Source organism: Heloderma suspectum, chromosome 6, assembly GCF_057233095.1.
Source record: "Heloderma suspectum isolate Gila_16-S chromosome 6, 16-S_ref, whole genome shotgun sequence".
In the NCBI taxonomy this organism is placed as follows: domain Eukaryota; kingdom Metazoa; phylum Chordata; class Lepidosauria; order Squamata; family Helodermatidae; genus Heloderma; species Heloderma suspectum.
The window spans coordinates 106,263,896-106,335,112 of NC_139463.1; the positions used below are offsets into that span (position 1 = coordinate 106,263,896).

Here is a 71,217-nt window from a genome sequence, read left to right on the forward strand (position 1 = left end):
CGCCACCATTTGCATTCCTTATTTTGGGCTTAGTCTACGTAAATATTTACATAGACTAAGACGGCCCAAAATAAGGAACGCAAATGGTGGCGGCCATAGCCGCCACCATTTGCGTACACGCATTTTGTTTTGTTTTTTAAGTCAGACGTGATAGGCTATGTAAAGATTTACGTAGCCTATCACAGCTGACTATAGGGATGCAAACGTCCCTGCTAGCATCCCTGCTAGCCAGCGGCCGGATGTCCGGCTGCTGGTGGATCCGGCCGGCGGCTCCATGGAATCCCCATTGAGCGGAGCCGGCCGTTCAGGATTCCGGGGGGGGGGGACGGAGCACCTCCCCCCCCCAGCGGAACCCAGCAGAGCCAGGTAAGGCCAATTTCATACATCCCTAATCCAGACACGCTGGACCGTGCTTGGATCCTTGCCAGCGAGGCAGAGGGTGTCGACTGTGTCACCAGAGGTAGAGGCATTGTGGAAGAGTGGATGGCCTCCTGTGTGGGTGTGCCATTGAGGTGAAGCTGAGGGGATGAAGTGGAGGCCCTGATGGTGTCCAGACATGCTGAAATGGAAAGCAACAATGAACGTTGTGTCTGCTGTTGCATCTATTTGGGCTGGACTACTGTGGTGTTGCTGGGCACAGCCGGGGATCCCAGAGGTATGTTCTGCCGCTTCAAGGCAAGAAAGGATTGAAGCCAGGACTGGCCTGCTTCATCCTCAGACTCAGAATCGAGACTAAGCTTTGGCCTCTTCATGGGAGGTCATGGGGTTTTACCCTTTCCTTTTCCGCCCCCTTTCTTAGGAGGTATGGCGTATGGCGAAGGACCTTCTTTGAGAAAAGAGACTGGTCTAAAGTCACCCAGTGAGGCCTATGGCCAAGTGGAGACCAGGAACTGGGGTCCGGGTGCAACACTCTAACCACTATACTGCACAGCCCCTTATGGAGGAGCTGAAGGCCAGGAGGACCGGCTGAAGGTGGGGCCTGAGAGGCCTGCAAGCCTGGAGAGGGTGCTGGTGGCAAGAGGCCTCCCCCAAATCCTCCAAACCTGTGGGCCTGTTGGCCCAGAAAGAAGAGCCCAGGTGTGTGGGGGGTGCTGGGAGAGGACGGTGAAGCGCCGCCACTCCTGCGGACAGACTGGCCTGGGGACCGCGTGCTCGGCAGCATGGGGCTCGCCAGGGGGACTTGATGAGGAGGGGGAGCGCCGCCGGCAACCAGGCTAGGCTGCGAGGCCGCCAGCAGAGACCAGCTGGCCTGCTCCCAGCATCCGCCGCGGTGCGGGGAGGAGAAGGCAGAGGGGGGCGCGCACCGCAGAAGAGAGCACCGACGCCCCTAGGCAATGAAGCGTGGCCACCGCCACCGCCAATCAGGAGGCCAAGGAGGTGTGCGCTGCAATCGTCCGCCGCCACCCGACGGCAATGCAGTGCCACAGCTGCTGCTGCTGGCCGAACCAGCAGGGCCTAGTTGCTGAGCCAGCTGCGCGTGAGGTAGGGATGGCGGAGAATTTCTCCACGAATCTTCGGGAGGCCGAGTGCTGACGCATTCGGCCCCCCAAAAGTGTTGGGGAAATTCTCTGCCGGCCCCCCGCCCCCCACAGGATGGGACTTACCTTCGGCGAATGTCCCTCTCGGCGACGGGTCCCGGCGGCATTTCGGTGGCGTTTCGGCAGGGGCGGGGGCGGCAGCCGGTCTCCCGACTGGCTGCCGCCGCCTTTACAAAATAAAAAAGTACAGTAAAAAAAACCCCACACACCCGTGATAGGCTACGTGACGATTTACGTAGCCTATCACGGCTAGATTTCCAAAGTCAGCCGTGATAGGCTACGTAAATCATCATGTAGCCTATCACAGATGACTTTGGAAAAAAAAAAGCGCGTACGCAAATGGCGGCGTCCCATGGGCGCCGCCATTTGCGTTCCTTATTTGGACAGGGGTAGTCTACGTAAAGATTTACATAGACTATGGCGAAAATAAGGGCACGCTATTTGCGTTGCCCTTATTTTCGCCGTAGTCTACGTAAATCTTTACGTAGACTAGACGTGCCAAAATAAGGATCGCAAATGGCGGCACCCATGGGCGCCGCCATTTGCGTACGCGCTTTTTTTTTCTTTCCCAAAGTCACCCGTGATAGGCTACGTGACGATTTACGTAGCCTATCTCGGCTGACTTTGGAAATCTAGCCGTGATAGGCTACGCAAATCGTTACTTAGCCTATCACGGGTGTGTGTGTGTTTTTTACTTTTTTTTCGCGGCTGGGGAGACGGGGCGCTCCTCCCTGGCCTGAATTTCACCGGCGAGGGATGGGGCGCCTCCCCCCTGGCCTGAATTTCGGCCGGGCGAGGCGGGGTGCCTCCCCCCCTCGCCTGAACTTCGGGGGGAGAACCGAAGCGCCTCCCCCCCACCGCAAAGCAAGCTGTGGGACAAGGTAAGTCCCTTTCGTCCATCCCTAGCGTGAGGCAAGCCGTGGTGGGAGGCAGGCAAGGGGGGGTGCGCCGCCGAAGCGAGCACCACTGCCCCGAGGCAATGAAGCACGGCCGCTGCTTCCATCGCCTGGGAGACCAGGGAGGCGTACGCTGCAATTGCCTGCTGCTGCCCAACGGCAACGCAGCGCTGCCATCGCCGCTGGCTGGAGACCAGCAGGGCCCTGTTGCTGAGTCGGCCGTGGTGCAGAGGCAAGCAGCGGCAGGAGGCAGACAAGGGGGGGTGTGCCGCCAAAGTGAGAGCTGCCACCCCAGGAGTGGACAGCGGCCGCTGAGCGAGGGGCACCTGCACTGTCAAGGCGAGCACTGCTGCCATCGGAGGCGCTGTTGGCTGCAGGCATGAGGCGACGGTGAAGCAGTAGGTGAACGCCAGGGGATCTCTCTCACTCAGGGAGCCGCGAGAGCGATAGAGCTGGTTTGGGAGGGTCGCAGAGCTTAAGAGGGCTCTGCGGACCCCTCCCCTGCCTGGTGGTGCAATGCGGGGGCACCCAATAGGCAGGAGCCACCTCTTCTCACTCCACCCGCCAGCAACGTCCCCCCCCCTTTTGCCAGACAAGCTGGTGCCAGAGTTAGGGCATTTTGGTGCATAAACCCCTAAAATCAACATTGATACACCATTCAGTGTACTTTTAGCTCCCACAAAATGACCTTGTTCATCTGTCAATACCAATTCTGGTCCCAAATGTGGCTTAATATATAAAACAACTCCATTTTTCTTTTTTTTTCTGCTTGCAGTTATAAACTCTTCATCTAATTTTTTATTAAGTAAATATTTGATATCTTCTTTCTTAATATGAGTTTCTTGTAAGTATATTATATCATGTTTCAATTTTTGTAAATAGCAAAATATTGTCTTTCTCTTTTGAGGGGCATTTGCCCCATTAATATTCCAAGTTAAATGTTTGTAATCCATTTTTAAGGAGATATAAGATTAAAGTACATTTTTAATTTCCCCCTGTTGCACTCTGAGCTAAATTGACTTTGTAAAAGTCTGCAACTCCTTGATTTTAACTCAGAATACTATCTAAGATTGGAGCTCACCCATCCTTATATTCTCTTAATTAATTAAGAGTTTCAAAACAGCATTTCAGTAGGTGTTTATCTCTGGCAACTGACGTTAGTTTTGAGCCCCTTTGCATCCTCCGCAAAGGCAGCTGTTCTTCTCAGATTTCATCCGGATGGTACTGCAGGCTTCCCCTTTATTTTCCAGGGGGAAAAAAAGGTTTCTCAACCTTTTCACAGCAGTTTGAAACAAGCGACCTGCGGAGCCCCGCAAGTCACTGCCACGATGACATGGCTCCTTACTGGAAGTCTCACTGTCAATAATGTATTAAACGAATAAATACACCAACACATCATGAAATATAATATGAACACAGAAAGTAAAATGACTGTCAGGTATAAAAGATGAAGCACATCGTGGGGACTAAATGAGTGAAAGTCATAGAGTAATCTGATGCTCCTTTCAAGGGTGTACCATGGACTAGTAGATAGGTCAGATCCCCCCTCCTGAGGCCAAAGAAACTGACGTCCTCAGGTGGAGGAATCTGACTTTGGGTCCTTCCCCCTTCCTCACCCCTGCCCTGCTGTATTTGCCACTGTAGGCACCGCAGCATCTGCTCCTCCATGGTCACAACTGCAGAACTGCCACCTCATTCCTCCTCTGTGCCAGGCTCTTGCTGGCAGGGATTTGGATAGAGAGAGGCATCTTAAGCACACACAAAACACGAAAATATTGTAAAAGTCTGGGAGAACAGAATTGTCTATGCCTGCTGCTGAAAAGATAGCAATGTGGATGCAGGTGGGCTTCCCTTGGGAGAGCATTTTGGAGCTGGGGGATCACCCCCCCAAAAAACACTTTCTCTTGCTGCCCCTCTCCAAGCATCAGAATAAGGGAGCCCTTGGAGAATGGTTGCCGTCGATGGTCTTAAAGTACAGGTAGGTACATATGGGAGCAGGGATGTATGAAAGTCACTTATCTTTCATGGACTTTGTTGATGGTGGGGGGAGAGACATTCCGTCCCTCCCCCTGGTATCCTGGACGGGGGGGAGGAGCTCTGTTCCTCCCCCCCGGAATCCTCCACGGCCAGCTGTGCTCCACGGAGCAGCCGGCCAGGCCCATTCCTTATTCTTGACATCTTAATCTACGTAAATATTTACGTAGACTAAGATGGTGAAATTAAGGGGAATGCAAATAGCATAGCAGACGCTATTTACGTTCCCCTTATTTTCGCCGTCTTAGTCTATATAATTATTTACGTAGACTAAGACAGCCCAAAACAAGGAACGCAAATGGCGGCGGCTGTAGCCGCCGCCATTTGCGTACGCCTTTTTTTTTTTTACCCAGACATTTTAGGCTACGTAAAAACTTATGTAGCCTATCATGTCTGAGTAAAAACAAAAACTGCAAATGGCGGTTGCGGCAGCAGTTCGGAAGACCAGCCACTGCCACCGCAGCTGCCACCGGAGCCGCCACCACCCGGAAGATCCGCCCCAGGTAAGTCTCATCCCATGGAGGATCTGTGTGCGGGGGCGGGGGGGCAGGCTGTTCCACCACAGATTTCAGGGGGCCGAATGCACTGGCATTTGGCCTCACCGAGATCCGTGGAGGAATTCTCTGCCATCCCTACATGGGAGGAGGTGTCCCATCAGGTACCAAGGGTTCAAGACATGGAGAGCTCTACAGGGCAAACCCTACACTTTGAATTGGGACAGAGACATGGCTCCTTACCAGAAGTGCAGAAGTTTCCTGATACTTTCAATGAAGCCAAGTTGATCACTTTCTGCATGTTGGTCTTCTGCAGTGTCTGGGTGTCTTTTGTTCCAACCTACTTGAGTACCAAGTAGGGATGTATGCAAGTCACTTACTGTTCTGTGGATCTGCTTCACAGTGGGGGGGGGAGGCACTCTGTCCCTCCCTCCAGAGTCCTGCCTGGCCGGCTCTGCTCCGCGGGGATTCTGTGGAGCCGCCAGCCGGCTCTGCCTGCAGCTGGACATCCGGCCGCTGGGCAGCAGGGATGCAAATGGCGGCCGCTGTAGCTGCCACCATTTGCGTACGCGGGTGTGTTTTTTTCTCTTGCCATGATAGGCTATGTAAATACTTACGTAGCCTATCGTGGCAAAAGGGCAGATGGAAATGGCGGCTGCGGCAGCAGGTCGAAAGACCAGCCACTGCCGCTGCCGGAGTCGCGTCCACTGGCGGAACATCCGCCCCAGGTAAGCTTCGTCCCGCGGAGGAATCCGCGGGGGGGCGGGGGGTGGGAGGCCGTTCAGCCATGGATTTCAGGGGGCCAAATGCCAGTGCATTCAGCCTCACTGTAATCCGTGGCGGAATTCTCCGCCATCCCGAACACAATTGGGTGCATTCCACTAATCGAAGTGGTATTTTTCTAAGGTGTATGTCACCATGGAGAGATTTGGCATCTCCAGTAATTTGGCGCTCTAGCTTTAGTTGTGCAAATGCACTACTGTAAAATCCTGAAACCCTGTCATCATGATTTAGGACTGAATTGTTATTGTTATTGTTATTATTTGTAGTCGTCGTCATTGTAGTAGTATAAATATTTCTTAGCCGCAATATAGGGCAGAAGCCTTCCCAAGGAGGCTTACAGCAATGGTCAAACACGTAAAACCATTAAGATATTAAAAACGGTAAAAACATAAATATCATTAAAAACCAATACCAACCAATAATAAAACCACCAGCAGCAACAGTGATAAACAGCAACAACAGCAATCATATCAGGCAAAGGCCACGGGAAAATAGTAGGTTACACCCAAACTGCCTCCGACTTTTTATGGCGGCAATGGAGATCTTCTGCATGTTGGTGTTTGTTGCTTGGTTATTAAGCTGTGTTTCTTTCCCAAATGCTACTGTCATACTAAGAGAAATCTGGAGACCACTGTTAGAAATAAATGGAATTGTATCACTTGGCTCTTGTGAAGTTATTTTCTCTTCTGCCTTACACCTCCCTGGTGCAACTGTAGTGGAAGAACTCCCTTAATTGAGTCCAGATTTGATTTTTATTGGCAGAGCGTGCATCCATAGATAGGTAGGTGATGTTGAAATTAATTTCAGCATATATTTGGCCCTAGGTCTGCATTTTCTTCAAGAAACCCTTCCAGGGGGCACATGCCAGAGATAGTGGGGCCCTCTGCTTTAGATGGGTGGGGAGAAAGCTCATGTGGGTGGGGACACTGACAGTCTCTCATACAGAAATGTACATCCAATAACATCCACGCATAAGACAAACCCCGTCATACATGCAAACACCCTTTTTTATGCTTAAAACCTCCATTCACACCCATAGCACACTCAATCACACACATCCACCTGGTTGTGGAGAGAGCTCCCTAGGGAGGTTCGCCTGGCACCTATTGTTGTACCCATTCTGGAACCAGGTGAAGAGCTGTTTCTTTTCCCAAGAATGTTCGCACTGTAGTATTCTAGTCACTTAGCTCTGCTGTTTTAATCTTGTTTCTGTATTTTAAAGCTCTGCATTGCTGCAAGGTTTTGTTCTGGTTGTACTTTGCACTGTATTTGTAAGTTTTTGTATTTTATATTGTTTTTATGCTGCACTTGTGGTTTTAATTTTTGTGAACTTCCCAGAGAGCTTCTGCTATTGGATGGCCTAGAAATGTAATCCGTCAGTCAATAAAGAAACAAGCACACTCACCTTCTCAAAACTAATACACACAAAATGATACACTGATGCACACTGTAAAGAAACTGTATTTCTCTGAAGTAAAATTTAAATGTATTATGTAGGGATGTACAAAACACTTACCTAGTTTTGTCCACGGACATCTGCGGTGGGGGGGAGGCACTCTGTCCCTCCCCCTGAAATTCTCCCTGACCAGCTCCGCTCTGTAGCAACTCCATGGAGCTGCTGGCCGGGGCCGCCCGCAGCCAGACATCTGGCTGCTGGGCTGCGCAGGGACGCAAATGGCGGTCGCCGTAGCTGCCGCCATTTGTGTCCCTGTCTTTTGCCATGATAGGCTACATATATATTTACGTAGCCTATCACAGAAAAAAAAAGGGAACGCAAATGGCAGCCACTACACTATTCGTGCCCCTGTCTTTTGCCGTGATAGGCTACGTAAATATTTACGTAGCATATCACGGCAAAAACACAGGAATGCAAATGGCGGCAGCTACGGCGGCCGTCATTTGCATTCCCTTTTTTGCTATGATAAGCTACCTAAATATTTACGTAGCCTATCATGGCCTCCACAGGGACGCAAATGGCATGAGATGGCAAGTTAGAACATCAACATCTTGAGAATCAGCAAACTAAAATGGACAAGCATGGGCGAATTTAATTCAGGTGACCATTATATCTACTACTGTGGGCAAGAATCCCTTAGAAGAAATGGAGTAGCACTCATAGTCAATACAAGGGTGGGAAAAGCAGTACTGGGGTACAATCTCAAAAATGATAGAATGATCTCAGTACGAATCCAAGGCAAACCATTCAACATGACAGTAATTCAAGTCTATGCCCCAACCACTGATGCCGAAGAAGCTGAGGTTGATTGGTTCTATGAAGACCTACAGCACTAATAGAACTAACACCAAAAAAAGATCTCCTTTCTATCATAGGAATGCTATAGTAGGAAGTCAAGAAATCACTGGGATAACAGGCAAGCATGGCCTTGGTGTACAAAACGAAGCAGGACAAAGGCTAATAGAGTTTTGCCAAGAGAACATGCTGATCATAGCAAACACTCTTTTCCAACAGCACAAGAGGTGACTCTACACATGGACATCACCAGATGGTCAATATCAAAACCAGATTGATTATGTCCTTTGCAGCCAAAGATGGAGAAGCTCTATACAGTCAGTAAAAACAAGACCTGGAGCTGACTGTGGCTCAGATCATGAGCTTCTTGTTGCAAAATTTTGGCTGAAATTGAAGAACAGGGAAAACCACTAAACCATTCAGGTGTGACCTAAATCATATCCCTTATGAATATACAGTAGAGGTGAGGAATAGATTTCAGGGATTAGACCTGATAGGCAGAGTGCCTGAGGAACTATAGACGGAGGTCCGTAACATTGTTCAGGAGGCAGCAATGACATCCATCCCAAAGAAAAAGAAATGCAAGAAAGCAAAGTGGCTGTCTGATGAGGCTTTACAAGTAGCTGAGGAAACAAGGGAAGCAAAAAGCAAAGAAGAAAGGGGAAGATATGTCCAACTGAATGCAGAGTTCCAGAGAATAGCAAGGAGAGACAAGAAGGCCTTCTTAAGTGAACAATGCAAAGAAATGGAGGAAAACAATAGAATGGGAAAGACTAGAGATCCTTTCAAGAAAATCAGAGATCTCAAGGGAATGTTTTGTGCAAAGACGGGCATGATAAAGGACAAAGAAGGCAGGGACCTAACAGAAGCAGATGAGATTAAGAAGAGGTGGCAAGAATACACAGAAGAACTATACAGGAAAGATCTGAATGTCCCTGATAGCCATGATAGTGCGGTCACTAAACTTGAGCCAGATATCCTCGAGAGTGAAGTCAAGTGGGCCTTAGGAAGCATTACTAACAACAAAGCTAGCAGAGATGACAGTATTCCAGCTGAGCTATTTAAAATCCTAAAAGATGATGCTGTTAAAGTGCTGCACTCAATATGCCAACAAATTCGGAACACTCAACACTTGGCCACAAAACTGGAAAAGGTCAGTTTACATTCCAATTCCAAAGAAGGGCAACACCAAAGAGTGTTCAAACTACCGTAGAGGAATTAGAGATCAAATCACCAACATTCGCTGGATCATGGGAAAGCAAGAGAATTCAAGAAAAACACCTATTTCTGCTTCATTGACTACACTAAAGCCTTTGATTGTGTGGATCACAACAAACTGTGGCAAATTCTGAAAGAGATGGGAGTACCAGACCACCTTACCTCTCTCCTGGTATGAGGGTCAAGAAGCAACAGTAAGAACTGGACATGGAACAACCGATTGGTTCCAAATTGGAAAAGGAGTACGACAAGGCTGTATATTGTTGTCCTGCTTATTTAACTTATATGCAGAGTACATCATGAGAAATGCCGGGTTGGATGAATCACAGGTCGGAATTAAGATTGCTGGGAGAATGATCAACAACCTCAGATACGCAGATGATACCACCCTAATGGCAGAAAGCAAATTGGATCTCAAGAGCCTCTTGCTGAGGGTGAAAGTGGAGAGTGTAAAACCTGGTTTGAAACTCAACATTACAAAAACGAAGATCATGGCATCTGGCCCCATCACTTCCTGGCATATAGAAGGGGAAGAAATGGAAGCAGTGACAGATTTTATTTTCTTGGGCTCCAAGATCACTGCAGATGGTGACTGTAAAATTAAAAGACGCTTGCTCCTTGGGAGGAAAGCTATGGCAAACCTAGACAGCATAGTAAGAAGCAGAGACATCACCTTACCGACAAAGGTTTGTATAATCAAAGCTATGGTTTTCCCAGTAGTAATGTATGGCTGTGAGAGCTGGACTATAAGGAAGGCTAAGTGCCGAAGAATTGATGCTTTTGAACTGTGGTGCTGGAGAAGACACTTATGAGTCCCCTGGAGGAGGTCCAATCAGTCCGTCCTAAAGGAAATCAAGCCTGACTGCTCATTGGAAGGACAGATCCTGAAGCTGAAGCTCAAATATTTTGGCCACCTAATGCGAAGAGAAAACTCTCTGGAAAAGACCCTGATGCTGGGAAAGACTGAAAGCAAAAGGAAAAGGGGACGGCAGAGGATGAGATGGATAGATAGCATCACTGATGCAATGAATATGAACTTGAGCACACTCCGGGAGAGAGCGGAGGAGAGGAAGGCCTGGTGTGCTATGGTCCATGGGGTCACGAAGAGTCGGACATGACTTAATGACTGAACAACAACAACAACAATCACAGCAATAACAAAGAAGTGAATGGCGGCCGCAGATGCGGCTGCCATTTGCAAAGCAGCACGAACGGCACCAGGTAGGTGCTCCATTTTGCGCGCCTTTCGTGGTGTGGTGTGGTGGGGGGCTTCGTTCCACCACAGATTTCAGGGGGCCAAATGCACTGGGCATTCAGCCTCACTGAGATCCGTGGCGGAATTCTCCAACATCCCTAATATTATTGTACATGGCAGGCTGGGGCATGGTGGTAGTTGTAGGACTTTTTTCTGTCAAAATCTGCATAAAACTTTGTTCTTAACGAGTTATGGCATGAACAGAGACTGTTATATTAATTCCACAGTTAACTCTGGGATGAAGTGTGTGTAGGGGGTGGGTTGGAACCCATGTCTTTTACTCCTATTAAGGCCAGAGAGGAGATTTAAAGTTTAAAGGTTAGACTGGCAGTTGGCCAAGTGACAGCTAAACTATCCCGCTTGCTAATAGCTACCGCTGAGATGCAAGGGTTTCAAGACAAGGCTTGGAATTAGGGATGTACGAAAGTGACTTACCTTTCGCAGATTATGTTGATGGTGGGGGGGAGGTGTTCCATCCCTCGCCCTGGAATCCTCGACGGGGGGGAGGCACTCCGTTCCTCCCCCCTGGAATTCTCGATGGCTGGCTGTGCTCCATGGCAGCTCCACAGAGCAGCTGGCCAGGCCCAGCCCAGCCCAGAGCTGTCTGCAGCCGGATTTCCGGCCGTGGAGGGCTCTAGGTAAAAAAGCAAAACAATAACAACCGCGTACTCAAATGGCAGCGGCTACGGCTGCCGCCATTTGCATTCCTTATTTTTGGCCATCTGAATCTATGTAAATATTTACGTAGCCTATGACGGCGAAAAATAAAGGGGAACACAAATAGCGTAACGGGTGCTATTTGCGTCCCTTTTTGATTCACCGTTTTAGCCTACGTAAATCTTTACGTAGGCTAAAATGGCGAGTCAAAAAGGGATGCAAATAGCGCCTGCTACGCTATTTGCATTCCCCTTTATTTTCGCCATCATAGTCTATGTAAATATTTACGTAGACTAAGACAGCCAAAAATGAGGAACGCAAATGGCGGCGGCCGTAGCCGCCACCATTTGCATACGCCGTTTTGTGTTTTTTTTAAAACCCTCCTAGCCATGACAGGCTACGTAAACATTTATGTAGCCTATCACGTCTTTTTTTTTTTTAACAAGACTGGAAATGGCGGCGGCGGCCATTCGGAAGACCAGCTGCTGCTGCCATCGCCGCCGCCACTGCCGCCCCTCAGAAGATCCACCCCAGGTAAGTCTTGTCCCAGGGGGGATCTGTGGGGGGGCGGGGGGGCAGGCCATTCTGCCACGGAGATTGGGGGGCTGAATGCACTGGCATTCGGCCTCACCAAGATCCATGGCGGAATTCTCTGACATTCCTACTTGGAATGGTTAAGAGATGCCTGAAGAAAATCCAGAGAATTGGCAGTGGCAGTAGGGAAGATGAAAGAGCCAACCCAGGAGCGAAAGTCACTTGAGGCAAGAGCTGGAGTAGAAGATTCCAGAGAGACAGCCTTCGGAAAGAAGCTGGGGCAAGGGTGACCGTAGGTTGCAGAGAAGCAAGTCAAGTGTGGCTGCTGGTCATCAAAACTGGCCCTTGCAAAAGGCACTTAAACAGCTTGATAAACTGTGGAAGGGCTCTGACCATTCTTCTCTCAACCATACAATGAGAGCTATGAAAAACAGGTCCTGTGAATATTTTCTTACACATTTATGTCAAGACTGAATTTAACATTTCATTAGAAAACCAGTGTATGTTTTTCTCTCCTTGCAAAACTTGTTGCAAACATTTGATCCCATCAAGCAGTCTGTCCTTTTGCAGAAGGGTGGTAGGGAGAGGGGATTGTGTGTGGGGTGAGGTGTGGGGGGGGGGATGCAGCCTTGGCTGTCATGTCAACAGGAGGAGAACAAATGAAAATATGGAAAAAGGTTGTTACAAGCTTTCATGTGCACTCTTGCACAAAACAATTATAGCGAAGCTACTATTATAGCAAAAAACAAAACAATCAATAGATAAAATGTGTGTGTAGGTATGTGGGCAGGGGCGTTGGAGATCCCAATGAGCAAGTTAGGATTAATGTGAAAATAGAGAAGATGGTGCTACATCCAGTAAACAAAGGTGTCTCCAGTAGTTCATCCTTAACACTATCAGCTGTATTCATGGGTGCCCGGGGTGGAAATGGTGGTAGTGTTGAACTTTGGAGAAAACTAGGGGTGTATGAACCCCACTCACTGATCTGCCAGGGGTCATCCGCTCAAGGGGGAGGCGATCCGTTCCTCCCCCCCAGAATCCTCCCCGGCCAGCTCCGCTCCGCGGCAACGAGATGCGATGAGCAGGTGGAGAACGCTTTATGTCTGTTCCAGGCCACAGGCATCTTTAGGATGGTGGAGATGATGAGGACATTGAGCATGGAGATGATGAGGACTTTTCCTGCATTGCATTTCCTGCATTGAGCAGGGGGTTGGACTCGATGGCCTTGTAGGCCCCTTCCTACCCTACTATTTTATGATTCTATGATGTAGGACAAGAGGATGAGCAAAAAGGGTACCAGGATAAAGAATACTGTTACAGTGGCAACTGCCCCTTCATTCTTGAAGGTGTCTATAGTGGCCAGTCTCAAAATAGGTAGAACTTTCAGAAGAAATGGCTAATTGTATCAGGCCCACAGAAGTGAAGGGTAAATTTTGAAACAGATTGCCCCAAAGCCACCAAAATACTGATGGCCCTTGAGATGGCAGCCAACTGGGCACATTCCCTGGGGCTCATGATGCATGACTATTGCAGGGGTTTACATATGGCAATTTAGTGGTCATCTGCCATGACACAAAGAAGGTGACACTCTGTGTTGCCAAAGAGGATGAAGAAATACATCTGCACCCCACAGCCCCCAAAGGATATATTGAGATTCTCTGACAGTAAATGCTGTAGCATCTGATCTAGGGATGTACGAAAGTGACTTACCTTTCACGGATTATGTTGATGGTGGGGGGGAGGCGTTCCATCCCTCCCCCCGGAATCCTGGCCGGGGGGGGAGGCACTCCGTTCCTCCCCTCGGAATCCTCGAACGGCCGGCTGTGCTCCGCGGAGCAGCTGGCCAGGCCCGGCCCGGCCAGGCCAGAGCCGTCCGCAGCCGGATTTCTGCCCGCGGAGGGCTCTGGGTAAAAAAGCAAAACAACAACAACCATGTACCCAAATGGCGGCGGCTATGGCCACCGCCATTTGCGTTCCTTCTTTTTGGCTGTCTTAATCTATGTAAATATTTACGTAGACTATGACAGCGAAAATAAAGGGGAACGCAAATAGCGTAGCAGGCGCTATTTGCGTCCCTTTTACATTCCTCGTTTTAGCCTACATAAATCTTTATGTAAGCTAAAATGGCAAGTCAAAAGAAAATAAATATTTACGTAGAATAAGACGGGAAAAAGAAGGAACGCAAATGGCGGCGGCCGTAGCCACCGCCATTTGCGTACGCATTTTTTTTAACCCACCCAACCACGATAGGCTACGTAAAGATTTACATAGCCTATCACATCTTTTTTTAAAAAAACCTAGCCATAATAGGCTACGTAAATCTTTACGTAGCCTATCACGTCTGTTTTTTTTTTTACACAATTCTGGACTGGAAATGGCGGCGGTGCCGGCAGCCGGTCGGAAGACCAGCCGCCGCCGTTGCCGAAGCCACCGCCAGAGCCACCGCCGGAGCCACCACTGCCCAGAAGATCCGCCCCAGGTGAGTCTCATCCCGGGGGGATCCGCGGGGGGGCGGGGGGGGGTGGCAGGCCATTCCGCCATGGAGTTCGGGGGGCCGAATTCACTGGCATTCAGCCTCACCGAGATCCATGGTGGAATTCTCTGACATCCCTAATTCTCTGACATCCCTGATCTGAGGGATGATGGATGAGGTGTAGCCATTTCCAAGAAGGACATGTTCCAGAAGAAGAAGTACATTGGCATGTGAAGGGTAGGCTTGGCAATGGTGAGGATCACTATCATGCTGTTCCCAGCCAATGTCACCAAGTAGAACAGTAGTACCAGTAAACAGAGAAGGGCCTGAATATTCTGGAAATCAGAGAAGCCTAAAAAGAGTATCTCAGTCAAGCAGGACTGCTTGCCCCTTTTCACTGTATCATCCAGATGGGTTCCTGGAGACATAACAGGGGCTTCAAACAAGGTAAGTCATCGTAAATTCAAGTTAATGCAAGAGTGCTGAGTAGGGATGGACAGATTTCTCTGTTTCTATAACGTTCTCATTGTATTTCAAGCACAAGCTCATTCTGCCCTGTTTCTCCAGTTCCCCTTGGTATTATTTTGCAACCGCTTTCCTCTAATCGATGTTATGTTGCACTCTATTGTGCCGAATGGATACATTTTTCCATGTAAATTCCCCGAATTCACACAGGTGCATTGTACAAATGTATTGCAGAATGTAAAACTGAAAGGAGAATTGCATTCCCAGTCAGGTATTAATCCCAGAGGTGTGAATTAAAGCTAGTAGTCAGCTAGTATTAAATTCCAAACCACACTACTTTCTGCCTCGTCCAACATACTATGATCTGGGTACGTGCTTTCTTTGGTTTTGTTGCCCATTTATAATGTGTATAGGGTATTTCAGGAATTCTGTTGTTTTTGTCATTGTCCCCACAATATAGGAGCACCGCTTGTGGCTGCACACTTTTGATCCTCTCTCTTTCAAACTGAAAACTCCCCTTGCACACATTCCCCTGCAGTTGGTTGATTCTCACAGTACATTCCAAGATGATTTTAGACTAAATCAGGGGAGGGTAAGGTCAGTCCCAAGGGAGAAAACTGCCCTGCTGGGGTTCTCCAGGTGGCCATGCCCCTCCACTGCCCCCATTTCCCCTAATCATCAATCAGTTTCTGGTTTCCTGGATTTCTGCCATCTCAGCCCACTCTGAAATGCCTCTCCTAAGGCTTAGTTACTGGCAGTGAGAACTTGAAGCTACAATATGCTGATATTTTGGTCATTTTGGCCCCACCCCTTTTGGCTTTGGGCCAACCTCCTTTGCTTTTAGCCCCACCCACCCTGGGAATGTGGCCCCTGAGAGCATCTCCAAAATGGAATTGAAGATTTTCCCCACCCTTGGAGCAATAGATTTGTAAAGGAAGGGAGGGAACAGATGGTTTAGCAAGAGGTCACATGGAGAAGGAGTTTGAAAAACAGGTTGTTTCCCTTTCGTTGTGCCAAAGGATCTACAGCTTGCAAGATGCAAAGGTTTTGCAAGACTGTATTGCGAAAGCTCTGAGGAAAGACACAGGGACTCAATTGAGGGTAAAGGCAAGCCTTCCTGATTGGATAAAGTTACTAGAGCATAGGCTGACTTTGGCATATAAAACAGGCCAAACAGAAACTTTTGAAAGGGAACAAGGTTGAGAGGATGGAAGGAGAGAAGATAAAGGACAAAGAAAGAAATCTCCTCGGGACAGCTGAGAACTCTGACAGTAAGATATCACTGGGAAGAAATGAGAGAAAATGGGGACCCATTTTGTCAGGCTAGCTGGATGAATTTAACCTTGTTATTTTCTTACCCTTGCTCTTACGTTTGTGAGTGTTGTAACTATTCCAGCACCCATCTTCTTAATAGAAATACCTTGGAGTAAACTGTTAAAATTTTGTAGTTCTAACTTTGTGATGTCTTTTCTTATTACAATTACAAACACAGAATGCATCATATAATGCAGTATGGAATGTAAAAGCTTAAAACTGCAATCTCAAAATAGAAAGAAGAAAAAAAAACTGTGCCACAATGCAGAGATTTAAAGACTAAAATGTTAACATGCTAAAATGCCTGGGGGAATAAAAAAGGTCTTCACCTGGTGTTGGAAAGAACCAGGTGAGCCTCGCTGGGGAACTCCTTCCACAATGGAGCTGCCACAGCAGAAAAGGCCCTCTTCCTAGTAGCCCCCCACCTCACTTCCCTTGGCAAGGGCTGCCAGAGAAGGAAGCTGATTTGGGGTCAGTGGCAGGCAGCCCCATATATAATGCTGTTTGGTCAATACAGCCATGGAAAATAAAGAATCCTACTGGGTGGCAGTGAAAGGTCATAGGAAGGGAAAAGCAAACCGGAGTGGGGCCTTATGTTTGGCCTGGCCTGGCCTCCCTGCTACACATGGATCTGGGCATAGCTGCTCCCATAAGGCTATGGACTTTGGAATGAATGTGGAACTCCGATGAAGAAGAAATCTGTTCGTGCACATTGGGAGCTTTGTGATTGGAACAGATGGCTTGACTGGCTATTATACCAAGTATTGTCATGTTCTCTTACAGCTGCCATTCATTTCACTTCCTTGAAAGGATGTATGCAAGAACTTCCCAGTGGATTCTGCTCACTGGATCAGATCTGATAGTCTCCCACTCTACCCTCCTTAAGGACACCTAAAATGTGGCGGACTCGACCTTGGGGGAGCTGGGGGTGGTGACGGCCGACAGGAATCTCTGGCGTGGGGCATGGGCTGGTCCATGAAGTCACGAAGAGTCAGAAGTGACTGACCGAATAAAAAAACAACAAAGGTGTGATAGCAGCTGTGGAAGGTGACACAATGGTAGTGATTTCTGTTTTCATTAGTAATATTTTTCATCTTTCTCAAATAACAAAGATTGTCCAGGCGGATTGCAAACAGTTAAAAGGATGAAATGCATTCTTTTGTGCCATTCCATCAGGCTCCGCTGGAGGGAGAAATAGAATACAGGGACTCCATTGATACTGCTTAGGGACCTATTACCACTGTTGGACAGAGTCATACTTTGAGTAGACCCACCGCAATTAGGGGTGGACGAAAGTCACTTACCTGTCGTCGAAGCTTGTTCGCGGTGGGGGGGAGGCGCTTTGCTGCTCCCCCCGTGAAGTTCAGGCCGGGGGGGAGGCTTCCCGCCTCGCCCGGCAAAGTTTTTTTTAAAAAAAAAACACGCCCCAGTGATAGGATACGTGACGATTAACGTAGCCTATCATGGCTAGATCTGCAAAGTCAGCCGTGATAGGCTACGTGAATCGTCATGTAGCCTATCACAGGTGACTTAAAAAAAAAAAAAGCGCGTACGCTAATGGCGGCCCCCATAGGGAGCCGCCATTCGTGTTCCTTATTTGGTTGCTGTAGTCTACGTAAATCTTTACGTAGACTACGGCGAAAATAAGGGCAACGCAAATAGCGTTGCCCTTATTTTCTCCGTAGTCTACGTAAATCTTTACGTAGACTACAGCGACCAAATAAGGAACGGGAATGGCGGCTCCCTATGGGGGCCTGTACGCGCTTTTTTTTTTTTTTAAGTCACCCGTGATAGGCTACGTGTCGATTTACGTAGCCTATCACGGCTGACTTTGCAAATCTAGCCGTGATAGGCTACGTTAATCGTCATGTAGCCTATCACAGGGGTGTTTTTTCTTTTTTCTTTTATTGGAATGGCGGCAGCGGCAGCCGGTCAAAAGACCGGCTGCTGCTCCCGCCCCGCACGAACACCCGATGAACCGCCGGCCGGACTCGCCGCCGGGAGGGACATTCGCCAAAGGTAAGTCCCGTCCCGGGGGCGGTGCGGGGGGCGGGGGGGTGCGGAGAATTTCTCCCCGAAACCTGTTCGGGGGGCCGAACACGTTGGTGCTCGGCCCCCCGAAGTTTCGGGGAGAAATTCTCCGTCATCCCTACAATCAATGTGACTTAATGCTGTCATGACTAACTCCAGTCCCATTCCTCGAAATGGGTGCACTCTAAGAATGCTTATGTCTGCATCCCACCCGATGGCTAATCTCCAACTCTTACCCAGTAAAAGGCAGCCCCTCAGGCTGAGGCAGAGCAGAGGAAAGGGGAGCAGATGGATTCCCTTGGCCATGCCGACAGACCCACTCCCTTGGGCTCCCCTTGTCTCTGAACTTTTTCTGTCACAGCTGATCATGATAGAAAAGCTGTAGCTGTCATGAATCATGCGTGGGGTTGCTGTTTTTCCTCCTTCCTCCACATCCTTTTCACCTTTTGTGTCCTTTATTGGTTGCTGAGCCTGAGAGAAGGAAGTGTCTTGTTTATTTGAAGGATTTGTGACCTGTCCTGCGAGCCTTATTGGCTGGAGAGAAGAATGAAAATGCTCTCAATCAATAGGTAAATGCATAAATATAATGCCTGGGATCTCAGATGGCATGACAGGGGAGATCTGGGAGTACCCTTGCTAGTCAAAGTCGAGAGTACTGGGATAGAGGGCTCAATGGCCTGAATTCATAGAATGTACCTAACCAGGATAGAGATGCTGATTTGGCATCCACCATCCAGTTGCTTCCCACTGGTCCTATGCCAATCCTCATGTATTCAGAAAGTGAGACCTATTCTCCAAGAGGCTGCTTTACCCCAATGTACTTCTCTATGAAGCTGTACTTTTTCCAGAAGGTCTAGAGTGGGATCTCAGAGACCTGAGGACTTTGCGAAAACAGATGATCTGCCCTAGAATTATTGATATTGCTGTAATCAGGAGTGCTATTTTCAGAAGCCCCAAGGGGTATCGCAGGCCCTGTGCAAAGAATATACAAAAAAGCAAAACAAAACTTCTGAAGCATGAAATTCTATGCTGAGTCTATATAGACTCCTGTCAAACACATTGTCCACTCCAGTCTGGAAGCCTATTCTGAGGCAGGCACAGCTGTGTCAATCCATGTTTTTTCTGTATCTTCTGCCAGAACTGATACTCTGGATGGTGGCCTCTACTGATCATGAGGGGACTTGTTTGTTCTTGATTCTAGATTTGTCATCATTCCATCTGATTTTGCTTCTGCTCTTGTTGAACTGTGCTTCCAGCAAGAGTTTGAACTCCTCCAGATTCAGATGGGGGACAACAGTTCAGCCTCATGCATATACTCCTTCTGATGAGGTTATAATTGGTGAATTTGTATCCTTTCGCATCCCCTATTTCACTGGGCTGGAGTTTATGGAACACCCAGACTCCTCTGCAGTAAGAGCTGGGTAAGTAGTTCCTCTGATGAAGTAGGTCCCCCACCTCCTGCCCACTCCTCCTTTCACAAGATCACCAATCATTTGGTGGTTTCCAATCATTCGTGCAATATTTTCCCAATTCTAAAAGGTTAAGTTGCTTCTCCTAATACTTAGTAACTGACACGAAGAGCTTGAAGCTAAAACATGCTGGTATTTCAGGTGTTTCAACCAAGCCCCTCTTTCCTCTGTCCTTGCCCACCACTGGAATGCAGCCCCCAAGAGCGTCTCTGAAATGCAGTTGGGCCCTCATGCTGAAAGAGGTTCAGAACCACTGATATGGAAACATCAACTCCTCAGAACATCCCCCAAACCACACAAATGAGCAAGACTATCTGGATGGAGGCAATTCCAACATGACTTCCTTGTTTTCATCTTGTGTAGTGTGTGCTGTCTACAAACAGTGCACATGTCACAGTGGGGCTGGAGAGGGAGAGACGGGCAGGAAGGTGTTGGGATAGAGACAGCTGTTTGGGAGTGAGAGTGAATGGAGAGATTGTGATGTGCACAAGATAGAAGCCCTATTCAGGCATTCACCAGTGTGGTTCAAATCAAGTTGTACATTTCCAAAGTCTTCTGCTTGTGGAGCATGCCTGTCTGAGTGGGGAGAGCCCCTTGTATCCATGAAAGTTCCACACGCAATGGAGAACACTGGTTTTAAAGTGTTTACAATTGCAAGGAGAGCCTCCATCATTATAGCAATCTCTCCTTTTCAGACCATGGCTCTCCATTAGTAGAGGGTGACAAACAAGAGAACAGGGGATAGGGATAGGGATGGGGATAGAGGGCTCCATCTTCTCAAACATTTAGTTTAACCACATAGGAGACTTCCTGAATAGGATGAGAGGATGGGGAGAAGATGGGGTCAGAGAGAAGGATTGTTCCAAGGGGAAGAAGATGCAAGAATGGTTGCAATGAAATCCACTCATGTATAGACTTTTATTTCTTTATGTCCTCTGTTTAATCTGCAAAGTGAGGAGGAAAATCATATCGTCGCAATAACCCAGTAAGGTCGGTTAGGAAGAGGTAGTGCCTTATGTAAGAATATATAGAAGGCACACTCTTCATCCTTTTCAGAAGTACATCCCACTTTGTTCAACAGGGTATATGCCTCAGTTAATCAGAACAGATTTTCACCTTGAGTTAGCTTCAGAGGTGAACAGGGATTTGGGTTGGTGTTTTCCACATCCTGGTCCAACACTTGAGCCACTGCACATCATTTTTGTGCTACTTGCATTCTTCTAATCATGTTGTCTTATGACACAGTCCTCATATCCTTACCTTGAGCAATATTTATGTATAGTATGTGTGGCAACATCCAACTTACATGGACAGGAAAACCACAATACAAGCTGTAAGGCAGTTGGAACTCTGATGTCAAGATTTGAGATGGTATCACAATCTCATTGCAGTGCAATGCCTAAAAACTACCAGCATGTCCTGGCCTTTGTGTTTGCCATTCATGAGATCAACAAGGATGCTGACTCATTACTCAACAGCACGCTGAGATCCAGGATTTATGAGAATGCATTTAATTCAAGGCAAGCCTGTGCAAACGCTTTGTATCTTCTCTTTACGGATCATGGGGACCCCATCAATTACAAGTGTGGCAGGGAAGAGAAATTAATGGCTGTTATAGGTGGTCTCACCTCCCCAAACTCCATCCAGATGACCAATGTCTTTAATACCTACAGGATACCACAGGTATGTGTTTAAAACCACATAGAGGCAACCACGATGAGAGTGGCTCCAGCTACCTGTGTCCAACATTGGAAGTGTGGAGGGCAAAGGTCTCTGCTCAGCCCCCCGAGCACTGCATTCCCTGCACTACCATTCTGGTACCTATGGCAATTCCTGCAAGCAAGAATGCCAGCTCTTAGAGCGTTATGCTGTGTAGGTAGGCAATCAAGGGCTAGTAGTCTTGGTTGCCACATGCTACCTCCAGTATCAGAGGTAGGATGCACACCAGTTGCTGGGGAACATGGGGGTGAGTGTGCTGTTGCACTGATGTCCTGCTTGTGGGTTTCCCGTGGGCAGCTGGCTGACCAGTGTGTGAGCAGAATGGTCAACTAGATGGACCTTGTTCTGATCCATCATGACACTTCTCACTTCATATACTCATCAGTAAGGATACTCTGATGCAAGTTGTTTTAGGACAATAGCTGAAGCATCAAATCTGTGAATGGTGCATATCAGAAACCTTGAGAAAACTAGGGATGGCAGAGAATTCCGCCACAGATTTCAGTGAGGCCGAATGTGCTGGCATTCGGCCCCCCAAAACCTGTGGCGGAACAGCCTGCCCCCTGCCCCCCCGCAGATTCCCCCCGGGATGAGACTTACCTGGGGAGGATGTTCGGGATGGCTGTGGTTCCAGCGGCGGCTTTGGCGGCGGCCGCTGGTCTTTAAATATTTACGTAGGCTAAAACGGCGAATAGAAAAGAATGCTAATAGCACCCACCATGCTATTTGTGTTCCCCTTTTTTTGCCATAATAGTCTACGTAAATATTTACGTAGACTAAAATGGCGAAAAATAAGGAACGCAAATGGCGGCCACCGTAGCTGCCACCATTTGCGTACGCTGTTGTTTTTTACCCAGCTGTGACAGGCTACGTAAAGACTGATGTAGCCTATCATGGCTCCCATTTGCGTCCGCACCAGCCAGTCCATGGCCGGAAATTCGGCTGTGGACGGCCTAGCTGGCTGCTCTGCAGAGGCGCCACGGAGCAGAGCCGGCCATCGAGAATTCCGGGGGGGGAGGACCGGATCACCTCCCCCCCGTTAAGGATTCCTGGGGGAGGGACAGAGTGCCTCCCCCCCACGAACACAATCTGCGAAAAGGTAAGTGACTTTCGTACATCCCTAGCAGAAAACCAGTTTCTTCCACATCCTATTAAGTACTGTAAAAGGTAAAGGTAAAGGTGTCCCCAACCAGTCGTGTCCGACTCTAGGGTGTGGTGCTCATCTCCATTTCTAAGCCGAAGTGCCAGCACTGTCCGAAGATGCTTTTGTGGTCATGTGGCTGGCATGACTGAACACCGAGGTGCACGGAATGATGCTACCTTTCCCGCCGAAGCAATACGTATTTATCTACTTGCAATTTCTTGCTTTCGAACTGCTAGGTTGGCAGAAGCTGGGACTGAAAATGGGAGCTCACTCCGTCACGCAGCGCTCGGGTCTCGAACTGCTGTCCTGCTGACCTGCTGACCTTCCGGTCTGCAATTCAGCGTCTCAACCACTAAGCCACCACGGCCCCCATTAAGTATTGTACTGTAACATGAATATTGACAGACATTTGGATAGAGTTAGTTTATATCTGAGAAGAAACGGATGGGTTTCTCAGATTTTAAAGAAAAATGGTATCTTTCCCATTAGCTCAACTTTGGCTCATTTGATCCAATATTGAGGGGCAAAACCCAGTTCCCTTCTTTCTACCAGATGGTCCCAAAGGAGGATCTTCAATATGTTGGGGTTGTTCATCTACTCAAACATTTTGGATGGAACTGGATCGGCCTCCTTGTTTCTGATGATGAAAGTGGTGAAACCTTCCTGCAAAACATGAGTCCGAGGCTCTTGCAGAATAATATCTGCATTCCTGGGACACAGCGGATCCCAGTACTGTCAGCATATGTACCCATTAAAATACTTTGGGGAAAAATGCGCCCAATTCATTCTTTTCTCTCACTAAATGAAATCAATGTGACACTTGTCTATGGAGACAGCCAGTCTCTGGAGGGTTTACAAATACTGTTGTACTGGAATGAATTTAGTTGGAAGAAACCCATGCAAAAAGTGTGGATCACCACAGCTGAATGGGATTACACTGCTGCACGGGGTGTGGACAAATTCTCCACCAAAACCTTCAACGGCACCTTGTCATTCAGTCTCCATACAAACATGGTGCCAGGATTTCAGGACTTTCTGGAGAGCATAAATCCACATCAGTCAAATATTTATTGCATTCAGGAGTTCTGGTTTGGTGCATTTCGGTGTTCATTCCCACAATATGGACTTCATAGCCAAAAGAAGGAAAACTGTTCTGGGGAGGAGAAGCTGGGGAGCCTTCCTGGATCCTCCTTTGAAAAGGAAATGTCTGGCCAGAGCTATGGTGCCTACAATGCCGTCTATGCTGTCACACATGCTCTCCATGCAATGGATGTTTCAAGAGCCAAACAGAAATCCAGAGGAGGTGTTGACAAATGGAACTTCCAGGATGTTCGGCCATGGCAGGTAATCGCAGCCACTCCTAAATGATAGAATATCATAAGATATGATAGAATCATTACAAAGGAAAACTGGAAGACAATAGGACAAATTAGGGCTGTGCATCGCCCTCCCACTTTGCTTCGGATGCTGCTTTGGACCTTGAGAAGCAGCCCCGCTTCACTTCAGACTGATTCAGACACAATGCACTTTGCTTCTAAGTTCAATCCGCAGCAAGAGTTGAATATCTGAATCATTCGGTTTTGACATTTTCCCATTGACTTGCATTGGAAAACAGAAACAGTTCTTTTCAGTTGTCATGATGAATACATGACTTTGGGGGACCTCTCAGCCCCTTGGGAGGGGATTCCACCTGCCCAATTTTAGACAGTGTGGCCCAGGAGTTGTTGTGCTAGGTACAGGCAAAATGTGCTGTTCTCAGGAACTCAAACTAGACTCGGAAGGGATAATCAGAGAAGTTAGGTGTTCAAGTGGTGATTAGGAAGAGGTTACTGTCCCTAATTTAGGTATCTTTGAAGTGCAAAATAACCCCTTTTCCCTAGCACTACTTTCCTATTCGCAATCACCATCGATGATCTCAGGCTCTCTGACACACAGCAAATACAGAACTACCTACAAGCAAAGAAAAGGAGACACACACACTCACACACAAACACACATATGGGAAAAGATATATTTTCAAACATGGGAAGGGAAAGAATAGAGGAATTGAGAAGGAGGAGGGGAAGAGCCAAGAACAAGGAAAGGAAAGTAATTTTAATTATTTGTATGTTTTTTAAAAGGGTCTAGCTGGAAAACTACAAAGCAAGAGTTGACTTGTGAACAGCAGGGGTAGGGGGGAGTCAGCCAAAGGATGAGAGAAGGCTAGGCAACACTGCTTTTTAAATATTCCTTTAAACAATACAGAAGTCAGACATAGAAAACTAGTAAGATGTTTGAATAATTCAGCAGGGTGTTGATGGGGGACCCAAAGAGCAAGGCAAGGAAAGGAGGAAAGAGTACTACTAAATTACCAAATGTTTTTGCTTTTTAAATAAATAACCTAGAAAAGTAAAGAAAGGAATACTTGAATTGAGAAGGGCTGGGTGAGAAAGAGTCTAGCACACACACACACACACCACAAATCTGAACAAATAATTTCAGAGCTCTCTCTAACTACCACCAGATCTCTCTCTTGTAATGAACAAATGCAGGCATTTTTCTCCAACGTATCCAGCATTCCCTGCCCCTCCTCCACCACTGTCACTAATTGGAGACTGCTGGGTTATGTTCAGCCCTAATTTGGCAACTAGAGTTGCCATTCACCAAAGCTCCCTCCCTCCTCTCCTCTCCTCTCCTCTCCCCTTCCCCCCTCCCTCCCCCTCATCTCTCCCTCCCGGATCTTTCTCAAGCTGATACATTTTGGAGATGGGGCTTCAAAAGGCATCAGAATAGCTCTGAATCTACAAGGCAGACCGAGATGTTTCGTTGGTGACCCGCTTCACTTCAGAGCACCTTGGTGCTGGTCTGATTTGCTTTGCATCACACTGAGGCACACCCGAAGTGCCTCGATTCACTTTGGGATTTGGATTCAGCACCAAAGCGATGCACAGCTTTGTCCTAAATGTTATCAAACACAGATGAGAGAAAAGCCCATTAAGAGACCCAATATCAAGAGCCCAACCAAAAATGAAGATCTCAGTCTTTTCCTCGATCACCGAGAGAGGGCAAACCAGAGGTGAGGTGTTGATCATTTTAGTTGCCCGTGAAACTATACATCATCCAAGAATAATGATGTAAAGCAGCTAGGCAATGATTCCATTGAAACATGAACTATCCTGCTATTTTCTGGCATGACAGCAAGATGAAACTGATGCTCATCACAACAATATTTACATCTCAGTTGATAAGAGTGCTGCTGGGGCAAACCAACATTCCCAAACACTGTAGGCTTTCACTCTACTCCCCAGTGAGATGACTGTGATGGCTCCTGGGTTGAGGGGGAAACCCTTTGCACATGTTCAGATGCAGAAGCCCTCATTTCTTTATTATTGCTTTCTATGTTCTGAGGCTGAGTGCTGGCATGGAAAAATCGGTACTGGAGCTTTTCCTTGGTGACCCTGCTCCTGTCACTGGAGGATCTATAGCTCAGGAATATACCACATTGGTGAAGTCCTGGAAACACTTCACCACAGTAATATTTATTTCATTGGTCATCTTCCATCTCATTTTCTATGGGGCATTTTTGAACATGTGGAAGATGCTCCTGGAAATTCATGTTTGGTTGTACTGATACTTTGGAAAAGAGATATTCTAGATGAAGGGCTGCTACCACTGCCAATTACAGACACTGTCAAACTATTCCATGTTTCCCTCTTTAACAGAGGGTTAGAAATAGGTTGAGAAAAGCTGTGGGAAGACAAGGGAGGGTTACAAATGGAAGGCAACTTTGTCTGCACCTCCTGTAGCATTCTGTGAATGAGGCAGTATGATTGAATGATAAAAATGTCCTCAGTAAGCACCCCAAATGTCACAACTTGGCAAATTGCAAGGAAATACCATTAACCATTTTGAAGTGACTGACCACCCAGGTACCTGGAAGGAGGACGGGTGGTTGAGAAATTCTTTGAATGAATAAACGAACAATGCATTGTAAACCTTTGTCCCTTCCAATCCAGCTTCACTCTTTTCTGAGAAGAATCCGCTTTAATAACAGTGCTGGGGAAGAAATACGTTTTGATGACAATGGGGACCTGGCAGGGGGATATGATCTCATAAACCTGGTCACCTTCCCCAATGAATCCTTCCAGAGAATCCAAGTTGGGAGGATGGTGCCTGAGGCGAATACACAGAATGGGTTCACTATTAATGGAAGCGCCATTGTGTGGAATCCTAAGTTTAAGCAGGTGGGAATGACTCTTTTTATTTTCACCATCATCATCTTTATCATCAGCATTCTAAAAAGCACATTACAGATACTGCTATCCAGGATGGTTGATAATTAATAGGAATATGGCAGACATGCCCAATTTTTATTCATTACTTATTTCATTGATTAAATACCTGATAACTAAATTTCTCAAGGCATTGTACAAAATATGATAAGACTAAAAATAAAATAATTTCCCAATATAAGCAGTCAATAATATATAAAATGAATAAACTCACCAACACATCATAAAATTTAATATGAACACAGAAAGTGAAATGACTGTCAGAGATAGAAGCACATGGCAGGGACTAAGCGAAGAAAACTCACAGAGAAATCCTATGCTCCTTTGGAGAGTGTACCGAGGACTATTGGATAGGTCGGATCTTCCCTCCCGAGGACAAAGGAGCTCCTGGGTCCTCAGCTGGAGGAATCTGACTTCGGATCCTTCCCCCTTCCTCACTCCTGCCCCACTGTAGTTGCCACCATAGGCACCACAGCATCTGTTCCTCTATGGTCCCAACTGCAGGACTGCCTCCCGTAGTCCTCCTCTGTTCCAGGCTCTTTCTGGAAGCGCTTTGGATAGACATCAGGATGTATGGATTCCCCACCTTCCGTTCTGGTGGGGAATCCACATGGAGGGACATCCATTCCCCCCCCCCCCGTAATCCTCCAGAGCGGCTCCAAGCCGTGAAATTCCATCGAGCCACCCGGCTTGAGGGAGGCTTAGCTGGACCCGTTTGCCTCTGTGTTGATCCCCATTTTACTTTAAAAAATGGCGATCGACAGGATGTGCCTTTTGACTTCCACGCAAAATAGAACCGTGACTCTTGTGTATATGTCTATGTGTCCATAGATTGTTCCAGTCACCCCTTTGTATTCCAGCCAAGCTACGTGGGGGCAGCAGCTCGACAAGAGTCAAGAGTCTTGTCAAGCTGCTGCCCCCGCATAGCTGGTCTGGAATGGGAGGGGGAGACTGGAATGATCTATGGACACATAGACTTATACGCAAGATTCACGGCTGTATTTTCCATATAAGTTGAAGGGCACATCCTGCTGATCGCTATTTTTTAAAGAAAAATGGTGATTGGCGTAGAGACGAATGGCTCCAGTTAAGCCTCAAGCAGTCAATTGCTGCTCCGGCCAGAATCCCCCTGGTACGGAGGTAAGTGGGGCCATTGTGCCATGGATTCTGGACTCATTTGAATCCATGGCAGATTTCTCTGACATCCCTAGATAGACAGAGGGATCTTAAACACACAACTAAAGATGAAAACATTTTAAAAGTCTGGGAGAGCAGAAATATCTATGCCTGCTGCTGAAAAGAGAGCAATGTGGATGCCCCGTGGACTTTCCTTGGGAGAGCATTTTGGAGCTTGGGGACCCCCCCACCCGAAAAAGTACTTTCTCTTGCTACCACTCTCCAAACGTCAGGATAAGGGGGCACTTGGAGAATGGGTTTCTGTCGATGGTCTTAAAGTACAGGTAGAGGTGGAGGTGGAGGTGTCCCATCAGGTAACAAGGGTCATAGAATCATAGAATCATAGAATAGTAGGGTTGGAAGGTGCCTACAAGGCCATCGAGTCCAACCCCCTGCTCAGTGCAGGAATCCAAGTCAGAGCATCCCTGACAGATGGCTGTCCAGCCTCGTCTTGAAGGCCTCCAGTATGGGAGAGCCCACCACCTCCCTAGGGAATTGGTTCCATTGTCGTATTGCTCTAACAGTCAGGAAGTTTTTCCTGATGTTCAGCCGGAATCTAGCTTCCTGTCACTTGAGCCCATGATTCCGTGTCCTGCACTCTGGGATGATCCAGAAGAGATCCTGGCCTTCCTCTCTGTGACAACCTTTCAAGGACTTGACAAGCGCTATTTATTTATTTATTTGTTCATTCATTTATTCATTCATTCATTTATTCATTCATTCATTTATTCATTCATTCATTTATTTCTATACCTCCCAATAGCCAAAGCTCTCTGGGCGGTTCACAAAAATTGAACCTATCATATCCAAAATAGCCCAAAATAGCTATTGCCTTTTCTGCAGCCACATCACATTGTTGACTCATATTCAGCTTGTGATGGACAACAATTCCAAGATCCTCCTTGCTTGTAGTGTTGTTGAGCCAGGTATCTCCCATCCTGTAACTGTGCATTTGGTTTCCTTTTCCTAGGTGCAGAACTTGGCATTGATCCCTATTCAATATCATTCTGATGTTTTCTGCCCAGTGCTCCAGTCTATCCAGATCACTTTGAATTTTGTTTCTGCCTTCCAAAGGATTAGCTATCCTGCCCAATTTTGTGTCATCTGAAAATTTGATCAGTATTCCCTGCACCTCCTCCTCCAAGTCATTAATTCAAATATTGAAGAGCACTGGGCCCAGGACTGAGCCCTGCCGTACCCCACTCATTACCTCTCCCCAGTTGGAGAAGATCCCATTGATAAGCAATCTTTGAGTCTGATTCTGTAGCCAACTGTGGATCCACCGGATCGTTGTTTCATCTAGCCCACATTGAGCTAGTTTGCTCATCAGGAGATCATGGGGCACTTTGTCAAAAGCTTTGCTGAAGTCGAGGTATATGATGTCTACAGCATTCCCATGGTCCACAAGGGAGGTGACTTGATCAAAAAATGAGAGCAGATTCGTCTGGTAGAACTTCTTTTTGACAAATCCATGTTGGCTTCAAGTAATCACTGCATTGTTTTCAAGGTGCTTACGGATGGATTGCTTTATCATCTGCTCCAGAATGTTCCCAGGGATTGATGTCAGACTGTAGTTCCCAGGTCCCTCCGTTTTACCCTTTTTGAAGATAGGGACAACATTCGCCCTCCTCCAGTCATCTGGCACTCCCCCATCCTCTATGATTTCTCAAAGAGAATAGACAGCGGTTCTGAGAGTTCTTCTGTCAGTTCCTTTATTACTTGAGGATGCAGTTCATCTGGCCCTGGAGATTTGAACTCATTCAAAGTACTTAGGTGTTCCTTGACCGTATGCCTATCGATCTCAAGCTGCAATCCTGCCCCTTCAGCCTGTACTTCACCTTTGCCAGGGGGGTCATAGACCCTTTTTTGGGAGAAGACTGAGCCAAAGTAGGAATTGAGCACCTCTGCCTTTCCTTTCTCATCTGTTATCATTTTACCATCCTTATTTAATAGCTGAACCACCATTTCTTTCCTTTGCCTTTTACTATGCATGTAGCTGAAGAAATCCTTTTTGTTGTTTTTAGCATCCCTCGCTAACCTCAGCTCATTCTCAGCTTCTTTGTTACTTGGCCTTCTTTCCACTTCCTATATGTGTCCTTTTTTGTTTTCAGGTCATCCCTAAGCTTTTTGTGAAGCCACATTGGCGTCTTCTGTTGTCTTCCGCCTTTTCTTCTTGTTGTTTGTAATTGTGCCTTGAGAATTTCCTTTTTTAAAAGCTCCCACCCATCTTGGACTCCTTTTCTCATTAGCGTCACTTGGCATGGGACCTTACTGATCATTGTTCTGAGTTTATGAAAATCAGCTTTCCTAAAATCCAGGGTACGCATTTGACTTCACTCGGCTTTTACTTCCCTTAGAACCAAGAATTCAAGTACAACATGGTCGCTTTCTCCCAGAGCTCCTGTAACTGCTACTTTATCCACTAAGTCATCTCTGTTGGTTAGGATCAAGTCAAGGATAGCCAATCCTCTAGTTCCTTCCTCTCCTTTCTGTAGGAGGTAGTTATCCACCAAAGAAGTCAGGAATTTCCTGGAGGGGCCATGTTTGGCAGAATTTGTCTCCCAACAAATGTCGGGGAAATTGAAGTCCCCCATTACTACTACATCATGCTTCCTTAAAACATTGGCTATTTGCTTTTCAAAAGTTTCATCCTCATCTTCTCCTTGATTGGGTGGCTGGTAGTAGAGTCTGACCACCAGGTTCTTTTTATTCTTTGCTCCATTTATTTTGATCCAGATGCTCTAGATGGGGCCACCAAGCTTATCCTCCTGTATTTCTGTGCAGAGATATGTATTTTTCACATACAGTGCAACCCCACCTCCTTTTCTGTTCCTCCTGTTCTTTTTGAACAAGTTATATCCTTCAATTTCTGTATTCCAGCCATGAGACTCATCCCACCAAGTCTCAGTTATACCTATCAAGTCATAATTTCCCTCCCGTATTAAGAGTTCAACTTCGTTCTGTTTCTTTCCCATACTCTGGGCATTTGTATATAGACATCGAAGACCGTGTGCTTCAGTCTGGCTTTCTTCCTACATGTGTCTGAAGACTATCACTGGGTGCTATCAGAGCTGTTCTCTCCATTGCAGTGCATGCGCCTACATCCACTGTTACCCCCAACATTACATCTCCCTTCCCTGTAGGATACAGTTTAAAGCCCTCCTGATGAAGTTCTTCATGCTGTGGACAAACGCATTCTTCCCAGCCTTTGTGAGGTGCAACTAGGGATGGCGGAGAATTTCTCCACGAATCTTCAGGAGGCCGAGTGCTGATGCATTTGGCCCCCCGAAAGTGTTGAGGAAATTCTCCGCCAGCCCCCCGCCCCACCCGGGACGGGACTTACCTTCGGCGAATGTCCCTCTCGGCGGCGGGTCCCGGCGGCGTTTTGGCGGTGTTTCGGCGGGGGCAGGGGCGGCGGCCGGTCTCCCGACCAGCTGCCACCGCCACCATTACAAAATAAAAAAGTACAGTTAAAAAAACACACACACACACCCGTGATAGGCTACGTGACGATTTACGTAGCCCATCACGGCGAGATTTCCACAGTCAGCTGTGATAGGCTACGTAAATCGTCACGTAGCCTATCACGGGTGACTTTGGGGGGAAAAAAAAAGCACATACGCAAATGGCGGTGCCCCATGGGCGCCACCATTTGCATTCCTTATTTTGGCACGTCTAGTCTATGTAAAGATTTACGTAGACTACAGCGAAAATAAGGGAACACTATTTGCATAGACTAGACATCTTAATCTTTACTAATCTTAATTAGTTTTAATCCAGCTGTACTGCAGCTGGGCTAAGTGCCCTCCAGATGCCTTGAAGAGTCTTCCTAGTATGCTTTCTGTTTTGGAGAAAAAAACTAGACAGGAATAACTGCTTCTTTCGTGATGCATTCCAGAGTGGTAGCATTCAAGCCCTGATAGTTTTTCCATCCCCTCTGCCCCACATTGGCCCTTTGTTCTTCCTACCCCTTCAGCTTGACTGAATTTACAGTTTAAGACCAATATCTGTACTATTAGAGATAATGCTGGCCATGATTTGTCCCATTATTTTTCTCTTTTGTTGTTTTTATTTTAACATTAAGAAAAGGCAGAGTGAAGTTATCGACAAAATACAAAAATTCTACAGAACATCATACCCACTTCTGAAATGATATGAAGATTTTTTAAAAAATGTAATGAAACTATGAATAATGGGATACTGAAGCATGGATACAGAATGTATTAATATTGCCTTGATCCTTTGTCCTTCAGGAATCAATAAAAGTGCCCCACTTTTTAATCTGTTGCATGTATTTATAAGAAATTTAGGCTTGATCAGATTAAATCCCTTAATTTCACCCATTTTAACAATTATGCTAAATACACCTAGGTTATCCATTCTCTGTGCATAGACGGTTCAGAATTTTCCAATCCTTAGCAATGATCAGCTTTGTCGCTGTTAAAAAAGTAGAAAAAAATTGTTCATCCATTTTTGATTAGGGGTGGACGAAAGTCACTTACCTTTTCTCGCAGCTTGTTCGCGGTGGGGGGGAGCGCTTCGCTGCTCCCCCCGCGAAGTTCAGGCCGGGGGGGAGGCTTCCTGCCTTGCCCAGCCGAAATTCAGGCCGGGGGGGAGGCTTCCCGCCTCGCCCGGCCAAAATTCAGGCCGGGGAGGAGGCTTGCCGCCTCGCCCGGCCGCGAACGCGAAAGTTAAAAACAAAAACAAACACCCCCTGATAGGCTACGTGACGATTCACGTAGCCTATCACGGCTAGATCTGCAAAGTCAGCCGTGATAGGCTACGTCAATCATCACGTAGCCTATCACGGGTGACTTAAAAAAAAAAAAAAGCGTGTACGCGAATGGCGGCCCCCATAGGGAGCCGCCATTCGCATTCCTTATTTAGTTGCTGTAGTCTACGTAAATCTTTACGTAGACTACGGCGAAAATAAGGGCAACGCAAATAGTGTTGCCCTTATTTTCGCCGTAGTCTACGTAAACATTTATGTAGACTACAGCCACCAAATAAGGAACGGGAATGGCGGCTCCCTATGGGGGCCGCCATTATCCGTACACACTTTTTTTCTTTTTTTTTTAAGTCACCCGTGATAGGCTACATGATGATTGACGTAGCCTATCACGGCTGACTTTGCAAATCTAGCCGTGATAGGCTACATGAATCGTCACGTAGCCTATCAGGGGACGTGTTTTGTTTTTTTTCTTTTATTGCAATGGCGGCTGCTGCTCCCGCCCCGCTCGAACTCCCGCCGAACCGTCAGCTGGACCCGCCGCCGGGAGGGACATTCAGGGAAGGTAAGTGCCGTCCCGGGGGGGTGCGGGGGGTGGGGGGGTGCAGAGGATTTCTCCCTGAAACTTGTTCGGGGGGCCGAACACGTTGGTGCTTAGCCCCCCGAAGTTTCGGGGAGAAATTCTCCATCATCCCTATTTTTGATACACATGAACAGAAAAGGTCTGAGAATGTTGTTTTCCAGGTTCAGCATAACTCAAATCCAGTTATTCTGTGTCTATCTTTTTTAAAATTATTTGACACAAAAAAAAAATTGAAATTTTTTGACACAGTTATTCTGTGTCTATCTTTATTGAAATATAGCTACTGTTTACTGACTACTGTTCACATGTTCAGCTTGAGATGCACAAAACTGAATATAAATATTGTGGAAAGGCCATAGAACTACAAAAGAGCTCAAGATGAAAATAGTCCAATGGAGTAAACCTGGGTAGATGGTACCCTGTTTGGGGAACGTACAGAAATGTGTTGGCAGAAGAGCTGAAAAAAATAAGAAGTAAATATATTACTTCCCAAAATCACAGCTGGGAGTTGTGGGAAAAATAATAAATTTTGTACAAAAAGTTCTGTTATAGATAAAGGTGTTACATAAGTTGTTTATGAGAAATCTGAGGAATAGGAGATGCAAAACAGGAACTTCATGACAACATATAGACCTCATTGATGTCTCTGTTTGTTTTTTTCAAGCTCAGAAAAGTCATTGGGTAAAACACTTCATCTTTAGAAAGGCAATGCTCCTGAAATGATCCTTTGAAAGATTTTTGAAATGGCTTTAGTTTTCAGTGGTCCTGGAAGTTAGGGATGGTGGAGAATTTCTCCCCAAATCTTCAGGAGGCCAAGCGCCGACAAATTCGGCCCCCCAAAGTTGGTTGGGAAATTCTCCGCCGGCCCCCTGCCCCCCCGGGACGGGACTTACCTTCGGCGAATGTCCCTCGCAGCGGCGGGTCCCGGTGGTGTTTCGGAGGTGTTTCGTTTTGGGCGAGGACAGCAGCCGGTCTCCCGACCGGCTGCCACCTCCACCATTGCAAAAAAAAAAAACTAAAGTAAAAAAACACAAAAAACACCCGTGATAGGCTACGTAACGATTTACGTAGCCTATCACGGCTAGATTTCCAAAGTCAGCAGTGATAGGCTACGTAAATCGTCACGTAGCCTATCATGGGTGACTTTGAAAAAAAAAAGAAGGGTACGCTATTTGCGTTGCCCTTATTTTCACCGTAGTCTACGTAAATCTTTACGTAGACTAGACGTGCCAAAATAAGGAACGCAAATGGTGGCGCCCCATGGGCATCGCCATTTGCGTACGCGTTTTTTTTTTCTATAGTCACCCGTGATACGCTATGTGACGATTTACGTAGCCTATCACGGCTGACTTTGGAAATCTAGCCATGATAGGCTATGTGAATCGTCACGTAGTCTATCACGGGGTGTTTTTTTTTTTTTACTTTTTGTTTCGCGGCCGGGGAGACGGGGCGCTTCTGCCCGGCCTGAATTTCGGCCGGGCGAGGCGGGGCGCCTCCCCCCCCAGCCTGAATTTCGGCTGGGCGAGGCGGGACGCCTCCCCCCCTCGCCTGAACTTCAGGGGGAGAAGCGAAGCGCCTCCCCCCCACCGCGAAGCCAAGCTGCGAAAAGGTAAGTGACTTTCGTACATCCCTACTGGAAGTAGACTTGAAAAAGCATTTGAAAATATGTTTTGCTTGCAGCAACTTTGCATTTTGTATTTTGTATTCTGGCTCTTGTTTCAAATTTGAATCATGTAAATACAGCTTCCGATTTTGAAGGAAAAGATGAAAATACATGCCTAATCTCACAGAACTCTATCTAAAAGTTCTGTGATGGCATTCATTTGTATTCTTGGTGGTACTTTGTGCTGGGGAAATGGCATGGGATATACTACCTGCCTATCCATGATCAAGGGAAAGATAGAAATGCCATATCAAAAATCCCCAGACAAGGACCACATCTGTCCAGCTGTATACCTGTGTTGAAACTGCATGTTATAACAGAGAGTTAAAAGATCACCTTAAAACCAAGAGTGAATATTTGCAAGAGGGTAGAAAGAAGCTGGGGCCATCTGGTGGTTGTTGCTGCCACTGAGATGGCTCTTTGGGTGACTCTAGCCAGGGGCTCTGGGCCCCCATTGTCTTCAGCAAAGAACAAAGAACTGACACAGTTGGGGTTTCCTCCTTCGGAACTGCTCTCTCCCCTTCGTTGAATGCCAGATAATACCTCAGAAGCTTTATTACAGTCAGTTCCAGCAGATCTTTGCTTCCTTGTGGTTACAATTAGGTGCTGCCCAGTTCCACCTGTGTTGAGAGCTGCCACCCTGGACAGAGCATGTCCATCCAGCAGGGGAAGCAAGTGTGTTGCTACGACTGCATTGAGTGCCCCCAGGGAAGGATTTCCATCCAGATGGGTAAGTGAAGGGATCCAGAGTGACCTGGAAAATAAAATAGAAGTTTAAATTCAGGTTTAATGTAAGTCCTGGCAGCTTTGTCTATAAGCATGTATATGAATTTATTCCCTCACACAGATGACAACACGAGAGAGCATGGAGGCTGAAAAAAGTGGGAGCTGTGTAATATATTTGTTTGCTACAATATTACCTGAGAGGAAAGGAACCAGTTTGGTGTATTTTGGAAATGCTGAGGCTTTGCTTCTTACTTTCAGATGCAGAGCGCTGTGAGATGTGCCCTGAAGTCCAGTATCCAAACAAGAACCAGGACCAATGTATTCCCAAGGAAATAAGCTACCTATCCTATGAGGAGCCCTTGGGCATTGCTCTGGCATCCTTAGCTCTTCTCCTCTCCGTGATCACCGTTGCTGTGATTGGGAGCTTCAGTCTGCATTGGAACACCCCCATCGTCAAAGCCAACAACTGGAGCATCACCTGCAGCCTGCTCTCCTCTCTGCTGCTCTGCTTTCTCTGTTCCTTCTTATTCATTGGGTGGCCTGGGAAGGTGACCTGCCTTCTGAGGCAAACAGTGTTTGGCATCGTCTTCTCCATCTCTGTTGCTTGTGTGTTGGCAAAGACCATCACTGTGGTTTTGGCCTTCATGGCCACCAAGCCTGGGAACAGCATGAGGAAATGGGTGGGGAAGAGACTGGCAGGATCAGTCATCTTTCTCTCTTCTCTGACGCAAACTGGCATCTGTGCTGTGTGGCTGGCAACTTGTCCCCCCTTCCCAGAGTTTGACATGCACTCCCAGCTTGACACCATCACAGTTCAGTGCAATGAAGGCTCAGCCCTCATGTTCTACCTTGTCCTGGGCTACATGGGCCTTTTGGCCACCGTCAGCTTCTCAGTGGCTTTCTTTGCCAGGAAGTTGCCGGATAGTTTCAATGAAGCCAAGCTCATCACTTTCAGCATGCTGGTCTTCTGCAGTGTCTGGGTGTCTTTTGTTCCAACCTACCTGAGCACCAAGGGGAAATTCATGGTGGCTGTAGAGGTCTTCTCCATCTTGGCCTCTAGTTCTGGCTTATTGGGTTGTATCTTTCTTCCCAAATGCTACATTATTTTGCTAAGGCCTGAGCTGAACACCAGAGAGCAATTAGTAAGGAAAAAGAATGGTTAGAATTGAGAGGGGAAGTGATGTCATCCTTTGGAATTGTAGTCCATTAAAACCTGGGTGGGTTCATATGGGAGAATGTGGTCTTTCAAGTAGTCAAGTCCCCAGTCATGTAGGGCTTGATAGGTCATAGGCAGTTCTTTGAATTCTGTTTAGAAGCTGACTGGTAATCAGGGAAGTTCAGTGGAGGCTGGTGGCCCTGATTGAAGAGGGGTCGTGAATCTGCTCCGGGTTTTAGTCAGAATCAGCATGAAGTCAAAAGGAGCTGTTCTTTACTCCTTTAGATTTCTGACTGGTTCTGACTGAAACCTGGAGTGGATTCATCACTCCATTGACAAAGAAGCCATCACCATCCACTGGTGAAGTTGCTTTAATGAGAGTCACATGCTCTATCACTGCCCCAGGCCAAGGTCTGACTGCAGCATCCTGGACTAGCTGAAGTTTCTGAACCCCTGTCAAAGGCCACCCCAACTAGAGTGCAATACATTTGTCTTAATGGGACCCCCCATTATTATCATTCTTTTATGGAAACATTCTTACCTCACACAGTTTTGTCTCTCCAAATTAGGGATGGCGGAGAATTTCTCCCCAAATCTTTGGAAGGCCGAGCGCCGACGCATTCAGCCCCCTGAAGTTGGTTGGGAAATTCTCTGCCGGCCCCCTGCCCCCCCTGGGACAGGACTTACCTTCGGCGAATGTCCCTCTCGGCGGCGGGTCCCGGCGGCGTTTCGGCAGCGTTTCGTCGCAGGCGGGGGTGGCGGCAGGTCTCCCGACCGGCTGCCACCGCCGCCATTGCAAAAAAAAAAAACTAAAGTAAAAAAAACAAAACCGTGATAGGCTACGTAACGATTCATGTAGCCTATCAGGGCTGACTTTGGAAATCTAGCCGTGATAGGCTATGTAAATCGTCACGTAGCCTATCACGGGGTCTTTTTTTTTTTTACTTTTTGTTTCGCGGCCGGTGAGATGGGGCACTTCTCCCCGGCCTGAATTTCATCCAGGCGAGGTGGGGCGCCTCCCCCCCTGGCCTGAATTTTGGCCAGGCGAGGCGGGACGCCTCCCCCCCTCGCCTGAACTTCGGGGGGAGAAGCGACGCTCCTCCCCCCCCACCGCGAAGCCAAGCTGCGAAAAGGTAAGTGACTTTTGTACATCCCTACTCCAAATGATGCACAGCCATCTTCCTTTCAACTCACCCTCCCTGGTGCCGCCACTACAAATGTTGATTGTTCCCCTTTCATCTTGAGCATTTTTAATGTTCTCCGGTGCTCTTTGAACTCTTCCTTATTATTTCTTTGTTTACTTCTGGTGATGCTCTGAAAATTGGGGTGTCTGTGGCAAGAACCATAGAGCCCTAGAGCAGTGTTGGACAGAATTATGATTTGACAAAGAAGGGTGGCATATAAATAATACTTTGAATAAATAAGAAAATAATGGCGCATGAAGGCCTCCACGCTAAATTGAATGGAGTGGACCAGTGATGTTGCAGCATGTGGGGAAGAACGACTTAACCTTTCCCTCCACACCTGCAGTGCCCTAGACAGTTGCCCTGTGCATAGCAATTAAGCCAAGCATAAAACCTTCTACTGGTAGTAATAGGCTCTATGGAATTGGTCTTGGGTCCTCTGAAATAGATTCAGGGCTGGGGCCCCAGGCCTAGCTATGTTCCAGGAGAGTAGAGAGGTCTGTGCATGTACTAATACACACGGGAGAGTCTGCCTGTCAAGGGACACAACTGGCTTTTATACCTACTTTGGATCACATGCAGTGTGTTAAACCAAAAGGTCAAATGTTCAGGAAGCCAAATGCCTTGGTACCAATAGATTTGTAAAGGAAGGCAGGGAACAGGTGGTTCAGCAAGAGGTCACATGGAGAAGGAGTTTGAAAAACAGGTTGTTTCCCTTTTGTGGTGCTGGAAGGTCTACAGCTTGCAAGATTTAAATTAAATTTAAGGTTTTGCAAGAACGTATTGGTCTGAGGAAAAAGGTCTGAGGAAAGACAGAGGGACTCAATTTAGGGTAAAGTTGAGCCTTTCTGATTGGTTAAAGGAACTAGATCATAGGCTAATTTTGCCATATAAAACAGGCCAAAATAAACTTTTGAAAGGGAACAAGGTTGAGAGGATGGAAGGAGAGAAGATAAATGACAAAGAAAGAAATCTGCTTAGGACGGCTGAGAACTCTGACAGTAAGACCTTGCTGGGAAGAAATTAGAGAAAATGGGGACCCATTTTGTCAGGCTAGCTGGATGAATTTAATCCTTTTATTTTCTTACCCTTGATGTTATGGTTGTGTGTGTTGTAACTTTTCAAGCATTAAACCCATGATGTTTTTCTTATTGAGTTACCCGCCCCATGCCTAGAAGCCAAGCCTTGCACTACCCTAAGGTATTTACAAGAAACCCAGAGGCTTTTTGTTCATTCATTCATTTATTACATTTCTATATCAAAGCTCTCTGAATGGTTCATAACAATTTCGACCACAGAATGCAGCATAAAATTCAATATAAAGTGTAAAAGCTTAAAACTACAATATCAAAATAAAAACCACAATAAAACCTTGACGCAATGCTGAGATTTAAATAGGGATGGCAGAGAATTCCGCCACGGATTCCAGTGAGAATCCATGGAATCCGTGGTGGAATGGCCTCCTGCCCCCCGCACCCCCGCGGAATCTCCCCGGGACAGCACCTACCTTGGGCGGATGCGACGGATTTGGTGGTGCCGGCGGCTCAGGTGGCGGCTCCGGTGGCTGGAGTCCTGGCCAGCTGCGGCCGGGCTGCTGCCGCCGCCATTGCTATCCTTGCAGCCATGATAGGCTACGTAAGAATTTACGTAGCCTATCACGGCTAACCCCCCCAAAAAACCCCAGCGTACCCAAATGGCGGTGGCTACAGCAGCCGCCATTTGCCTTCCCTATTTTTGGCCAATTTATCTTACGTAAATATTTATGTAAGATAAATCGGCGAAAAATAGAGAACGCAAATTGTGGCCTCCGTAGCCGCTGCCATTTGCGTATGCTGGGGGTTCTTTTGGGGGGGGTTAGCCATGATAGGCTATGTAAATTTTTACGCAGCCTATCACGGCTGCCTGGCTGGATGCAAATGGCGGCCGCTACGGCAGCCGCCATTTGCGTCCTCAGAAGCCCATCCGCAGCCGGAAATCTGGCTACGGGCGGCCCTGGCTGGCTGCACCGTGGCATGGCCGCGGAGTAGGGATGGGGGAGAATTTCTCCCCGAAACTTCGGGGGGCTGAGTGCCAACGTATTCGGCCCCCAAAGTAGTTTCGGGGAGAAATTCTCTGCACCTCCGCCCCCCCCCCCCGGGATGGGACTTACCTTTCCCGAATGTCCCTCCCGGCGGCGGGTCCCGGCGGTGGTTCGGCAGGTCTTCGTCAGGGGCGGGGGCGGCAGCCGGTCTTTTGACCGGCTGCCGCCGCCGCCATTCCAATAAAAGTAAAAAAAAAAAATGCCCCCGTGATAGGCTACGTGACCTTTAACATAGCCTATCTCAGCTAGATTTGCAAAGTCAGCCATGATAGGCTACGTAAATCGTCACGTAGCCTATCACGGGTGACTTAAAAAAAAAAAAAGCGCGTACGGCTAATGGAGGCCCCCATAGGGAGCCGCCATTCCCGTTCCTTATTTGGTCACTGTAGTCTACGTAAAGATTACGTAGACTACAGCGAAAATAAGGGCAACGCTATTTGCGTTGCCCTTATTTTTGCCGTAGTCTACGTAAAGATTTACGTAGACTACAATGACCAAATAAGGAACGCGAATGGCGGCTCCCTATGGGGGCCGCGATTAGCGTACGCGCTTTTTTTTTTTAAGTCAACCATGATAGGCTACGTGATGATTAACGTAGCCTATCACGGCTGACTTTGCAGATCTAGCCGTGATAGGCTATGTAAATCGTCACGTAGCCTATCACAGGGGCGTTTTATTTTAACTTTTTATTTTGCGGCTGGGCGAGGCAGGGCGCCTCCTCCCCGGCCTGAATTTTGGCTGGGTGAGGCGGGAAGCCTCCCCCCCTGGCCTGAACTTCGGGGGGAGCAGCGAAGCACCTCCCCCCCACCACGAAGCAAGCTGCGAGACCAGGTAAGTGGCTTTCGTGCACCCCTACCGCAGAGTGGAACTGGCCATCAAGGATTCCAGGGGGGGGGGACAGAGCGCCTCCCCCACACACACTGCAAAAAATTCTGCGGAAACCCAGTTCCCTTCTTTGTACCAAATGGTCCCAAATGAGGATCCTCAATATGTTGGGATTGTTCAGCTTCTGAAACATGTTGGATGGAACTGGATTGGGCTTCTTGTTTCTGATGATGAACGTGGTGAAACCTTCCTTCAAACCTTGAGACCTAGGCTCCTGCAGAATAATATCTGCATTGCTTGGACACAGCAGACCCCGATAGTGACACCATATATACCATTTGAAATATTTTGGGAAAAACTGAGCCCAATTCGGTCTTTTCTCACACTAAATGAAATCAATGTGACACTTGTCTATGGAGACATCCAATCTTTGCAAGGTTTATAACTGATGTTGTGCTCCAATGAATTTTCTTTAAAGAATCCCATGCAAAAAGTGTGGATCACCACAGCTGAATGGGATTACACTGCTGCACTGAGTGGAAACAAATTCCCCACCAAAACCTTCAATGGCACCTTGTCATTCACTCTCCATACAAACGTGATGCCAGGATTTCAGGACTTTCTGGAGAGCATAACTCCACATCGGTCAAATATTGATTACATTGATCAGTTCTGGTTCACGGTATTGGGGTGTTCACTCCCACAATATGGACTTTATGAAGAAAGCGAGGAAAACTGCTCTGGGGAGGAGAAGCCGGGAAGCCTTCCTGGATCCACCTTTGAAAAGGAAATGTCTGGCCAGAGCTACAGTGCCTACAATGCAGTCTATGCTGTCACACATGCTCGCCATGCAATGGATGTTTCAAGAGCCAAACAGAAATCCAGAGGAGGTGGTGACAAATGGCACTTCCAGGATGTTCAGCCATGGCAGGTAGTTGCTGCCACTCCTAAATCACAGAATATCATAGGATATCATGGAATGTTTAAACATGAAAAATAGAAGACAATAGGACAAATGGGGGCTGTGCACCGACCTCCCACTTTGCTTCGGATGGTGCTTTGGACCTTCTGAAGCAGCCCTGCTTTGCTTCAGACTGATCCAGACCCAATGTACTTTGCTTGTCGATCCGAAGCAAGATTCCAATATCTGATTCATTCGTTTTTGACAATTTCCTATTGACTTGCTTTGGAAAACAGAATCAACCATAACCTTTCAGTTTTCATGATCAATACATGACATTTGGGCACCTCTCATCCCCCATGGAGGGGATTCCACCTGCTAAATTTCAGACAGTTTAGCCTAGGGGTTTTTGAGCTAGGTGGAGTTAAAATTTGATTTATTTCAACAAAAACTTTCAAAGCAAAGACCTATAACTTTTCACCTATAACTTTTTCCTACTCCTCAGCTGGAGGGATCTGCCTTCCGATGCTTCCCCGTTCCTCAAGCCTGCCCCACTGCAGTTGAAACCAAAGGCACCACAGCATCTGTAACTTCATGGCCACAACTGCAGAACGGCCCCCTCCTCCCCCCTCTGTTCCAGGCTCTTGCTGGCTTTGGAATGACAGAGGGATCTTAAACACACACGAAAACATGAAAACCTATTAAACGTCTGGGAGAACAGAAATGTCTATGCATGGTGCTGAAATGATAGCAATGTGGGTGCCAGGGGGACTTCCCTGGGGAGAGCATTATGGAGCTTGGGGATCCCCCCCCCAAAAGCACTTCCTCTTGCTGCCACTCTCCAAGCATCAGAATAAGGGGGCACTTGGAGAATGGGTCGCCGTGGATGGTCTGAAAGTACAGATAGGCATATATGGGGAGAGGTGTCCCATCAGGTACCAAGCTTCCAAGACCTGGAGAACCCTACAGGGTGACCCCTGCACTATGAATTGGGCCCAGATGAAAATTCAGAGCCAGTGAAAGCAAGAGAGGAACAGGGCAATATGATCATAATGCCTGGCAAAGTTACAATTCTCACAGCCATATTTTGTACCAGCTCAGGTTTCCAGTCAATCTTCAAAGGCAGCCCCAAGTACAGATTGTTACAGTAATCCACAGTACAGGAGCTTATCAGGACACAGAGCTGGGGGACCACAGCCAAAATGCTGCCACTCGCCACTGCAGCTAAGGTATCCAGATAGGATGGAGATAAATTGACTGCAGGTAGGCCAAATGCACTCCAGATGTCTTGAAGGAAGTTCCTACTACCCCTTTTGCAGTGGAGAAAAAAATCGACAGGTATCCTTGCTGCTTTCTTGACAAATTCCACAGTGGCAGCATTCAAGCCCTGATACAGTTTTCACCGCCTGCCCCACATTGGCCCTTTGTTCTGCCTAGCCCCTTGGCTTGACAGCATTTAAAGCTTAAGACTAATATCTGTACTGTTAGGGATACTCTGCATGTGATTTGTCCCATTATTTTTCCCCTTCTTGTTTTTAATTCTAACATTAATCAAAGGCAGAATGACGTTATCTACAAAATACAGAAGACTACAGAACTACAGAAGACTATTAGGGATGGATGAAAGTCTCTTACTGTTCTCGAAGCTTGCTTCGTGGTGGGGGGAGGTGCTTCGGTTCTCCCCCCGAAGTTCAGGCTGGGGGGGAGGCGCCCCATCCCTCGCCGCCGAAATTAAGGCCGGGGAGGAGCGCCCCGTCTCCCCGGCCGCGAAAAATAAGTAAAGTAAACACACACACACACACACACACACAGACACACACACACACACACACATGATAGGCTACATGACGATTTATGTAGCCTATCAAAGCTAGATTTCCAAAGTCAGCCATGATAGGCTACGTAAATCGTCACGTAGACTATCACGGGTGACTTTGATAGGGTTGGCGGAGAATTTCTCCCCGAAACTTCGGGGGGCCGAGCGCCAACATGTTCGGCCCCTCGAACAAGTTTCGGGGAGAAATTCTCCACACCCCCCCGCACCCCGCACCCCCCCCGGGACGGGAATTACATTTGCCGAATGTCCCTCCCGGTGGCGGGTCCGGCCAGCGGTTCGTCGGGTCTTCGTCCGGGGCGGGAGCAGCAGCCAGTCTTTTGACCGGCTGCCGCCGCCGCCATTCCAATCAAAGAAAAAAAAAATGCCCCCGTGATAGGCTACGTGATGATTGACGTAGCCTATCACGTAGGGGTGGACGAAAGTCACTTACCTTTTCTCGCAGCTTGTTCGCGGTGGGGGGGAGTGCTTCGCTGCTCCCCCCGCGAAGTTCAGGCCGGGGGGGGAGGCTTCCCGCCTCACCCGGCTGAAATTCAGGACGGGGGGGAGGCTTCCCGCCTCGCCCGGCCGAAATTCAGGCCGGGGAGGAGGCTTTCCGCCTCGCCCGGCCGCGAACACGAAAGTTTAAAAACAAAACAAAACACGTCCCCTGATAGGCTACGTGACGATTCACGTAGCCTATCACGGCTAGATCTGGAAAGTCAGCCGTGATAGGCTACGTGAATCGTCACGTAGCCTATCACGGGTGACTTTAAAAAAAAAAAAAAAGCGCGTATGCGAATGGCGGCCCCCATAGGGAGCCGCCCTTCGCGTTCCTTATTTAGTTGCTGTAGTCTACGTAAATGTTTACGTAGACTACGGCGAAAATAAGGGCAACGCAAATAGCATTGCCCTTATTTTCGCCGTAGTCTACGTAAACATTTACGTAGACTACAGCCACCAAATAAGGAACGGGAATGGCGGCTCCCTATGGGGGCCGCCATTATCCGTACACACTTTTTTTTTTTAAAGTCACCCATGATAGGCTACGTGACGATTCAGGTAGCCTATCACGGCTGACTTTGCAAATCTAGCCGTGATAGGCTACGTGAATCGTCACGTAGCCTATCAGGGGACTTTTTTTTTTTTTTTGATTGCAATGGCGGGGGTGGCAGCCGGTCGAAAGACCGGCTGCCGCTCCCGCCCCGCTCGAACACCGGATGAACCGCCAGCCGGACCCGCTGCCGGGAGGGACATTCAGGGAAGGTAAGTCCCGTCCCGGGGGGGTGCGGGGTGCGGGGGGGTGCGGAGGATTTCTCACCGAAACTTGTTCAGGGGGCCGAACACGTTGGCGCTCAGCCCCCCGAAGTTTCGGGGAGAAATTCTCTGCCATCCCTACTATCACGGCTAGATTTGCAAAGTCAGCCGTGATAGGCTACGTAAATCGTCACGTAGCCTATCACGGGTGACTTAAAAAAAAAAAAAAGCGCGTACGGATAATGGCGGCCCCCATAGGGAGCCTCCATTCCCGTTCCTTATTTGGTTTCTGTAGTCTACGTAAATCTTTACGTAGACTATGGCGAAAATAAGGGCAATGCTATTTGCATTGCCCTTATTTTCGCCGTAGTCTATGTAACGATTTACGTAGACTACAGCGACCAAATAAGGAACGCGAATGGCGGCTCCCTATGGGGGCCGCCATTTGCGTATGCGTTTTTTTTTTTAAGTCACCCGTGATAGGCTACGTGACGATTAACGTAGCCTATCACGGCTCACTTTGCAGATCTAGCCGTGATAGGCTACGTTAATCGTCATGTAGCCTATCCCGGGGGCGTTTTTTTTTTTTTAACTTTTTAGTTCGCGGCTGGGAGAGGCGAGGCGCCTCCTCCCCGGCCTGAATTTCGGCCGGGCGAGGCAGGAACCCTCCCCCCCGGCCTGAATTTCGGCCGGGCGAGGCGGGAAGCCTCCCCCCCCGGCCTGAACTTTGTGGGGGGAGCAGCGAAGCGCCTCCCCCCCACCACGAAAAGCTGCGAGACCAGGTAAGTGACTTTTGTGCACCCCTAGACTTTCAAAAAAAAAAAGTGCATATGCAAATGGCAGCGCCCATGGGCGCCGCCATTTGCATTCCTTATTTTGGCACGTCTAGTCTACATAAAGATTTACGTAGACTATGGCGAAAATAAGGGCAACGCAAATAGTGTTCCCTTATTTTAGCCATAGTCTACGTAAATCTTTACGTAGACTACCCCTGTCCAAATAAGGAGCGCAAATGGTGGCGCCCATGGGCGCCGCCATTTGCGTACGCGCTTTTTTTTTTCAAAGTCACCCGTGATAGGCTACGTGATGATTTACGTAGCCTATCATGGCTGACTTTGGAAATCTAGCCATGATAGGCTACGTAAATTATCACGTAGCCTATCACAGGTGTGGTTTTTTTTTTAACTTTACTTTTTTATTTTGTAATGGCAGCGGTGGCAGCTGGTCGGGAGACCGTCCCCCGCTCCCGCCCCCGCCTCCGCCCCCGCCGAAACGCCGCCGGGACCCGCCGCCGAGAGGGACATTCGGCCACGGCAAGTCCCATCCCAGGGGGGGTGGGGGGCCAGCAGAGAATTTCCCCACCAATTTTGGGGGGCCGAATGCGTTGGCATTCGGCCTCCCGGAGATTCATGGAGAAATTCTCCACCATCCCTACTTCTGAAACGATACCAATGATAACACATCTATGAATAACACGCTACTGAAGCATGGATATAATTTGTCGCAGTATTTTTTGTGCTAGTAGGCACAGTAAAAGTTGCTTTTCTCAACAAAATCTGTTGAAGCAGAGCTGTAATTTTCCATTGCTTTGACAAAAGTGAATGAAATTTGGGGACCTGGCAGACCCTATGGAGATGACTGAACCTGCCAAAGTTCTGACATCTTGGCACTGTAGTTTTTGTTGTAGCCATGCATAAATTTTCCTTTTCTCAGAAACTCAAAGCAAAGGTACTATAAAGGGAAACCCACTCAGAGACCATAGGTGTTTAAGGTGACAATTAGGAGGATGTCACTATGCCTGATCTCTGATGTAGGTTTTTTTGAAGTGCAAAGTAACCCCTTTCTTCTCGTACTTTCCTATTCAGCCCTCCAGATCTACTCATAAACCTCTGTTTGGCTGAATACACATTACCTGGGGAAAAAGTCACACTGAACTCAAAGGAGCATATATTTTTGCACTTTCACTACTCAGTGTGATTGTATAAACCTTTCCCCTCTCCATCATTGCTCCTGCTGTGCTAGGCTCTTGCTGGCAGGGCTTTGGACAGATGCAGGGATCTTAAACAATCAAAATACAAAAAGCATTTTGAAAGTCCAGAACAATAGAAATGTCTTAGCCTGGAGTTGAAGAGGCAACAATGTGGGTGCCTGGTGGACTTTCCTTGGAATGCCATTGTAGAGATGGAGGACGATCACCAAAATGCTGCTACTTGCCACTGCCGCTCAGGTATCCAGATACAATGGAGAGAAATTTACTGCAGGTGGGCTAAATGCACTCCAGAAGAACCTTCCTAGCACTCTTGTTGTGCTGTAGAAAAGATTAGACAGGAATAACTGCTTCATTCTAGATGCTTTCCAGAGTGGTAGCATTCAAGCCTTGATAGGTTTTCCATCCCCTCTGCCAAACATTTGCCCTTTGTTCTTCCTACCCCTTCAGCTTGACTGATTTTACAGCTTAAGACCAATATCTGTACTGTTAGAGATAATGCTGGCCATGACTTGTCCCATTATTTTTCTCTTTTGCTGTTTTTTATTTTAACATAAAGAAAAGGCAGAATGAAATTATCTACAAAGTACACAATTTTACAGAACATCATATTCACTTCTGAAATGATATGAAGATATTTTTAAATCTAATGCAACTATGAATAATGGGATACTGAGGTATGGATACAGAACGTATTAATTTTGACATGATACATTGTCCTTCAGGAATCAATAAAAGTACCCCACTTTTTAATCTTCATGTCATTGCATGTATCCATAACAAATTTAGGTTTGATTGGAATGTTGTTGTTGTTTATTCGATCAGTCACTTCCGACTCTTTGTGACTTCATGGACCAGCCCACGTCAGAGCTTCCTGTCAGCCATCGCCACTCCCAGCTCCCCCAAGGTTGAGTCCATCACCTCCAGAATATCATCCATCCATCTTGCCCTTGGTTGGCCCCTCTTCCTTTTGCTTTCCACTTTCCCTAGCATCAGCATCTTCTCCAGGGTATTCTGTCTTCTCATTATGTGGCCAAAGTACTTCAGTCTTGCCTTTAATAATATCATTCCCTCCAGTGAGCAGTCTAGCTTTATTTCCTGGAGTATGGACTGGTTTGATCTTCTTGCAGTCCAAGGCACTCTCAGAATTTTCCTCCAGCACCACAGTTCAAAAGCATCTATCTTCCTTCGCTCAGCCTTCCTTATGGTCCAACTCTCGCAGCCATAGGTTACTACAGGGAATACCATTGCTTTCCCTATGTGGACCTTTGTTGTCAGTGTGATGTCTCTGCTCTTCACTATTTTATCAAGATTTGTCATTGCTCTCCTCCCAAGAAGGAAACGACTTCTGATTTCCTGGTTGCAGTCAGCGTCTGCAGTAATCTTTGCTCCTAGAAAGACAAAGTCTGTCACTGCCTCCATGTTTTCTCCCTCTATTTGCCAGTTATCAATCAAGCTGGTTGCCATCATCTTGGTTTTTTTGAGGTTTAACTGCAACCCAGCTTTTGCACTTGCTTCTTTCACCTTCGGCATAAGGTTCCTCAGCTCCTCCTGGCTTTCAGCCATCAAAGTGGTATCATCTGCATATCTGAGATTGTTAATGTTTCTTCCAGCAATTTTAACTCCAGCCTTTAGGCATGGCAGAGAATTCCACCATGGATTTCAGTGAGTCTGAATGCACTGGCATTCGGCCCCCCAATACCTGTGGCGGAACGGCCTCCCATCCCCCGCCACCCTGAGGAATCCCCCTGGGATGAAGCTTACCTGGGGCGGATGTTCCAGCGGCGGAAGCTCCGGTGGCGGCAGCTGGTCTCTTGGCGGGCTGCTGTGGCTGCAAATGGCAGCCACTGTAGCAGCTGCCATTTGAGTCCTGCCAGGCTTCCGTGATAGGCTACATAAGTATTTACGTAGCCTATCACGGCAAAGAGCAGGGGCGCAAATGGCAGCCGCTATGCCGTTTGCACCGCTGGTCTTTCTGTGATAGCCTATGAAAGTATTTACGTAGCCTATCATGGTAAAGGCAGCCATGCAAATGGCAGCCACTATGCCATTTGCATAGCTTCCTTTACCATGATAGGCTACGTAAATACTTACGTAGCCTATCACAACTACAAGGACGCCAACGGTGGCTGCAGGAGACCAGCCGCCAGAGCCGCCGCCGCCGGAGCCACCACCAGAACCGTCACCACCACCACCACCGCATCCGCCGCATCCGTCCCAGGTAAGTTCTGTCCTGGGGGATTCTGCAGGGGGTGTGGGGGGGCAGGAGGCCATTCCGCCATGGATTCCAGGGGGCCAGATTCTAAAGAATCTGGCCTCACTGGAATCCATGGTGGAATTCTCTGCCATCCCTACCGGCCGGCTCTGCTCCACGGCAAGTCCGCGGAGCTGCTGGCTGGGGCCAGCCACTCTAGGACTTCCAGCTGTAGTAGCAATGTAGAGGGTCAGACTAAGTAGCCTCATGCTTTTGCTGAGCTCTTTCTCTTTTGAATACATTTTGCAAGCTGAAGAGATGCAAGAATTTCCTATCTTGTCAACAAGGCTAAGGTCAGAGTTGCTTATCATGTTCTCTGCTTATCATGTCCTATAAACCATTTCCTGAACTATAAACAATTGTGCTAGAAGAGGAAATGCTGAATACTGCAAAACCGCAAAGGAAGGGGCGGGGGAGATTTTGCCTATGAGTTACAATATCTATAAAAGCAATTTGCTAATGTACTTCGGGGCTTTTTGGCACTTTGGAAGTTATTCCAGCCATAAAGCCCGATTGTTAATAAAGAAAACTCTTTTTCCTTCACTCCGTGGTCTCTCTGACTCAGATTTCTGCAACACAGCCACGGCTAGGGATGTCAGAGAATTCTGCCATAGACTGAAATGGGTTCGAATTCCCTTCAGTGCCACGGAATCCTCTGCAGAACAGCACCACGAGGTCCTGAGGAGACAGCAGTCATGTGGCCGTGACCAGAACTCCGGCTGCGGACGGCCCAGGCTGGCAGCTTCACGGAGCCACCGCAGAGCAGAGCCGGCCCAGGGACGATTCCAGGGGGAAGGACAGAGCGCCTCCCCCCCGCCACAAATCAAAGCTGTGAAAAGGTAAGTGACTTTCGTACATCCCTACCAGCCTTGGATTCATCAAGCCCAGTACGTCGCATGATATGTTCTGCATACAGGTTGAATAGGTAGGGTGAGAGTATACAATCCTGCCATACTCCTTTCCCAATCTTAAACCAGTTCGTTGTTCCGTGCTCTGTTCTTACCATTGCTACTTGGTTGTTATACAGATTCCTCAGGAGGCATACAAGATGACTTGATATCCTCATACCCCCAAGAACTTGCCACAATTTGTTATGATCCACACAGTCAAAGGCTTTAGAATAGTCAATAAAACAGAAATACGTAGATGTGTTTCTGAAACTTTCTCCATTATCCAGTGGATATTGGCAATTTGGTCTCTAGTTCCTCTGCCTATTCTAAACCCAGCTTGTACATCTGGCAATTCTCGTTCCATGAATTGCTGGAGTCTACCTTGCAAGATCTTGAGCATTACCTTACTGGCATTGGAAATAAGTGCCACTGTTCAATACTTTGAACATTCTTTGGTGTTTCCCTTTTTTGGTATGGGGATATAGGTTGATTTTTTCCAATCTAATGGCCATTCTTGTGTTTTCCAAATTTGCTGGCATATGGCATGCATCACCTTGACAGCATCATCTTGCAAGATTTTAAACAGTTCAGCTGGGATACCGTCATCTCCTGCTACCTTGTTATTAGCAATGCTTCTTAAGGCCCATTCAACCTCACTCTTCAGGATGTCTGGCTCTAACTCACTGACCACACCATCAAATCTACCCCCGATATGATTATCCTTCCTATACAGTTCTTCCATATATTCTTGCCACCTTTTCTTGATCTCTTCTGCTTCTGTTAGGTCCTTGCCATCTTTGTTTTTGATCGTACCCATTTTTGCCTGGAATTTACCTCCAATGTTTCTAAGTTCTGGAAGAGGTCTCTTGTCCTTCCTATTCTATTATCTTCTTCCGCTTCTGCGCATTGCTTGTTTAAAAATAATTCCTTATCTCTTCTGGCTAACCTCTGGAATTTTGCCTTTAATTGGGCATATCTCCCCCTATCACTGTTGCCTTTTGCTTCCCTTCTTTCTTGGGCTACTTCCAGTGTCTCAGCAGACAGCCATCTTGCCTTCTTGGTTTTCTTTTTCTTTGGGACGTTTTTTGTTGCCGCCTCCTGAACAATGTTGCGAACTTCTGTCCATAGTTCTTTCGGGACCCTATCTACTAAATCTAGTCCCTTAAATCTATTCTTCACCTCCATTGCATATTCATTAGGAATATTCGTGAGCTCATATCCAACTGATCCATGGGTCTTCCCTATTCTCTTTAGTCTGGTTCTGAATTGCGCAATAAGAAGTTCGTGATCTGAACTACAGTCAGCTCCAGGTCTTGTTTTTACCGACTGTATAGATGTCCGCCGCCTTTGGCTTCAAAGGATGTAGTCAATCTGATTTTGGTGTCAACCATCTAGTGAAGTCCAAGTGTATAAAGTTGTCTCTTAGGTTGTTGGAAGAGAGTGTTGGTCATGCACAGTGAGTTGTCTTGGCAAAATTCTATCAGCCTATGTCCCGCTTCATTTTGTTCTCCCAGACCATGCTTGCCTGTAATTCCAGGTGTCGTTTGACTACCCACCTTAGCATTCCAGTCTGCTGTAATGAAAATAACATCTCTTTCTGGTGTACTATCCAGTAGGTGCTGCAGGTCCTCATAGAACTGATCTACTTCTGCTTCTTCAGCATCTGTGGTTGGGGCATATATTTGGATCACTGTGATGTTAAATGGCTTACCCTGAATTTGAATTGAGATCATTCTATCATTTTTTGGATTGTATCCAAGTGCTGCTTTATGTTAATTGACAAACCTAGTTTATCCATTCCCTGTCCATAGACGTTCTGAATTCTCCAGTTCTTAGCAATGATCAGCTTTGCTGCTGTTAAAAAAGCAGAAAAAAATTGGTTCATTCATTTTTGATACACATGAACAGAAAAGCTCTGAGAACATTGCTTTCAAGGTTCAGCATAACTCAGATCCAGTTATTCTGCGTCTATCTTTTGAAACATATCTCTGGTCATGCTGATGTACTAAGACCTCGGTATCAAAGACGATGACCGTTGGTGCTAGTCTCTCAGGACCTTTGTATTGTGACAAATATTTGCCCCAGAAGTCTTTGCAAGTCTCTTGCACCAACCTTCATAATTGGTTACCTTGGAAATATTTTATTTCTCCTACAAGATTTCAATCTCTGCCTCTCTTATAAGCTTATCTCTCACACAAATTTTTAATTTCTTTTAAGTAAGAAATGATATTTTAAAATGTATTATCATATGAAGTTGGAATGATTCTAGTGAGGAATTCTAACAGAACCTTTTTGTGATTTCTCACTGCCCTCTGCACTTGCAGACCAGAAAAAGAAGCTAAAACCATTTCCCAAATATGCTCGGGAAATACAAGTTTTCTCCTAACTCCAGGGAAAACGTGCATCAGATAAGAACATTGTGCAAAAGGATAATTGTTTACAGACTGTTGTTCACATGTTCAGCTTGTGATGCACAAAACTGAATATAAAATATTGTGGAAAAGACATAGAACTGCAAAACTGCTCATAGTCTGAGTGGAGCTGAAAAAAATAAGTAAATATATTACTTCCCAGGATCACAGCTGGGATTTTGGGGGAAAATAATCAGTAATTGTAAAAGAAATTCTGTTCTGAATAAAGTTATTACATAAGCTGTTTCTAAGAAATCCTAGGAGAGGCAAAACAGGAACTTCATGACAACACATAGGCCTCATTGATGTCTCTGTTCCTCAAGCTCAGACATGTCATTGGGTAAAACACTTTATCTTTAGACAAGCAATGCTCCTTAAATTATCTTTTGAAAGCTTTTTGAAATGACTTTTGCTTTCAGTGTTCCTGGAAGTAAAACTAAAAAAGCATTTTAAAACATCTTTTGTTGCAGCAACTTTGAATTTTGTATTTTGCATTCCGTGCTCTTATTTCAATTTTGAATCATGTAGACAGCTTCAGACTTTGATGTAAAAGACCAAAATACATGCCTGATCTCACAGAACTTTGTCTGAACATCCTGTACTTGCATTCATTTGTATTCTTGGTGGTACTTTGTGCTGGGGAAATGGCATGGGAAATATTACCTGCCGATCCATGATCAAGGTCAAGAAATCCCATAGCAAAAATCCCCAAAGACCAAATCTGTCCAACTGTATACCTGCGTTGGAACTGCATGTTATAACAGAGAATTAAAAGATCACCTTAAAGCCAAGAGTGAATATTTGCAAGAGGGAAGAAAGAAGCTGAGGCCATCTGATGGTTGTTGTTGCTGAGATGGTTCTTTGGGTGACTATAGCCAGGGGCTCTGGGCCCCCATTGTCTTCAACAAAGAACAAGGAACTGAAACAGTTGGGGAAGCAAGTGTGTTGCTATGACTGCACTGAGTGCCCCCAAGGAAGGATTTCCATCCGGATGGGTAAGTGAAGGGATCCAGAGTGACCTGGAAAATAACCTAGAAGTTGTAAATTCGGGTTTCATGTAGGTCCTGGCAGTTTTGTCTATAAGCATGTATATGAATTCATTCCATACACAGACAACAACATGAGAAAGTATGGATGCTGAAAAAAGAGGAAGCAGTGTAATATTTTGTTTGATACAATATTATATTCAATGAAACCACCACTTTAGTGTAGTCTGGAAATACTGAGGCTTTGCTTCTTACTTTCAGATGCAGAGCAATGTGAGATATGCCCTGAAGGTCAGTATCCAAACCAGAACCACGACCAATATATTCCCAAGGAAATAAGCTACCTATCCTATGAGGAGCCCTTGGGCATTGCTCTGGCATCCTTAGCTCTTCTCCTCTCCGTGATCACAGTTGCTGTGATTGGGAGCTTCAGTCTGCACTGGAACACCCCCATCATCAAGGCCAACAACTGGAGCATCACCTGTAGCCTGCTCTCCTCTCTGCTGCTCTGCTTTCTCTGCTCCTTCTTATTCATTGGGTGGCCTGGGAGGGTGATCTGCCTTCTGAGGCAAACAGTGTTTGACGTCATCTTCTCCATAGGAAAGTATGTCACTGTGATTTTGGCTTCATGGCCACAAAGCCTGGGAACAGGATTAGGTTGGGAAGAAACTGGCAGTATCAGTCATCTTTCCCTCTTCTCTGACTCAAACTGGCATCTGTGCTGTGTGGCTGGCAACTTCTCCCCCCTTCTCAGAGTTTGACATGCACACGCCCAGCTTGACACCATCACATTTCAGTGCCATGAAGGCTCAGCCCTCATGTTCTACAATGATGTAGAACATGAAGCCAAGCTCATCACTTTCAGCATGTTGGTGTTCTGCAGTGTCTGGGTGTCTTTTATTCCAACCTTCCTGTGCACCAATGGGAAATTCATGGTGGCTGTAGAGGTCTTCTCCATCTTGGCCTCTAGTTCTGGCTTATTGGGCTGTATCGTTCTTCCCAAATGCTACTTTATTTTGCTGAGGCCTGAACTGAACACCAGAGAGAAATTAGTAAGGGAAAAAAATGGTTAGAATAGGGATGGCAGAGAATTCTGCCACGGATCTTGGTGAGGCCGAATGCCAGGGACGAGACTTACCTGGGGCGGATCTTCCGGGCGGCGGTGGCTCCAGCTGCCGCCGTCACCACCATTTCCAGTCCTCTTTAAAAAAAAAGAGAGAGAGACGTGATAGGCTACGTAAAGGTTTACGTAGCCTATCATGGCTAGGTTAAAAAAAAAACATGATGTGATAGGCTACGTAAATCTTTACGTAGCCTATCATGGCTGGGTGGGTTTAAAAAAAAACAAAAAAACCCACGTACGGAAATCATTTGCATTCCTTATTTTTGCCCTCTTAATCTACGTAAATATTTACGTAGACTATGACGGCGAAAATCAAGGGGAATGCAAATAGCGTAGCTGGCGCTATTTGCGTCCCTTTTAGGTTCCCTATTTTAGCCTACGTAAATATTTATGTAGGCTAAAACGGGGAATCAAAAAGGGACGCAAATAGAGCCTGCTACGCTATTTGCGGTCCCCTTTATTTTTGCTATCATAGTCTACATAAATATTTACGTAGATTAAGAGGGCAAAAATAAGGAACGCAAATGGTGGCGGCCGTAGCTGCCGCCATTTGCGTACGTGGGTTTTGTTCTTTGTTTTTTACCCAGAGCCCTCCGCGGCCAGAAATCCAGCTGCGGATGGCTCTGGCCTGGCTGGGCCTGGCCGGCTGCTCTGCAGAGCTGCCGCGGAGCACAGCCGGATGTGGAGGATTCCAGGGGAGAGGAATGGAGCACCTCCCCCACCCGTCGAGGATTCCTGGGGGAGAGACAGAACGCCAAGTGACTTTCATACATCCCTAGGTTAGAAATGAGAGGGGAAGTGATGTCATTCCTAGGAAAGGTAGTGCATTAAAACTGGGCCAAGCAAATCTGGGAGAATATGGTCTTTCAAACACTCTTATCCCAAATCATGTTGAGCTTTGTAGGTAATAAACAGCTCTTTGAATTGTGGACAGAAACAGACTGGTAGCCCGTTACTACTGTTCTAGACTAGACTACTAGTTCTAGGAGTCACATGCTACTGATAAATGCTCCACTTACTTGTCTGACTGTAGTGTTTTAGAGCAGCTGAAGTTTCTCAACACTTTTCAAAGGCAGTCCACCATTGGGTGCAATCCACTAGGGATGTATGAATTGTGTTCCTTCCATTCCTCTTGACTTCCACAGTTTGCATCCAGTACTCCATTCTGCTGTTCACAAGCCCCCCGAATTCTCCTCTTTTTTTCTGCTCTGAGGATTATGTAGATAAATACATACCCAACAAACATAATTCCTGTACTCAGCTGTCTCCGTGAGCCTGCATAACTTCCGTAAGGATCACTATTTTTCGTAACTGTTTACGTATTTTTCCCCTGCCCTGCCATGCAGTAATTACTTTCAACAAAAACACCTCCTCTTCCTTGTAGGGTCTTCCCAAAAGAAGGCTGTCTTCGGTGTGCCTGGGGCATAAACTATTTGTTTAAAGCAATGCTGTTTTAAATAGGAGTGCACAAAAGCCACTTACCTGGTCTCGCAGCTTTTTGCAGTGGGGGGGAGGCTCTTCGCTGCTCTCCCCGCGAAGTTCAGGCCGGGGGGGGGAGGCTTCCAGCCTTGCCCGGCCAAAATTCAGGCCAGGGGGGAGGCGTCTTGCCTCGCCCGGCCGCGAAATAAAAAGTTAAAAAAAAACACGCCCCCGTGATAGGCTACGTGACGATTAACGTAGCCTATCATGGCTAGATCTGCAAAGTCAGCCATGATAGGCTACGTAAATCGTCACGTAGCCTATCACGGGTGACTTAAAAAAAAAAAAAGCGCGTACGCAAATGGCGGCCCCCATAGGGAGCCGCCATTCGCGTTCCGTATTTGGTCACTGTAGTCTACATAAATCTTTACGTAGACTACGGTGAAAATAAGGGCAACGCAAATAGCCTTGCCCTTATTTTCGCTGTAGTCTACGTAATCTTTACATAGACTACAGCGACCAAATAAGGAACATGAATGGCGGCTCCCTATGGGGGCCGCCATTAGCCGTACGCGCTTTTTTTTTTTTTAAGTCACCCGTGATAGGCTACGTGACGATTTACGTAGCCTATCACAGCTGACTTTGCAAATCTAGCCGTGATAGGCTACGTTAATCGTCACGTAGCCTATCACGGGGGCTTTGTTTTTTTTTTTACTTTTATTGGAATGGGGGCGGCGGCAGCCGGTCGAAGGACTGGCTGCTGCTCCCACCCCTGACGAAGACCCGACGAACCGCCGCCGGGACCTGCCGCCAGGAGGGACATTCGGGAAAGGTAAGTCCCATCCCGGGGGGGGGGGGTACGGGGGGCGGGGGGGGCGGAGAATTTCTCCCCGAAACTTCTTCGGGGGCCCAACATGTTGGCTCTCGGCCCCCCGAAGTTTCGGGGAGAAATTCTCCACCATCCCTAGTTTTAAAGAAAGAAAAAACCTTTTAAAATGACCATGCCTGTCCTGCAGCCTTGCACCAGTATTATTCTCCCTGCTAAGCTTTATATTTCCACATCCAGCTTTGTTGTTGACGTTGTGAGGCTAAAATGGAGAGGGAAAACCATCTCTGTGCATGTTTACTCAGAAGTAAGTCTTCTCCTCTCCATTTTAGCCTCACAACGTCAACAAGGGAGAATAATACCTCATGCAGGGCTCCAGACCAGCACGGTCATTTTAAAAGGTTTTTCTTTCTTTAAAACAGTATTGCTTTAAACCAAGAGTGCATCACTCAGGCACACCTAGGACAGCCTTCTTTTGGGAAGCCCCTAGGAGGAGGAAATGTTTTGGCTGAAAGTAAACAGAGATGGAGGATTTCAATTGAAAAAGAACCCCCACAAACAAGGTGGTGAGCACAATTCATTTTTTTTAAAAAAAACCTTACATATTTTGTTATTGGAATATACTACCTTGCGTTTTTATTTACGAAAATTCCACAACTCTGTGCGGATGACAAAAAAAAAGCCACATGACTGCTGGCTCCGCAGGACGTCGTGGTGCCGTTCTGTGGAGGATTCCGTGGCACAGACAGATTCCGTGGCACAGCTGCCATTTGTGTATGCTGGGGGGGGGTTGGGGGGGGAGGTTAGCCGTGATAGGCTATGTAAATACTTACGTAGCCTATCACAGAAGCCTAGATGGACGCAAATGGCAGCTGCTACAGCGGCCGCCATTTGCGTCCGCAGCAGCCCGTCCATGGCCAGAAATCCAGCTGCGGACGGCCCTGGACGGATGCTCTGTGGAGCCACCACAGAGCGGAGCCGGCCAAGCAGGATTCGAGGATTCTGGGAGGAGGGACGGAGCACCTCCCCCCACACCATCAGCATAATCCACGAAAGGTAAGTGATTTTCGTACATCCCTAGAAAATAGTAGGTTACACCCAAACTGTGAGTTGCAGCCTCTGACTTTTTACGGTGGCAATGGAGATCTTCCGCATCTTGGTGTTGGTTGCTTGGTTATTGAGTTGTGTTCCTTTCCCAAAGGCTACTCTGTCATAGGGATGGCAGAGAATTCCGCCATGGATCTCGGGGAGGCCGAATGCCAGTGCATTTGGCCCCTGAAATCTGTGGCGGAATGGCCTGCCACCCCCCCTGCCACCCCCGCAGATCCCCCCGGGATGAGACTTACCTGGGGTGGATCGTCCGGGTGTGAGCGGCTCTGGCAGCGTCGGTGGCGGCTGGTCTTCCAATCGGCTGCCGCCGCCGCCATTTCCAGGTTTTTGTTTTTGTTTTACACCCACGTGATAGGCTACATAAGTTATGTAGTGGACGCTATTTACGTTCCCCTTATTTTCGCTGTCTTAGTCTACGTAATTATTTACGTAGACTAAGATGGCCCAAAATAAAGAACGCAAATGGTGGTGGCTGTAGCCAAATAACTGCAGAGCTCTCTCCAACTACCACCAGATCTCTCTCTCATAATGACCCAAAGCAGGCTTTTTTCTCCAATATATCTAGCATTTCCTCCCCCTCTTCCACACTGTTGTGAATTGGAGACTCCTGGGTTATGCCCAGGAGTCAGCCCTACTTTGGCAACTAGAGTTGCCATTCACCAGAGCTCTTTCCCTCCCTCCTACTCCTCCTCTCTCCCTCCCGGATCTTTCTCAAGCTGATAAATTTTGGAGATGGGCTGTCTGGGCTTCAAAATGTATCAGAATAGCTCCTAATCTCCAAGGCAGACTGAGGCGCTTCACTGGTGACCCGCTTTGCTTTGGAGTGCCTTGGTGCTGGTCTGATTTGCTTTGAAAGCCAATATTCCCTAACACTGTAGCCTTTCAGTCTACTCCCCAGTGAGATGACTGTGATGGCTCCTGTTTTAAGAACACTTTGCACATGTTCAGATGCAGAAGCCCTCATTTCTATATCATCACTTTCTATGTTGTGAGTCTGAGTACTGGCATGGAAAAATGGGTACTGGAGCTTTTCCCTGGTGACCCTGCTGCTGTCACTGGGAGGAGCTATAGCTCAGGAATATATCAGATTGGTGAAGTCCTGGAAACACTTCACTGCAGTAATACTTATTTCAATTGTCATCTTCGATCTCATTTCCTATGGAGCATTATTTAACATTTGGAAGTTCCAGGCTCCTGGAAATTCATGTTTGGTTGTACTGATACTTTGGAAAAGAGATATTTGAAGTCTAAGGGTGCTTCCAGATGAAGGGCTCCCAGCACTGCCAATTACAGATGCTGTCAAACTATTCCATGTTTCCTTGTTTATCAGAGGGTAACAAATAGGTTGGCAAAAGCAGTGGGAAGACATGGGAGGGTTACAAATGGAAAGCAACTTTGTAAGCACCCCATGTAACATTCTGTTAGGGAGGCAGTATGATTGAATGATAAAAATTTCCTCAGTAAGCACCCCAAATATCACAATCTGGCAAATTCCAAGGAAATACCATTAGCCATTTCCGAAGTGGCTGACCACCCAGCTACCTGGAAGGAGGATGGGTGGTTGAGAAATTCTTTGAATGAATAAGCAAACAATGCATTGTAAACCTTTTTTTCTTCCAATCCAGCTTCACTCTTTTCTGAGAAGAATCTGCTTTAATAACAGTGCTGGGGAAGAAATTTTTTTTGATGACAGTGGGGACCTGGCAGGTGGATATGAGCTCATAAACCTGGTCTCCTTCCCCAATGAATCCTTCCAGAGAATCCAAGTTGGGAGGATGGAGACTGAGGGGAATACACAGAATGGGTTCACTATTAATGGAAGTGCCATTGTGTGGAATACTACGTTTAATCAGGTGGGAATGACTCTTCTTATTTTCACCATCATCATCTGTATCATCAGCATTTTTAAAAGCACATTACAGATACTGCTATCCAGGGTGGTTGATAATTGATCAGAATATGGCAGTCATGCCTAGTTTTTATTTATTTTTGTTTAAATTGATTAAATACCTGATAATTTTCTCAAGGCATTGTACAGGATATAATAAGACCAAAAATGAAAAATAATAATTTCCCAATGAAAACGGCCAATAATATATAAAATGAATAAATACACCAACACATCATAAAATATAACATTAACATAGAAAGTGAAATGACTGTCAGGTATAAAAGATGAAGCACATCGTAGGGACTAAGTGAGTGAAACTCACAGAGCAATCCTATGCTTCTTTGGAGAGTGTATCCAAGGACTATTGGATAGGTCGGATCCCCCCTCCTGAGGACAAAGGAGCTCCTGGGTCCTCAGCTGGAGGAATCTGACTTCAGATCCTTCTGCCTTCCTCACCCCTGCCACACTGTGCCAAAGTTGCCACCGAAGGCACCACAGCACCTGTTCCTCCATGGTCACAACTGCAGAAGTGCCCCCTCATTCCCCCTCTGTGCCAGGCTCTTGCAGGCAGGGCTTTGGATAGACAGAGGGATCTTAAACACACACAAAAACATGGAAATATTTTAAAAGTCTAGGAGAAGAGAAATGTCTATGCCAGCTGCTGAAGAGATAGCAATGTCTGTGCCCTGTGGACTTCCCTTGGGAGAGCATTCTGGAGCTTGGGGACCACCCTAGAAAAAAGGACTTTCTCTTGCTTCCACTCTCCAAGCATCAGAATAAGGGGGGACTTGGAGAATGGGTTGCCGTGGATGGTCTAAAAGTTCAGGTAGGCATATATGGGAGGAGGTGTCCTATCAGGAACCAAGGTTCCAAGACATGGAAAGCGCCACAGGGCAAGCCCTGCACTTTGAATTGGGCCCAGATGCTAATTCGGGGCCAGTGCACGTGAGAGAGGAACTGTGCAATATGATCATAATGCCTGGCAAAATTACAATTCTTACAGCTATATTTTGCACCAGCTGAAATTTCCAGTCAATCTTCAAAGGCAGCCCCAAGTACAGATTGTTACATTAATCCACACAGGAGCATATCAGGGCATAGATGACTGCAGCTAAGGTATCCAGATACAATGGAGATCAATTTACTGCAGCTAGCCTAAATGCACTCCAGACATCTTGAAGAAAGTTCCTAGTAGGACTTTTGCAGTGGAGAAAAAAAATAGACAAGTATACTGAGTGAGATAATCATTCAGAGAACGTAGGTGTTTAAGATGACAATTAAGATGATGTCACTATCACTAATCTCTGGCGCAGGTTTTTTTGAGTGCAAATAACCCCTTTCCCCTGGTACTTTCCTATTCAGCTTCACACTGGATGCCCTCCAGCTCTTCTCATAAACCTCTATTTGGCTGAGTACACATTACCTGGGAAAAAAGTCACACTGAACTCAGAGGAGCATATAGGATTGCTCTTTCACTACTCCCTGTGATTGTAGAAACCTCTCCCCTCTCCATCATTGCTCCTGCTGTGCTAGGCTCTGGCTGGCAGGGCTTTGGACAGATGGAGGCATCTGAAGCACTCGAAATGCAAAAAGGATTTGAAAGAGCAGAAGAATAGAAATGTCTTAGCCTGGAGTTGAAGAGGCAACAATGTGGGTGCCTTGTGGACTTGCCTTGGAATGGCATTTTGGAGCTGGGGGACCAGCACCAAAATGCTGCCACTCCCCACTGCAGCTAAGGTATCCAGATATGATGGAGATACATTTACTGCAAGTGGGCTAAATGCACTCTGGATGCCTTGAAGAAACTTCCTAGCATGCTGTTTGCGGTGGAGAGAAAAAACAGACAGGAATAACTGCTTCTTTCTCGATGCATTCCAGACTGGTAGCCTTCAAGGCCTGATAGGCTTTGCGTCCCTTCTGCCCCACATTGGCCCTTTGTTCTTTCTACCCCTTCAGCTTGACTGAATTTACAGCTTAAGACTCATCTGTGTACCATTAGAGATAACATTGGCCATGATTTGTCCCATTATTTTTCTCTTTTGCAATTTTTTTTATTTTAACTTTAAAAAAAGGCAGAATGAAATTATCTACAAAATTCTATAGAACATCATATTCACTTCTGAAATTATATGAGGATATATTTAAATTAAATGAAACTTTGAATAATGGGATACTGAAGCATGGATACAGAACATATTAATTTTGACATGATGCTTTGTCCTTCAGGAATCAATAAAAGTACCCCACTTTTTAATCTTCATGTATGTATTCATGTATGTATATCATGTATGCATGTATTTATACCAAATGTACGATTGATCAGAATACCATCCCTTAATTCCACCCAGTTTAACAATTATGCCAATTGACACACCTAGTTCATCCATTCCCTGTGAGTAGACAGTTCTGATTCTTCCAATTTTTAGCAACCATCAGCTTTGCTGCTGTTAATAAAGTAGAGAAAAATTGGTTCATCCATTCTTTCATACACATGAATAGAAAATAGGGATGTACGAAAGTCACTTACCTGAACCGAAATTTGCTTCGCGGTGGGGGGGAGGTGTCCCGTCCCTCCCCCCCCGAAATTCTGGCCGGGGGGGAGGTGCCCCATCCCTCCTGCCGTGAATCCCACCTGGCCAGGAACGCAAATGGCGGCGGCCATAGCCGCCGCCGTTTGCATCCCTGCAGTCAGCCGTGATAGGCTACGTAAATGTTTAGGTAGCCTATCACGGCTGACTGCAAAAAAAAACGCAAATGGGTGCCACCATTTACGTTCCTTATTTTGGCACGGGTAGTCTATGTAAACATTTTCATAGACTACGGCGAAAGTAGGGGAATGCAAATAGCATAGATGCTACGCTATTTGCGTTCCCCTTATTTTCGCCGTAGTCTACGTAAATGTTTACATAGACTACACGTGCCAAAATAAGGAACGCAAATGGCAGCTCCCATGGGCGCCGCCATTTGCATATGCACTTTTTTTTTTTCCACTCAACCGTGGTAGGCTATGTAAACATTTACGTAGCCTAGCACGATATTTTTTGAAAATCTAGCCATGATAGGCTACGTAAATCTTTACGTAGCCTATCATGTTTTTGTGTGTGTGTGTGTGTTTTTTCTGGAAATGGCAGCGGCGGCAGCCAGTCGAAAGACCGGCCGCCGCCGCCGCCGAACCGCTGCCGAACTGCTGCTGGAGCCGCCACCGCCAGGGAGGTTCGCCAAAGGTAAGTCCCATCCTGGGGGGGGGGGCGGGGGGGCAGACCGTTTCACCACCGATTTCGGGGGGCCGAATGCGCTGGCATTCGGCCTCCCTGAGATTCGTGGTGAAATTCTGACATCCCTAATAGAAATGGAAGCTCACTGGGTGACTTTGGGCCAGTCACACACTCTCAGCCCAACCTACCTCACAGGGTTGTTGTTGTGAGGATAAAATGGAGAGGAGGAGGATAATGTAAGCCACCTTGGGTTCCTTGCAAGAGGAATAAAGGCGGGATATAAATGCAATAATAAATAAATAAACAAACAAACAAACATTGCTTTCCAGGTTCCACATATCCTTGGTATCAAAGATGGCGACCATTGGTGCTTGTCTCAGGACCTTTGTGTTGTGACAAATATTTGCCCCAGAAGTCTCTGTAAGACTCTGCACCAAGCTTCCTAAGTGGTTACCTTGTAAATATTTCTCCTAGAAGATTTTGGTCTCTTCCTCTCTCATAAACTTATCTCTCACACAAATTTTGATTTGTCATAAGTAGCAACTGATATTTTAAAATGGAGTATCATATGAAGTTTGAATGATTGTAGCATGGGATTCTAACAGAAGCATTTGTTATTTCTCACTGACCTCTGAACTTGCAGACCAAGAAAAATAAAGCTAAAACCATTTCCGAACTAAGCTCAGGAAATACAAGGTTTCCCGCCAACTCCAGGAAGAATGTGAATCAGATAACAACATCGTGGAAAAGGATACTTGTTCACTGACTATTGTTCACATGTTCGGCTTGTGATGCCCTAAACTGAATCTAAAATATGGTGGAGAGGACAAAGAACTGCAAAACTGCTCAAGATGAAAATAGTCCAGTGCAGGAAACCTGGGTAGATGGTATCCTGTCTGGAACATACAGAAATGTGTTCTCAGCAGAGCTGAAAAAAGAAAAGAAATAAAATATTACTTCCCAAAACCGCAGCTGGGATTTGGGGGAAAATAATCAGTAATTATAAAAGAAATTCTGTTCTGGATAAAGGTATTACATAAGGTTTTTCTAAGAAATCCTAGGAATAGAGAGAGAGAAAAAGGAACTTCATGACAAAACATAGGCCTCATTGATGTCTCTGTTCCTTTTTGCTACAAGCTCAGACATGTCATTGGGTAAAACACTTCATCTTTAGAAAGGCAATGCTCCTGAAATGATTCTTCGAAAGCTTTTTGAAATGACTTTTGCTTCCAGTTCTCCTGAAAGTAGACTTGAAAAAGCATTTTAAAATATGTTTTGCTTGCACTAACTTTGTATTTTGTATTCTGTATTCTGTATTCTTTATTCTTATTTCAATTTTGAACAGACAGCTTCAGATTTTGATGTAAAAGATGAAAATACATCGCAGATAATTCAATCTAAAAGTTCTGTGAGTGCATTCATTTGTATTCTTGATGGTACTTTTTGCTGGGGAAATGGCATAGGACATATTACATGCCGATCCATGATCAAGGTCGATATAGAAATCCTACGTCACAATATCCCCAGAACAAGACCAAATCTGCCCAACTGTATACATGTGTTGAAACTAGGAATGTCAGAGAATTTCACCACGAATCTCGGGGAGGCCGAATGCCAGTGCATTTGGCCCCCTGAAATCGGTGGCGAAATGGTCTGCCCCCCCCAACCCCCACCCGGGACGGGACTTACCTTGGGTGAATCTTCCTGGCGGCGGCGGCTCTGGCAGCAGTTCGGCGGCGGCTGTGGCAGCCAGTCTTCCGACTGGCTGCCGCCACCATTTCCAGTAAAAAAACCCCCCAAAAACGTGATAGGCTACGTAAAGATTTACGTAGCATATGACGGCTAGATTTTTAAAAAATACCGTGATAGGCTACGTAAATTTTTACATAGCCTATCACGGCTGATTTTAAAGAAAAAGAAAAAACATGTGCGTATGCAAAGGGTTCCTTATTTTGACACATCTTATTTTTGCGTTCCTTATTTTGACACATCTTAGTCTACGTAAACATTTACGTAGACTAAGACGGTGAAAATAAGGGGAACGCAAATAGCGTAGCATCTACGCTATTTGTGTTCCCCTTATTTTCGCCGTCTTAGTCTACGTAAACATTTACATAAACTAAGACGGCGAAAATAAGGGGAACGCAAGTAGCGTAGCATCTACACTATTTGCGTTCCCCTTATTTTCATCATCTTAGTCTACGTAAATGTTTACATAGACTAAGATGTAAGGAATGCAAATGCAAAATAAGGAATGCATTTGCGTACACGTGGTTATTTTTTTTTTCTTTTAAATCAGCCATGATAGGCTACATAAACATTTACGTAGCCTATCACGGCTGACTGCAGGGATGCAAACGGCGGCGGCTACGGCCGCCACCATTTGCGGACCCGGCCTGCCAGAATTCGGGGAGGGAGGACGGAGTGCCTCCCCCACGGCCAGAATTTCGGGGGGAGGGACGGAGCGCCTCCCCCCCACCTTGAATCAATTTCGTAAAAAGGTAAGTGACTTTCGTACATCCCTAGTTGAAACTGCACATTACAGCAGAGCGTTAAAAGATCACCTGAAAGCCAAGAGTGAATATTTGCAAGAGGGTAGAAAGAAGCTGAGGCCATCTGGTTGGTGTTGTTGCTGAGATGGTTCTTTGGGTGACAATAGCTAGGGGTTCTGGGCCCCCATTGTCTTCAACAAAGAACAAAGAACTAAAACAGTTGGGGTTTCCTCCTTTGGAACTGCTCTCTCCCCTTCGTTGAATGCCAGTGAATACCTCAGAAGCTTTTTTACAGCCAGTTCCAACAGATCTGTTCTTCCTTGTGGTTACTATTAGTTGCTGCCCAGTTCCACTTGTGCTGAGAGCTGCCACCCTGGCCAGAGCATGTCCGTCCAGGAGGGGAAGCAAGCGTGTTGCTATGATTGCACTGAGTGCCCCCAAGGGAGGATTTCCATCCAGATGGGTAAGTGAAGGGATCCAGAGTGACCTGGAAAATAACACAAAAAGTTTAAATTCAGGTTTAATGTAAGTCCTGGCAGCTTTGTCCATCAGCAAGTATATGAATTCATTCCCTCACACAGATGACAAAAAAAAAAGAGAGCATGGATGCCTAAAAAAGAGGAAGCTGTGTAATAGTTTTGTTTGCTACAATATTACATTCGATGAAAGCGACCACTTTAGTGTATTTTGGAAATACTGAGGCATCGCTTCTTACTTTCAGATGCAGAGCAATATGAGATATGCCCTGAAGATCAGTATCCAAACAAGAACCAGGACCAATGTATTCCGAAGGAAATAAGCTACCTATCTTATGAGGAGGCCTTGGGAGTGGTTCTGGCATCCTTAGCTCTTCTCCTCTCAGACTGTGATCACAGTTGCTGTGACTGGGAGCTTCAGTCTGCATTGGAACACCCCCATCGTCAAAGCCAACAATTGGAACATCATCTGTGGCCTGCTCTCCTCTCTGCTACTCTGCATTCTCTGCTCCTCCTTATTCTTTGGCTGGCCTGGGAAGGTGACCTGCTTCCTGAGACAAACAGTGTTTGGCGTCGTCTTCTCCATCTCCGTTGCTTGTGTGTTGGCAAAGACCATCACCGTGGTTTTGGCCTTCATGGCCACCAAGCCTGGGAACAGGATGAGGAAATGGGTGGGGAAGAGACTGGCAGGATCAGTCATCTTTCCCTCTTCTCTGACGCAAACTGGCATCTGTGCTGTGTGGCTGGCAACTTCTCCGCCCTTCCCTGAGTTTGACACGCACTCCCAGCTTGACACCATCACAGTTCAATGCAATGACGGCTCAGCCCTCATGTTCTACCTTGTCCTGGGCTACATGGGCCTTTTGGCCACCGTCAGCTTCTCAGTGGCTTTCTTTGCCAGGAAGTTGCCGGATAATTTCAATGAAGCCAAGCTGATCACTTTCAGCATGTTGGTGTTCTGCAGTGTCTGGGTGTCTTTTGCTCCAACCTACCTGAGCATCAAGGGGAAATTCATGGTGGCTGTAGAGGTCTTCTCCATTTTGGCCTCTAGTTCTGGCTTATTGGGTTGTATTTTTCTTCCCAAATGCTACATTATTTTGCTGAGGCCTCAGCTGAACACCAGAGAGCAATTAGTAAGGGAAAAGCATGGTTAGACTTGAGAGGGGAAGTGATGTCATTCCTCAGAATGGTAGTGGATTAATACTTGGCCAAGTTCATCTGGGAGTATGTGGTCTTTCAAATACTCTTATCCCAAATAATGTAGGTAAGACACAGCTCTATGAATTGTGGACAGAAACAGACTGGTAGCCCGTGTTCCAGGAGTCACATGCTCCTGATAAATGCTCCACCTAGTTGTTTGACTGCAGTGGTTTTAGGGAGCTGAAGTTTCTGAACACTTTTCAAAGTCAGTCCACCATCGGGTGCATTTCACTTATGCAAGTGCAATTTTTCTAACGCACGTGTCACCATAGCGAGATTTCGCATGCTCAGGAATGGGCACACTTGGGGCTTCAGCTTTAGTTATGCAAATGCACTACTGTCCACTCTTGAAACCCTGTCATCATGATTTAGGGCAGAATTGTTGTTGTTGTTGTTGTTGTTACTATTATTATTTTTAGAAATATTTCTTAGCTGCCTTTCATGGCAGAAGCCCTCCCAAGGTGGCTTACTGCAATAAAACACGTAAAACCGTTAAGATATAAAAATGATAAGAACATAAACACCATAAAGATGCAATAAAAACCAACCATAAAAATCCTAATACAAACATCAATACCAACCAACAGTAAAACCAGCAGCAACAACAGTGATAAACAGCAACAACAGCAATCATATCAGGCAAAGGCCACAGGAGAATCGTAGGCTACACCCAAACTGTGAGTTGCAGCCTCCGACTTTTTATGGGGGCAATGAATTTCTTCTGTATCTTGGTGTTTGTTGCTTGGTTATTGAGTTGCGTTTCTTTCCCAAAGGCTACTCTGTCATACAGAGAGAAACCTGGAGACTGCTGTTAGCAAGAAATGGAATTGTATCACTTCACTCTTGTGAATATTTCTTCTCTTCTGCCTTTCCTCTCCCTGGTGTAACTCTTGTGGAAGGACTCCCTTGTTTCCTCATTTGATTTTGATTGGCTGTGCGTTATTGGGAAATGAGAGTCATCAGACTTCGTGGGCCATCGTGGAATTGCAGGGAATTCAGGATATATATGGAGACTTGTCTAGAAATCTGCTACACTATCAGTGTTACAATTTTCCATCTTTTTCACTGTTCTGTGACCATCTTCCTAGTTCTCCAGGCTGACCATCAGGGCGGCATTAGGTGTAGGCCGTCTCTGGCCAGCTCAAAGTAGAAATGGCGCAGACTTGTCATCAAGGTTGACCTGGAAGCTTTTTAATGCACTGACATGCAGTTTTGCATTGATTAATGCATCTCTTCCAGCTGTGTCAGTCTTTTCTGAATGGCAAGGAACAGTGGTGGTGGTGGTGGTGGTGGTGGTGGTGGTGGTGGTGGTACCGGTGTTACTGCAGTGAAGCCATTTGGAGCCATTGCCCCTTGACAGAGCATCTGTTTTGGAAGTATGAGTCCACTGGGTTGACTTCCAAGCCACGTCTGTTTGAAGGATCTCTGGTAGTTGAATGACAAGAGGACCCTGTCTGAGAATCTCCCGAGAGTGAGAATAGATGGCACTGAGCTGGATGGACTGCCTGGGAGGGATGTCTGAAAATATGGCCTTTGGGGGCCCAGGGCATCCCCACTCGACTTGCATTGGTGAGCTGAGCTATGTTTTTTTTCCCGCAATCGAGGAACTTCTTACAGTTTTCTTCTTCTCACCAGTAGAAAGTTGCACAAATTGCAGTCACAATTTGCATAATTTGTACATACTACAGCCGGAATTCGTTTGAGTCACACACATTGCGGCCATAACTTGTCCAAATTAAGCGGGTTAGGGATGGAATTTCAACAAAGTATGCAAATTACAGCCACAATTTTCACAACTTTCTATTGACAAGAAAAAACACCAGAAAATTCACAAACTGGCCTGACGTGACACTGATCAAGGCAGACCAGTTCATGTGGAAGTGAGCTGAAATCCATGGGTTCAAGTTGCCAAACAAACTCCCCCTCCCTCCCCAGGATGGATTCCTCCAATGTACCTAACCATTGTTCAGATTCATTATGTCATCAAAGCAGCTTCTAACATCCTGCTGCAATTGTGCTGTTGGTAGTGGATGATATCAGTTCTACTCCCATTGCCTTGTTAAAGCTGCAAATGGTAATGTAGGTAATGTAGAAATTAGTTTCAGGATATATTTGGCCCCAGGTCTGCATTTTCTTCAAGAAACCCTTCCAGGGGGCACATGCCAGAGATAGTGGGGCCGTCTGCTTTAGGTGGGTGGGGAGAAAGCTCATGTGGGTGGGGCCACCAACAATCTCTCCTACAGACATGTACATTGAGTAGCATCCATGCATAAGACACACCCAGTCATACATGCAAACACCCTTTTTGTGCTGAAAGCCTCCATTCACACCTATAACACGCTCAGTCACTGTCACACTCGACACACATCCACCGGGCTGTGGAATGAGCTCCATAGGGAGGTTCGCCTGGCACCTATGTTGTACCCCCTCTGGAACCTGGTGAAGAGCAGTTTCTTTTCCCAAGAATGTTCACATTGTAGTATTCTAGTCTCTTAGCTCTGCTGTTTTAAATTTGTTTCTGTATTTTAAAGCTCTACATTGCTGTGAGGTTAAGTTCTGGTTGTACTTTGTATTGTAGTTTTAATCTTTAATCTTTTATATTGTTTTTATGCTGCACTTGTAGAGATGCCTGAGAATTCCACCACGGACTCCATTGAGGCTGGATTCTTTTGAATCCAGTCTCTGGAGTCCGTGGCAGAACAGCTTGACCTACCTCTGCCTCCCTCCACACCTGCGTGGAGCCAGATCCTCCTCGCCGGCCAGCTCCGTAGCACCAGCGATACGGCCGCCATTGCCATACCGCTGGCTGAGGCTGAGTGACTCTGGAAGCAAATGGTGTAGTGTAGCAGATGCCATTTGTGGCTGTAAAGGTCTTCAGTTAAGCTAAATGCAGCCATAAATGACTGCATTTAGCTTAAACAAAGGGCTTTATGGCCGCAAATGGCATCTGCTATGCCATTTGCATTTGGGTTTTTCACGCGATAGGCTAGGGTCTCAAGAAGAGGCTTGGATAGGGATGGCAGAGAATTCCGCCATGGACTCCAATGAGGCTGGATTCTTAGAATCTGGCCCCTGGAGTCTGCAGCGGAATGAAAGACTCACCTCCGCCACCCGGGGGAATCCGCACCGGCTGGATCCTACCTGCTGCCGGCCGGCTGCCACCATCTGCTGCCCTCCGCCAGCCTCCCCTGCTTGTCTTCGGATGCAAATGGTGTCCAGTGTAGCGGATGCCATTTGTGTCCCTGCCTTTTGTCATGATAGGCTATGTAAAGATTTATGTAGCCCATCACAGTAAAAGACAGGGGCGCCAATGGTGTCTGCTACGCTGGATGCCATATGCGTCCGAAGACTGGCCGCAGCTGGAAGTCTGGCAGTGGCCGGCCCCGGCCAGCAGCTCTGTGGACTCGCTGCAGAGTGGAGCTGGCTGGGGAGGATTCTGGAGGGAGGACTAGATAGCCTTCCTCGCCTGCGGACCCCCCAGTGGACCCGGAGGTAAGACATTCGTACTTCCCTAGGCTTGGAATGGTTACGAGGCGCCTGAAGAGAACCTAGAGAAGTGGCAGTGGCAGTAGGGAAGACAAAAGAGCCAACCCAGGAACAAAGGTCACTTGAGGCAAAAGATGGAGAAAGTCTGAGAGCAAGGAGTAGAAGATTCCGGAGAGATGGTCTTCGGGAAGGAGCTGAGGCCAGGGTGACCGTAGGTTGCTGAGGACGTGAAGCAACTGTGGCTGCTGGTCACCAAAACTGGCCTTGCAAAAGGCACTGAAACAGCTCGATAAACTGCGGAAGGGCTCTGACCATTCCTCTTTAAACCATACAATGAGAGCTATGAAAAACAGGTCCTGTGAATATTTTCTTACACATTTATGTCAAGACTCTGAACGAAATGTTTCATCAGAGAACCGGCGTATGTTTTCATCTCCTTGCAAAACGTGTTGCAAACATTTGATCCCATCCAGCAGTCTGTCCATTTCCAGAATGGAAAGAGGGGACTGTGTGCAGGGTGGGGGGATGCAGCCTTGACTGAAATGTCACAATGTGGAGAACAAGTAGAAACACAGAAAAGGTTGTTACGAGCTTTCATGTGCACTCTTGCACGTGACCATTATACAGAAGATACTAATTTAGCAAAAAAACAAAACAAGCAATTGGTAAAAGATGTGTGTACGTGGGGAGGGGCGTTGGAGATCCCACTTAGCAAGTTAGGATTAGTACGAAAATGGGGAAAGTGGTGCTACATTCAGTAAACAAAGGTGTCTCCAGTAGCTCATCCTTAATACTATCACTGGTATTCATGG

The 71,217-nt window shown here is 46.8% G+C and overlaps 3 protein-coding genes and 1 pseudogene across 3 annotated transcripts; 3 read left to right on the forward strand and 1 right to left on the reverse strand.

Annotated features, from left to right (window-relative positions):
• Positions 1–12,663: 12,663 nt before the first annotated feature.
• Positions 12,664–14,561, reverse strand: LOC146342305 (olfactory receptor 10A4-like; annotated as a pseudogene).
• Positions 14,562–15,567: 1,006 nt separating this feature from the next.
• LOC146342306 (vomeronasal type-2 receptor 26-like) lies at positions 15,568–35,326 on the forward strand. Its single transcript, XM_084807792.1, has 7 exons — positions 15,568–15,699; positions 19,273–19,353; positions 20,859–21,095; positions 22,765–23,619; positions 26,271–26,498; positions 27,956–28,036; positions 35,234–35,326. Exons 1-7 carry the CDS (start codon positions 15,568–15,570, stop codon positions 35,324–35,326), a joined length of 1,707 nt encoding a protein of 568 aa, XP_084663918.1.
• Positions 35,327–35,348: 22 nt separating this feature from the next.
• On the forward strand, positions 35,349–36,586 carry LOC146342307 (vomeronasal type-2 receptor 26-like). The gene is made up of 2 exons (XM_084806093.1): positions 35,349–35,427; positions 35,682–36,586. Exons 1-2 carry the CDS (start codon positions 35,349–35,351, stop codon positions 36,584–36,586), a joined length of 984 nt encoding a protein of 327 aa, XP_084662219.1.
• Positions 36,587–56,434: 19,848 nt separating this feature from the next.
• Positions 56,435–66,678, forward strand: LOC146342308 (uncharacterized). Its single transcript, XM_084806095.1, has 5 exons — positions 56,435–56,541; positions 57,439–57,591; positions 64,097–64,159; positions 65,580–65,706; positions 65,965–66,678. The coding sequence occupies exons 4-5, from the start codon at positions 65,628–65,630 to the stop codon at positions 66,486–66,488; spliced, it is 603 nt and encodes a 200-aa protein (XP_084662221.1). The 5' UTR covers positions 56,435–56,541; positions 57,439–57,591; positions 64,097–64,159; positions 65,580–65,627; the 3' UTR covers positions 66,489–66,678.
• The last annotated feature ends 4,539 nt before the right edge of the window (positions 66,679–71,217 follow it).

Bases quoted from the DNA above. Each gene is read 5' to 3' on its own strand.
- LOC146342307 (XM_084806093.1), top strand. From the start codon at position 35,349: ATGTCCATCCAGCAGGGGAAGCAAGTGTGTTGCTACGACTGCATTGAG. The intron at 35,428-35,681 runs GTAAGTGAAGGG...TCTTACTTTCAG, and splicing joins AAGGATTTCCATCCAGATGG to ATGCAGAGCGCTGTGAGATG.
- LOC146342308 (XM_084806095.1), top strand. From the start codon at position 65,628: ATGTCCGTCCAGGAGGGGAAGCAAGCGTGTTGCTATGATTGCACTGAG. The intron at 65,707-65,964 runs GTAAGTGAAGGG...TCTTACTTTCAG, and splicing joins GAGGATTTCCATCCAGATGG to ATGCAGAGCAATATGAGATA.
- LOC146342306 (XM_084807792.1), top strand. From the start codon at position 15,568: ATGGAGAAGGAGTTTGAAAAACAGGTTGTTTCCCTTTCGTTGTGCCAA. The intron at 19,354-20,858 runs GTAAGAGCTGGG...GCCATTCATGAG, and splicing joins AACACCCAGACTCCTCTGCA to ATCAACAAGGATGCTGACTC. The intron at 28,037-35,233 runs GTAACAAGGGTC...GTTGAATGCCAG, and splicing joins AGGTGGAGGTGTCCCATCAG to ATAATACCTCAGAAGCTTTA.